A 72,089-nucleotide genomic window follows, 5' to 3' on the forward strand; every position below is an offset into this window, starting at 1 on the left:
CAATGATTTGATCTAAAAATACATTTTCAGAAAACTGTACATATCAAATGTACAGTTTTCTGAAAAACAGAAGGTCATTTTGAACGGCTGCTAGACGTAAATGGGCTTTGGCGCAGAGAACACGGAGTTTGTTAGCATCCAATATTGATTTTCAGCCTTGTCCCTTACACACAGAGATTTCTTCGTATTCTCTCTGGATGACATTCAAAGTCTTGGGGAATTTTACATGAGGACCGTTATTGTGAAATGATTCAACAATTTGTAGATGGAGTTTTACTGATTTTGTAGACGTCTGCCCATCTTTACTTCTGAGAAACTCTGCCTCTCAAAGATGCTCTTTTTAGACTCCGTCTGTAACTGACCACTTCCTATTTAACGTAATTAGTTGCAAAATATTCCTCCAGCTGTTTATTTTAGTACCACTTACATTTCCAACCCTTTGCTTCCCCTGCTACAACATTTATGAGCTGTGATATCGCCATGAAATTCAAAATGAGCTAATATTTTAATGTATCAGTTTAAACATTTAATAAGTTCTCTATGTTCTATTTTGTGAATAAAATAGGGGTTTATGATATTTGCAAACTTCTTTTTTGGAACTGGTGTTTTTTGAACTAACGCAGGACATGAAAAGAAACTAAACTTTCAAAGTGAAGCAGGAAGAAAGTAAAAGAGAAATACTGATCACACAGACAAGATGATTCAGGCGGGGAAGCACTGAGGGAACTAAAAATACCACTTTGACCGAAACCTACAGCGCATGAAGAGAATTATCATGAAAAAGAATCAAGAATAAAAAAAATCATAATGACAAACAAGAATCTGAACCACAAAACCCGAGGATCATGGATGCTCAGTCAAAGTGGGAGAGCTGGAGAGCTTGGAGGCCTGGTTAGAGCCTTGGGCTCTTTGTCTCTTCACCCTCTTATGAATGGTTTGGAGTAGACTGATGCTTGGGGTAACTGCTGCCCTAGGGGCTGGGCTGTAACAGTGTTTAGGTGGGTGGTAGATCCATAGTTTCTAGTTTAATGTCAGCCACTACAGCTGGCAGTGTTTTTATAGTTGAGGTTCACTGGCTTATGACATTTCACAGCCGCCCTTATATGGCGTGACAACGACCCGAGCTTCCTTGTTGTTGGAGGAGGGCGCCTGCTGGAGCTATACATGGAAATGGCATGCAAGTGAGAACAGCCTCTAAGAAGAAATGGATATAGGAGGAGATTTAGCTTGAAATTAATGACTGCGTGAATGGGTTATACTGGCCAGGCACTTAAAATGTAAAATGGAGGCTACTTAAAAACTAGGACAACCAAGTTAAAGGAACTGGGGTAACCACGGGCGTTGTTAGGATTAAAAAAGAGGCACAAATGTGACTGGACTTGGATGGGAGACCAGAGGTGAAACTGGGTCAAACATCGTGGGCTTTTGTGTATCTAGGGTTCGGATTAATTAATATAATAAGGCATGAAAGGAGCTGGGGGTGGTTGCGTGGGGTGTAGACATGCCCCAGCTTTTCTGAATGGCACTTGTCAAAAAGGACAGACTGTACCCCTCCTCCTCCGGGCATCTGTTCCCACTTTAAAACCGTACATGCCTTTTGCAGAGCAGTTAGAGCCCCAGAGGAGCTCGGGAGTGCAGCAGGACTCGCATCACATCGCAGCGCAGCCTGTTTTACTCCGATACCTGCAGCCTGTGATGTATTTATTTATACACATTATTTTGTCTTCCCCCTGACAGTGAGAGGGCGTATCCGCTTTGAGAAGGAGGCTGAGCGAGTACAGCGTGAGTGCAAAGAGTGGGAGGGCTGGTTGGAAACACGGGATGAAAACAGTGGAGAGCCACGCCGCCCACTAAACAAGCCGAAGCGCGTACCAACAATTTCGCAACCATCTCTTCTTCTTCTGCTGCTGCTGCTGGTGCCCTGCTTAAATGTACAGAGGAGCGGTGGAGAGCAGACATCCGCCGTCATACATCAGGCAGACAGAGGAACTAACAAAAGGTAAGCGCCGTGTCTCTCTTCCTCTTATCTCTTAAAATGGTGATTTGGTGAGTGAAGCCTGGTCTAAGGCGTTCGAAACACGGAAGAAACAAGTTATTATGAGGGAGAGGATTGCTTTGTTTTGTCGTGCAAAGGTAGGAGCAGCATCCTCGTTGTTTGGCTTTGTCTGCTCACTTTTGCGTGCGCATTGTGCTCGGTGATTCGCGCAACACGGAATGCATGATAGTGACTTTATTCAGGAAAATGAGTATTTTAGCAGTGTGCACTTTTGCAAATGCACCAGAAGTTCTTGTACGAGCGGATTTATCTTCCTCTTTGTTTGTTTATTGCACTTCCTTTGTGTTATCAGGATCCCTGCGCCTTCATCAAACTGCCCTTACCAGTATGCACTTTGGTAATTGGGTCTGCTCAGCTTTATCTGCCCGCTGTGTTTACTGAGACTGTGAGCATTCATGTTTAAACGCTGATGTCCTCAAACACTGCCTGAATTTTATTCTGTAAATGGTTTTTAATAACCTACAATAAGTGAAGCGCCCCAGCTGTGCCACAGGCCATCCGTGTTGTGCTTTACGCAGCGCTTGTTGTGCCTTTTCAGCAAGAAGACACAGGGTCATTTCATGAAACTGTGCACGCTGATTACCACTAATCTAAATGCAAACTTTGATCAGTCTTCATCTTCTCTATGAAATTGTCTTTTATTTATTTATTTATTTATTTTTTCAGCTGCCGGGATGTTTGCGCTCCTACCTAATTCTGGGCTTTAGCTTAATTATCTTGAACTGTTATCACAGTTTTATTTCGCTGTTGCGCAAATAATTAAACTTTTACTGCTTTATAACCTGTCTCCCCCCCCCTTTTAACCAAATAAATAAAATAAAATACACGCAGTTCAGTGTAATCAGTGTGTCAGACACTTTCAGCAGGCGACAGTCTGTCAGCTCTTCCAAATGTGAGAATTTGGCTTCTAAATTTAATTAGTTGAAAAATACCAAGACGTTTGAACACCATAGTAAGGCAGTGAAGGATTCATTTCAAAGGGCCACGGGGCTGACAGTGAACTGTAACCTTTTATGTAAAGTTAGATTAAAAAAAGATGTGAAAAGAACCTGCATTGTCTAATAACCAGCAGGGTGTGACTCCTCTGGTTTCAAATCTATTATTGAAATCTATGGGAAAACAGCCACGGGGCTCTTGAGCCTGACTAACCACTTTCCTTTATGGGATTTAGGTATTATTTAATATGATATGATGATTATTTTGTAATTCTTGGTCCCAAATTAGAGTAAAAAAGGAGAAGAACAGAGGGCATGCTTAAGAAGAGGGTTACTTTGACATTGACAGGTCAGTGAGCGTACTGTTCCTTGTCCTGCACTCGTCAATCTGGTTTCAAATTGCTAGGATGAATGCAAAAAAGCTTTGAAAACATGACTCAACAAACCAGTGCTCCAGGTTTGTTTGCAGTGTTGCTTACTATTCTTATCACTATTAGCTTGTGACACATGTCAGTTGGTTGCGTTAGCACACTTTTAAATCAGTCTTATGTTTGCAAGCTAGCATTAGATTTATCAGATGGTTGAGTTAGCTCACTCAAAACAAGTTACATATTAGTTACTTTACTAGCAAGTTGCTAACCTAATGGTCAATGGTCAATGGTGACTTTATTGTCCCTAACGGGAAATTGATTTGCAGTATGTCCGTACAAACAAACAAACAAACAGACAACCAACACATCACATACACTCACCAAAGTTAGCCACTTGAACTAGCTTTCTCTTAAAAGATCAGATATTAGCACTTAAACGTTAGCTTTGTCAGTGGTTTGCTATACAGGGCATATATATTTGTTTTATTAGCTACTAGGCCATGTGTTAGCTAATTTTAGGTTGTTGAGTTAGCTAATGCTAACTCGATTAAATGTTAATGAACTAACAGTAGTTTTGGTAATTTATTGAGTTGGTTCACATTTAGTAGATAACAGCTAGCATTAATTGATTCAGTTAAGCACATTTTTACCTGGCAGTTTCTACATAACAAATAGTTTGAGTGGTTTAATTTTGTGTGCAAAAGTTCTCTTAATTCAGGCTTAATAAACAGCTGGTGCAGCTAGGTCCAGGGCCGTTTGCCTGGTTATACCTGCCAAACTGGCAGGATTTAATGTTAATGACATTAATTGAAATGAATTAACAGTGTTTATCAAATGCAGTTTAAATGAATAGGGTTCGGCATTGGTGACTCATCAGGAGATGTTGCAGAAATAAGTGCAAACAAGTAGACATGGTAGAGAAAAAACAGACTATCAGACTGAGTGCAGCAGGAGAAATGTTTAACCTTAAGAGTTCATTCAGTGCAGTCATCCTGCTACAACCTTACACTTATATTATTAAAAGACAAAATATCTCCCCAAGTTACAGTTTACATCCATTGGCTCAAACTAGCTTAGGTAGGTTTATATTCCTGCAGTTTTGTTTCTTCTTTGTCAACACCATCTAATTAGAAGTTTATCCTCCAAACAAAAGCCACATGTATTCATAAGTTGCTTGTTTACTGGGAAGAGTTGTGGTAACCCGTCAACCTGCCTGAATAGAAAGTTTGGCAGTGAGAGTCAAAACAAATCTGATTGTACTCTGTACTTGAAATGTGATGGATTTGACAAGCTTGGTCAAACAAACCAAACAAAAACAACCCCCCAAAAATGTACATGTTCTGCTCTCACAGATTTGGGCTTGCAGTAATTTAAAAGCTGCTGAGGTATTTCACAGAGACATTGAGGTCTTTGTTTGAGGCAAAGTGAAAAAGAACAAAAGTCTGGAGCTGCAATTTTAGTGTATCACTTAATTCGAGGAACCAGACGTGCAAAATTTTATAGTGCTTTGTATGTGAGAAATAAACACAAAGTGAAAATCTCATAAATCTTAGGAAGTAATGCAAATGGAATGGGATCTCTGTAGTAAATACAATGTTTTGGGTTTTTTTTTTTTTTTTTCTCTCCTCTGGATATGTGGTCATACTAGGTGATCAAAAGTATATGGACAGGTTTTACGTATGCTAGTTTGGACTAAAGGGAAGCCTTAAAGATGACATGTTCTGCTCATTTACAGTTGTGCATTTTCATCCTTGTTTCTCACAGAGTGGCTTTTCACATACACAGTTGAAATTAATCTATATTTGTCTTCCTCTGGTCCTTGTCGCAGCCCCCTTTTAAGTCAACTTTCTTTTTAGTAACACAAAACAGCGATTTTAACAGACTTTCAAGGGAACAGTGTAACATCTCTGCCCTACATTTCCATGCAGTCCTTGTTAGAAGTCCAGATTATGCAGAGGTGCAGACTTCAGCACCAGTGCAACTAAATCTCTGGGGGAATATGTCGCCTTATATCACCAACACTTACCAATATTTACTTGGCTTCATCCAGCAGCTGCCTGCCTTCTGCGAGCAGTCAGAGGGAATGAAGGTAAACACTGCCTTTAAGTTTGCTGAGGCAAGGATCCTTAGAAACATGCACAGCTTTCAGACTGTCCTCTGGAGAGCCTAACTCGTCCTGGCATCTTATTCCAGCTGCTTGTCTCTTTCTCTGCTCTTGGGTAGACGTTTGATATTTAACATCATAAAATGTTGCACGTTCATTCAGTGTCAGCTGAAACGGGGAGATTATTTTCAACGCTGCAGGTTAAGGTTTTTGTAACTCCTTGCTGGTACTGCGTTTTTGCCTTCAGAATTCTTTACGGCATTCTGTTCTTTGGTCTTTTGCTATGATTGGACTGATGTTGATAAATCTATGCTCACTGAAATCTATGCTTTCAGTGAGCAAAGATTTACCAATGCTCACTTGAAGATTCCTCACAAGTTTTGATCCATATTTGATACAATAGCATCACACAGTTGCTACACATTCATGGTGTCAGATTCTCAATCCACCACATCCCAAAGATGCTCTTATGGATTGAGGTCTGGCGACCGTGGAGCTCACTGGAGGTCATGAGAAGGTCATCATACAGTGAAATCATTATCATGTCATGATGCTCAGCTTGTGCGGAGTCCAGAGTGTGTGAGAAAATATCCTCCATGATCAGGCTGAACCACTCATACAAGGAAGGATGGATCCATGTTTTCATCTCGTTTATATGAAATTGTGATCCTACTGTCTGAATGTCAGAGCAGAAATCAAGACTCATCACACCAGGCAATGCTTTTTTTCAATCTTTTGTTCTCCAACCTTAGTGAACTTGTGTTAAAGGAAGCCTCAGATTCTTTTTAACTGACAGGAGTAGTCTTCTGCTGCTTTAGCCCATCGGCTTCAAGGTTTGAGGTGCACTCAGAGATGCTCTTCTGCAGACTGTTGCTATAATGAGGTGCTATTTGAGTTACCATTGCTTTCTATTATGTTCAGAGCTCCAGCATGAGTAAGGTATTTTCATCCAATGAACTGTCACTCCCTGGATAATTTCTCTTTTTTCAAATCGGTCTCTGTAAACTCTAGAGATGGTTTTGTGTGAACATCCCTGTGCATCAGCAGACTCTGAAAAACTCTGACCAAGAACCATGCAACATTCAAAGTCACATATATCAGTTTTCTTCCCCATTCTGCTGCTCAATTTGCTCTTCGACAGGTCATTTTGACCATGCTTAAATGCATTGAATTGCTGCCACGTGATTGCTTGATTAAACATTTGCATTAACAAACAGTGCATTCACAAACATTCAACGAATTGCCTACCTATCGTACCATGAGCAAAGACGTGAGCATAACAACTGATCTTTGATCCTGTATAGCTCACAGGTACCATGCAGCCTTGCCTTCTCGTGTAAATTTTAACACGCATAAATCACGAACTGACTTTTCTGCACCTACACTGATTGGTGAGCCAGAGTTAGAGTTTGCAAAGATCCTTTAGTTTGACACATTTGAGTTGGTTAAATATGACAGGTAGGTCTACATTGATGCATTTGATATATCAACCTGATGCTAATGCAATATTAATAAACATCCTCCATCACCAGATATTTCCCCCCCTTGTTTCTGTTAGCTCGCCTGGGATCTTCAGTCCAGCTCTCTGTGCTCTCTCCATTCATCATTTCTCTCTTTTTTTCTCTTTCCATTTTCCAAAAGCGCACTTCCGCTGTCTCCTCCATTAATTTCTCCTCTCCCAGGACGTTGGCAGGTCCGCTTCCACCTTTCCCTCTGCTTCATTTGCATCTTGGCTCCACACGGCTGCCCAAGTGTTTTCTGGGAGTCAGGTGGCTAATTGGTTCCCATCTGTTGGGAGAAGGCGGCCTTTACGGGATGGTGGGTAATTTGTGTCAGGAGTTTTACCATATTGATTGAGTTCTTTCCTTTTGTTTCCTTTATGCTGCCTGAGCTCTGTGTTGAGTTGCCTGTTTTCTGCTGCTCTGCTTTTCATAGAAGTGAAGACTGTTCTCCCGCAAGCTTTATTTTCACTTGTTTCTGAGGAGAAGTACATCAAGGCTTGTGCTTCATTTTTTGGCTGCTTCTGTGTGTTAATAGTTTCACAATCCTTATCTGCAGTGTGAGTTTCTCTCCGTCTAAAGATAACGTTGAGAGGAGGAAGTGGTTGGATCTAGCATGGGCCCAGCAAACCAAAACAGGAAGTGGCAGGAAACACTGAAACGCTTGTTGAGACACACGCGAGCGCCACGAAAAGGACGTTTTGTTTACTTCGGAGCTACCTGAAGTTGGGGACATAATTTCACACAGCAGCCCAGGAGACTGCTGGCTCTCTTCCATACAGCACTTTACTGCAGCTGTTTAACATTCAGTATTAACAGAGACGACCGTGTTTAGCCTCAGGGGGCTGCAAAGAACCAGCATGGTGAGGGGGGAGGGGTGGCGGTGTCTGGGCCGAGTTGTGATTTGCCAGCGATGAGCCAGTGTGGGCGAGCGACAGACTGACTGCAGTGTTAAGTTGGAGCGTTGCAGATTCTGTGATAACTTACCAAATGATGGGGTGCCTGGCAAGGACGAGATGCTCTCTGGTTGTGCCCCAAAGCTGTTGATTTGGTGGATGCATGACTATTGGCATATTCTCCCTCACTGTCATCGCCTCCCGGCTGTCTTAACTTTACTAACTTTGCATTTGATATGTATTTTTAGTTTTCACTCAAAGGATTTATTGCAGACAAGATGCAACATCTGGGCCACTTGATGCTGTGTTCGTAAGAATATCAAGCATGTGTGTTGTATTCTCTCTTTTGAAGTGTTTTTATTGCAATTATGTAACCAGTAATATAGTTTGCTGTGTGGTACAGTTAGTCTGCAAACTCCAGGCCTCAACAAAAAAAGAAAAGGGGGAAAAAAAAGCAGTCATTATGTAAGTGCAAAAAGCTGTAGTTCCTTTAGTGGCCACTTGAGTCAATCCCAGTAGACTCCGATTTATATGAAAGTGGTTAAAGCTTAAAAATTAATGTGATTGATGCTTTGATTTAGGGCATGGGCAGCTGTAGCCGACCAGTGTGTTTGGCTGATGGAGCGTTTTTAAGAGTTGTAATATAATTTTCTGATAACTGCTATGACTCACTGTGAGGTAAAGAACATCCAGTAAGTTTGTGGTTCAGTTTTAGTGAATTTCTAGTATTTTATTTATATCATACTAATCTGTGTCTCTGTGTGTTACAACTATAAGTTTATAAATGCAGGTTGGCTGTGTTTGCTGATAACTCAGCACTCCTGTTGTCCAAATATGGGCACTTCTAGCTTCCAAAAACCCAGATAGCAGCAGCCATGATGCAAACATTTAAGTACAACAAACAAAGTTTGCTGAGTAACTGGTTTCCTGTTCAGTATTTTAGAGTCATATGACTGCTAACCACATGATGTTGACTAACTTTAAGTTCCCAAACTATAATAAATATGACGTGTCTGGGAAGTATTGACAGGTGTCCCAATCTGGTAGATAAAAAAGAGACAGCAAACTGAAAAATGCCACCAGCTACAGGTTGAGACGGCAGTCAGTTTGTATTCTTCTGATACATCAGACGCCTTCCTTCCCCCCTCGTGAACATGTGTGCATCACATCCTGTCTCTGTAAACCTGCTTAATTTTACCATCTCCATTAACAATCTAAACATAAAGCGCAAAAATAGAGTGAAGTTTTATGACATTTTATGAAAATTACAAAGGCACAACGATGAAATCTGTGTTTTACCCCCTGAATGTGAGTTTCCATTGGAAAGTATGAGTTGCTATTGTTGTATAAAGACCTTTTTTACACTGCACATTCTGCGTCTTCATGTTATTAATGTAATGACTGAAAAAGCATTTGTATGTTTGTGTTATTATTAAAAAAATTTGCACCAGATTAAGTGTTTTCAGGAGACATTTGCAGAACAAGTGGAGGGAAATAAACCCCCGCTGCAAATTAGCTTCATTTAATGTGGATTTGAGTACCAAACAAGCGTTTAGGGAGAACTTTAAGGTCATAGAAAGATTTTGAGAGCCCACTCATTAAATATTCCTTGCTTAAATACCTTTTAACTGTCTGTTTTAATGAACCTAATTTGCAACAAAACAAACATTTGTACCAGGTAATTTTCTTTTAGTCTCTTAGCTGATTGCTTTAAACGTGTTTAGCACCTTTTTTATGATTTTTTTTTTTAATTTATTTTTTTATTCTCTGACAGAAAAATTAAAACATTTCCTCATTCATTTCTTATTTTGAAGTGTTCCTTTAGAGATTTCAGCAGTACTTTATGAGCTACATTATCTTCATACAATGATAAAATATTAGATTACTGTATGTTTTCATCTCCTGCCGTTACCTCTGACTGTTCAGGATGAGCTCTCAATCACTCTGCATCTGTGCATTTCTACTCATAATGTTCATCACTCCATCCCCTCAGAGAGAGCCGCCGGTGATGAATCAATTTCAAGCTCTTTTTGAGAGCTTCCCGACACTCGGTGGGGTGCCGGTGTTGACCTTGTGTAATGAGGGAAGGTTTCCATATCTGCAAGTTATCAAAAAAAAGTGAATAGCATGAGGAGATGGTGAATGGTGCACTGCTTGGGTAAATTTAATTTGCCATAAAAGAAAAAGGAAAGAGGAGAGAAATGATGAGGTGGCGCGTGGCAGTAGAGGGAAGATGAGAGAAGTAAGTGACATTGTTAGAGCGCCACAAATTGAGACGCTTTCAGAGAATTGCACACATCAGTATGTTTTAATGCCGTTATCGTTTTTACTTTCCTGATATCAAGGATTTGATTGCTTGCACCAGGCTTGTGAGCTGATACCGCCGTGTTTCTCCTTCCCGCGGCCTGACAGTCGATTTGTTTAGCTGCTGTAATCTAAAATGACTTGCATGCATGCATAGAGACTCGTCCATCCATCCTTAATGACACCATTTAATGCTTTTTTTTTTCCCCTTTGGAGGAATGCTGTGTACCTGTGGCCATGGATTCCTGAAAAGGATCCAATTTGATTCAATCACACTCTGTCCCGGTGTTCCTGTTGTTTGGTGGGTGTCTCTGCCAATGATGGATGCAGTTATTTCCATTCGTGGGATGCATTGTAAACTGTGACGAATGGCGAAGGCTAATGCATCATCTGTTGTCAAGGAGAATCATTTACCTTGCCTTCACAATCCATTAAGCCGATGAGAAGAAGAAAAATTGGATGTGCAACTGTGGTTTCTCTCTGACACTGACAGAAGATGGACTGAACGGGATCTGTGGATTCTGCAGTTTGTACGTAATGCACGTGCCATTGTGAACGTTAAGTTCAGTGTATGAAATGCACTTTGACGGCTGACGGTTCTTTACATCTAGTCTTGGCTGAAAATTGGCTCCAAAACAAATGTTGTGCTGACGTTACCTCACCATCTGATCAGCTCAAATGTTGTGTAGACTTCCATCTTGGACTCCAGCAAAGAAAAATATGTGTACAAAGTATCTGATATCATATAGTAAAAAAACAAAGACAAAATCTCGCTTGTTGAGATTTGAGCCTGTGAAAACCTGAGCTGGAGACCATAACTTATGCTATTGTTCCTGTTGGTAAGGTGAAGAGTGTGACAGGTACAGTACTGTGCAAAAATCTTAACCTGGACTTTGGCTGCTTTTTCACGTATTGTCAGTCCAGGCTTTGTATCTGTACATTTTTCTGATGATGTTTCTTTTTAAAACAACATTGAATTCTTTGAACAAAGTCCTTTCATTCGCTTCCGCTTATCCTTTTTCCGGGTCGTGGGGGATGCTGGAGCCTATCCCAGCTGTCTTGGGGAACAGGCAGGGTACACCCTGCACAGGTCGCCAGTTGTCGCTAAAACATAGACAGACAACCATTCGCACTCACACCTATGGGCAATTTAGTGTTTCCAATTAACCTATTCCGACTAACTGGATGTCTTTGGACTCCCCGGAGAGAACCCACGCAAACACGGGGAGAACATGCAAACGCCACACAGAAAGAACTGAACTCAGGACCTTCTTACAGTGAGGCAACAGTGCTAACCACCGTGCCACCGTGCTGCACTCTTTGAACAAAGTGTTTATTGGATATCATACTGCTGTATCATCCATCCATCGAGAAGCTTTAAAAAAAAGAAATCAATATATTTTTTCAACAGCAGAAAAGAAATGAACATTGTGCTTATTCTTTTGGAATGGAAATGAAAGTGAAAGAAAGATGGTGAGAGGTAAAGCATTCAAACGCAGCTTACTGTCACTAAGAATGAATTGTCGAGTTGTTGACTCAAGTATTAAATGGATAACAATATATCCATTAAGACAAGTGCAGGGTGCCCATGATTAATAAAGTCATCAGCTTTCTCTATTGTGTTAGCCAAGGAGAGCCACTTTGTTTTGATAATTATTAGAGAAGAGATAATTTGGCACTTGTGTTCGTGTAATAGTGGTCCGCTGACCTATACGGCTTGATCTGAGAAGTGTTGGATGACTAAACTGTGTCAACTGACTTTTTCTACGGAGCTAGAAAAAGCCATATTTTGACCACAGAAAGTGATTTTTATAGTGCTCGTTCACTATTTGAATACCCCCCTTGTAGTTACTGGGGCCAGTCCACCTACTCAGCCATGCTTTTTTAATAAGTTGGTCTCCCACAGTGATTTAGCCACAGTATCAGGCAGTAACTGAGTAAAATATTCATGTCTGCTGCCCTTTCTCTGTTTACCCAGGTAGCGAGCTAGTGAGCGTTTGAGATGCTTATTTGAGGAATTATGCAACGAATGCTTCATTTATATATAATGTGGGTGGCAGTGCATGTCACAAACTTTGGTAGTTGGGGTTGCTAATCAGCTGAGTGACAGTCAAGCTGGGGTTCTTCTCACTGATTTGACAGAGGGGTCAGGCCCAGATGACCTATTACCTACTGATTATTTGGTTATAATGCAATCAACTGCTGGCATTCATGTTGCAGATTAGCAGAGATATGTCACCTATGCCTTAACAGGCCTGAGCTGTAGTAAAACCCAAACCATGTCAAAGTCTTTAGGTTTAAATGTTGAGATGTTGTGATTATAGTAAATGCACTTTAAATAGACACTATTAGGGATAATTCCAAAAAGGATTCTTTGCATAATAATCAGAAATACAAGGGCTGATTCAAAATATGGCCTGTAATTCTGAACACAAGCTTCAGTTATTTTTAGGTCAACAGTGTCATTTTAGTGAAAACCATATAAAAAAGATGGATGTAACTTCAGATTCTAAAAAAATTGAAGCTAATACATACAGGTGGGCCTCAACACTGCATTCTTCCTAATGACCAGCAGGGGGCGACTCCTCTGGTTCCAAAAAGAGGTCTATAGTAATACAACTCTTCAGTCTTGCAGTTTGATCAACTCAGCAAATATTTACTAGTTTTCCTCAGTTTCTTAGTCAAAAGATATTGATGGAGGCAGTTTCAGGCTTCACAGCGAAACTTTGCCTGCTGACGGTGACATCACCATGTGTGATGTCACTACATCCATCTTTTATGTATAGCAGGGGTCTCAAACTCCAGTCCTCCTGAAACTTTTCCATGGGTCCCTGTTGCAACACACCTGAATACAATTAGTAGGTCATTAGCAACACTCTATAGAACTTGACTGCATGCTGAGGTGGCAGTTCAGCCATTTGATTCATGTTACAGCAGCTCATGAGTGAATGAACATGGTGCAATAAAAGTAGTTTTGGAAGTACATTTTTCCAAACACTTAGATTTACTTAAATTTACTTGAGTAGGGTTAGGGGTTGGCACTTCAGCATGGAGTCAAGTTCTGTACTCTTGCTAATGACCTATTAATTTTATTCAGCTGTGTTGCAACAAGGACACATGGAAAAGTTTCAGGAGACCAGCCCTCGAGGACTGGAGTTTGAGACCCCTGATGTACAGTATGTGGTCTCACACAAGATTTAAGGCCAGTACACATAATATTAAACCACACAGTATTTTTCTGCACTTCTTTTCATATTATTGACGTACATACCAGCATGTACCGCTGTTGAATTTTATTCAAACTAGATGTCATCCATTTCAAAGTAACAGCAGCAAAAAAATGCAGAACTTTTTTGTTGTTGTTGTCTTCTCCTTTTTGCTCTTTTGCATTTAAATGCAAAGTATCCACATGTTCTCTGCAGAGCAGTCATTGTAATGCTGAAAAAAAGCTAAGGGCTAAAAACATGATACCATCGCAAGGGTTGAACTGATGTCAGTAAGGTGTTAATAAATGCGTAATTAAGTTTTTAAGTGTGCAAAGCTCACTTTGTGGTGGTAATTGTTAATTGACTGAATTGAGGAGCTTTAATATAACAAGGGTGTGTTGCACGATTTGTGAAATGATCCAGATATGATTGACGAGCTGGACTGTAAATGGTCGATTTACGGTGAAAGACGCATGTCCTAAATGCTGGGATTTGCATGATGAGATGGCATCGGCTGGCGTCGGGGTTGGGATTTCAGTGTCTGAGGCAGACATTGGAGGATTGATGGATGTTTTGTATTGGAGATGGATGAGGCTGTGAAGCATTGTTGAGCTGTGAAAAATCTGGAGCACACAACTCTCCACTGTGCAGCGAGTGATGTATCGACAGAGCTGGCATGGCGCCCCTGGGAGTTGTTCATTGGGCAGTTCAGGCGACGTGACTCTACACCTCACCTTTTGACCTTTTAATGAACTGCAACCAAAGGACTCGCGAGTTTATGCCCTGCTCGGCTCAGGTGTAACCATTGCTTGTCATGTGACCTGTTTTTCATTTTTATTTAAAGCTTGACAGATTTTAACCATCCGTTCTCCGGTTGGGCTGAAGCCTCGGCTTGCTCGTCACGCAGCCGTGTGCTCAGCATCAGCTAGACACCTGACCCACTTTTCTTTTATTCCAACATCTGGGGCCGTCTGCCTCGATTTGACGCCTCGCACATGCCTTCATTATTCATTACGGGGATGTGACACAATCTGTGACAGCTGCTCTTCATGAAAGCATCATGAGAGAAGAAATATAAACAGCAGCAGCATATGGTGCCTTAAATGATGTTACAGATCCTCTAAAAAGATAAACCCACTGTTTGTTTATTATTTATTTTTTCTCTATATCCTTATCTCTTTGCACACACATCTTATTTGACCGGGGGACTGAATTAGAAAGCCATAACAGAAGCTAAAAATTAGGCTTCTGTAGTTGTTCTCTGTATTTTTTTTTTTTTTCATATTCTGTGCCAGGTTCTGGCAAACTGAGGCCCGGGAGGTGAGTTGTTAATGTTGTTGTTATCCTGGGAGGGGGAGGTCTTTGTTAAAATGTGCTTTATTTTTTTTCAGGGTGACCTCTCCTTTTGAACCTGGTGGAGCTTTTTGGGGGACGTTCTGTGGAAATGGCTGCATGCTGTTTTGTGTCTGTAGGGTAGAGGAGTCACAACGCACTCCTGCCGTGATTGAGTTTTTATTTTTTTTTCCTCTTCTTTCTTTTTTGTACGTAGGACAAAACCCCAAAAGGCATACAGCTTGATGGTGCAAAGAGAGGAGGAAGAGAAGATCAGTGATAACGGAAAGTTTAGAAGAAGGGCACATAAAAGGTAGATGAGCAGCAGGGGAGTGCATTTGATTTTTAATTATGCTTGAGGCATAGCTCCAAGTCCATCAGCCCAACTCTTTGGTCCTGGGTTACATAGCTTTGAACCATTCCTTGTTACTAGGATACCTGGTACCATATTTTGGAAGTTACTTCAAAGTTAATGCTATGGTGACGAGCCTGCAGAGTATTAACCTGCTGTGTCTGTGAAGCTGAGAAAATATTCATAATAAACCTACAAAATATTTGACTTTAATAACCAGGTTTGAATTTAGTAAAATAAAAATGTCTCGAGAGCTGTGATGAAGATCAGTAGGATGGTCCGTAACAAAGGATAAGACTGATGCTGATAAACTGTGACTTCATGTGACAGCTCACCTGTCTAGCTTGAAGGAAAGTAACCTTCACAGTCTTGTTTAATGTTAGCTCCTGAGTGATTTTGCCCTCGATGTCCTCGTTCACCAGAATGCATAAATGCACGTATCTTCCTAACTTTGGAAACTCTTGTATCCCGCTGCTCTCTAAAATCTGTAATGTTGATTTGTAGGCATGTTGTCAAACCTGTATGCTAAATGTTTCACTCCATTTGCAGCAAGCTCACCAACGTAAAGCTTAAGAAATATTAATAGACAAAATGTTACAGATTAACTTAAAAATATAGAGGTGGTATTTGGCACAGTTTAAAAGTGATTTTTGGAATTAATTCAGATTATTTTATAAGAAAGGTTAAAATTGGGCAAAATGAATGCAAAGTCAAATGATGTAAGACAAACTAGGAGGCACTGTCCCTATTTCTGGAGACCTTGTGCATCGAAATCTTGCAAAAAAAAAAGTGCTTATACAAAATTACGATCAGATTTATTAAATGTGCATATTGGCCTAGGGGTGGGCAATATATCATATATACTAGATGTATTTGGGACTGCATGTAATTCATTGAGTTTTTTTTTTTTGGTCCCAAATGCTGCGAAGGCATCACTAATCCCCCCCACCTAATCGGAAAATGTTCTACCTGCCACACTGCGCTGAGCATGCTTGTTTACCAGATAGGGGGAAAAATATGGCCGCCGCAGTAGTTTCAGACGAGCGAGGGAACGAGACTTTAACTGAAGAGGAGTCAGACGAGCTAGTTCCAAAGAGAAGCAGCACTGGATCAATAATCTGGCAGTGGTTTGGATTTCACAAGAAGAATGTTGAACAAAATATAATAATTTTCAAGAAATGCCGTAAAACCATTGTTGTTAAAGCTAGCAGTACCATGAATTTATCCTGAAAAGTCATCCACTGCAAAATGGGGAATCCCGACATTAGATTTTCAAGCCTACACTGGCCTATTTTGTTCTTTTCACGGGGCGTATGTTATTAAATCTGAATAATCCGTAACCAACAGATTTGTATAATCTGCATACCATTTATACACTGACACAACCCCATTTCCAAGCAGAGAAAGTGGTGACAGTGTTGTAAGAAAGTAATTTGGACATAAAAGTTCATTTTAAAAAAGACTAATAGACAACAGCAGCTACTTTACTGCCCATGAAAGCAACAGAACGAAATTAACTAGTCAACTAATCTACAAGAAATGGCTAAAACTGAGCTCAGCTACTGGATGAAAGACTGACTGTACAAATATTGTGTATATTTCTGAGCCTTTGAAACAATCAGTCACATGCTTTAATAATCAGATCATGTTGTTAAAATCTGTTGCACTTTATGCAAACACAATGTCCTAGATTAGTTTGCAGAGTGTGGCTAACGTTAGCTGTGCTATCAGCTTTCTTTCCCTGTGCAGAATTGCTACACATAGACAGTAAAACTCTGATTCCATCATTTTGGTACTGCAGATCCGTGCTGGTGCATGCGTCTGTTATGTTTATTTTCCAACTCATTGTCAATTTCCTCTCATAGAAAGACGGAGGGGAGCTCATTTCTGTTGGATATGCCTCTGTTGGTGGCCAGTGGCATAATAAAAACTTAGAATCAACAGTTTACTGGTGTAAAACATCCATTAAATATGAATATCTTGCCGACTAGTATGGAAGGAATCTGACAGGTGGTTTATACAAATCATTAATTAGATTGGGGTGCATGTAAAGACGCCTTTGTATGTTTGATGTGAAATTATTCTGTTTTTTCTGGCAAGTTAGACATTTGTATATAAACTATTTGATGTATCTTCTCGGTCTAAACGGTTAGGGCAATTCCAGAAGAGCCTTAAATCTGCTTTCTTTCTAATGGCTAGCAGGTACAGCCACTGCAAAAGGGTATTTTGGTTTTATAGAAGTCTGTGGAAAAATGGTCCTTGGGCTCCACTGATCCCTGACCTCAGTAAACGCCAAAGCAACATGGTGTTCATTTTTTAAAGTAGGATATGCTTTGCCATGTTACAGACAAGCTGCCAGCCTGTGAGTGTCTGGTGTCCTTGGTTTCTCAGTCTGATCTATCAAACATGTTCAGATTGACGCTTTACAGCTGGATTTGCCAAGTGATGCCTGATATTGGGATAAAATAAAATTTCATGTTAAAATTTGTTTTCATTGGAGTTTTTTTTTTTTTTTTAAATCCACCATGTATGAGTGACTGAGCTTTGTGCCAGATGATGCCAGTCAGTCTTCCCTTCCATCCTTCATCATTAGTCCACTGCTCCACATTTTGATTCAGGTCTTTCTGTGCTGCGGCTATTTAACGGTAATAAAGATGTACTGTCTTTGGATTCCCCAGTGCTCACTCTGTTCAGCTCTGCCAGCGAACCTGTCCTCGTAGCCAGATTTATATGCTTGGCAGCCATTCCTCGGATCATTGTTGGACATAAAACAAACCATGTGTGGAGGGGCTGGAGGTGGAGAGGATCTTTTAAATGAATAACTTTCATTTCTTTTCTTTCATTTTCACTCAGAAAGGAGTCATTCCCGAGATTAGATGTCACACATGTGATTGGTTTTGGTATTAATAGACTAGTCTGTCATATATGCTGATATTATGTACTGCTTTTTATGCAGTCCACAGCAGGAAGGGAACATTTATGAGAATTTCACACATGCTCCCCAGAAGACGACTTGCAAAGCAGTGAAAACCAGGGAGTCTGCAGCAGCATTCCTCCACCATCTTTTACTCCATCTCGCAAAAATCATCTACCTGGCCTCTAATGTGTCTTTACTGCTGCCAGGAAGCGCTACAGTGACTTTAATCCCTCTTTTCCTTTTATTTTTTGCTCTACCTGCTTTTAAGTCTGAGTCAGCGCTCAAACAGAATGACAAACTGGGCCCAGCCGCCTTCCCTTCTGCTACATTAGACGTCTCAGTGGCTGTGGATCACCATGGTGGGTGGCGAGGCTTTTCCCAGCACCTTGCCGATGGGGAGGTTGTTGGTTGCATGTGGAGCAGCATGAAATGACCCTTGTGATGCACACACTTTAAAAACACATACACATAGAGATTAGTGTGGCTGTGGGTCAAGATGTTATATTTTTCTTGTTTTAAACATTTAAATATGCAGGTTTTAGTTGATTAAAAGCAAAATCCTGAAGCGCTTGTTTTGATTCAAAGATTTTTGCAAATGTGTACAGAATATGTTCATTTTTATGAACATGTTAAGATCACAATCAGTTTATCTGAGTTAAATAGACAAGTATGCATTTTTGTAAGCCTTTAACATTGACCCCTTAAGGTGGTAGAAAAGGTCCTTTTCAGGGTTTTCGTGGCTATTGCAGGGCTGTGCGATATGACCAAAATCTCATATCCCAATATAAGACATATACATAGCCCCTCCTTTCGGAATAAGGTCCTCGATTTGTTTTGACTGGTCTTTCTGTTTGTCATCATTTCAGTTTCTTTTGAAAAATCCCAACAGGATCATCAGCTTTATTGTGAAAGGATTATGTGGAAAATAAATAAGCGGATGGCGGAGCCACACGCTGGTTTTACCATCATTGTTGCTAACGACAAGGCGTAAAAACAGTCGTTTGTCCGTCCGTAGTGTGGTTATTTTAAATATAAGAGAAAGAGAGAACTTTAAGAAATTAATATAGCTACTAAAAGCGGTGAAAAAATATAGCTGTAAACAGTTTACTTTGCGACACCATGAAACAAACGATAGCGTAAAATGAAACGATAGCTGTTTTTGTATCGTCTTCCGATATATATCGTTTTATCGAACAGCCCTGGGCTATTGGTAAAAAAACAATGGAAAGTTGCATCATGTTGGGTTGTGTGTGTTTTTTTTTTTTTTTTTTTTTTTTTTTGTTTTTGTTTTTTTACATATGAATTATGCTATGCTTGTAGGTTTTGCATGTTTTTTTTCAAATATGATTTGATGTTTGTAAATCTATATACACTCATTAAGTGCATCTTGCTAGTACCTTGTTGGACTTGAGTGCTGCCTTAAATCTTCACAGCATAGATTCAACAAGTTGCTGGAAACGTTCCTTGGAGGTTTTGATACATGATAGCGTCACAAAGTCACACATGATGAAGATCTCCCATTGCACCACATTCCAAAGGTGCTCTTGGATTGAGATCTGGTAACTGTGGAGGCCATTTGAGAACAGTGAACTCATTGTCATGTTCAAGAAACCAGTTTAAGACTATCTGCTCACAAATCACTGATTAAGTTATCTATGTTGGTGTTATTTTCAGCTTAATAAGGACACATCAGCTGGAAGTGGTATATTATTCATTTAGGTTCCCAACAAGGAAAAACTCTGCCAGCGTGAAACGACTTCATCAAAGGCTCGTTAATGAATTTCCCTGAATCTTTCTAAAGGTCATGCCGGTGATCTGCAGCTGTGCGTGGCTCAACAGTAGGTTTGAAAGACAGGATGACAACTCATTTAAAGAGCAGGAAAGAGTGGCTAAAGATGACTGAAGGCAGTGGATCTATATTGTAGTCTTTTTATTTTTTTTTTTTGTACAGCTTTTAAACATTCAGACAGTGTTGCTCTTGCTGCTGTGAGAGATGCGTACCATTTGCGCTTTCTGGGAAACATCATGGTTTATTTGCTGCAAGTCTTTGATGAGCTGTAATAAATTATTATTTTTTTAACAGACAAATTGAACACTGTGTTTGAAGCTCACTTCAAATCCAGATCAAATCCAACTGGAGCCCATCAGTGGCTTTTAGGCAAAAAGGAAAAAAAGTACTCCTACTATGCATATATTATTTTAAAAGCCTGTTGTATTGGAAGTAAACCAAATAATGAAAGCAGGCATGTCAAACGCATCAGGTGTCTCTTCTCTTTCGGCTCCAAACCCTCATTTGTCTTTGCCTTAATGGGACAGCCGATTGTTTTCCTCCTTGTGAGCATGTTTCCACACAATTTGAATTAATTGGATTGTAAATTGATCCTACTTTGGAGCCAAAACCCTGGAAGCCGGAGCTTTGGCTGCGTACAACGGTTTAATCTGAATACTAAATGTTATTAAAAGCCTCCCCTGCTTCGCCCGTGTAGGACAGTGTGTACCTGGTAATGAGAAAAAAGCCCAGAGGGCTTATTGCATTCATTGTGCAACAGCATGGTATAATTCAGTAATTAATTGCCTTAGTGCCTGCATGTTGCCGTAATGTTTTCAAGATAAACACTATGACGTAGTTCCCATTAAATGGCTCTTGTGGCTCATGCTAACTTTACATTTACCACCTCTGCTTGGAAGTATCCCCAGATGGCGACCTCTTATGCAGTCAGCAAAATGGCCATCCCAGGCAGCTAATATATGTATTTACTCTGGATCAGTCAGAATGGCAAATAAACGCAAAAAATCATGTACAAACCAGCTTTCTAGAAAGATGGTTTTTGGAACCTTTTTTTTACAGAAAGGCAATGAGAGCTCAGAAACACAGATAACTTGATTTAAAAAGAAACAAAAAACAACCAGTTTAAGTTAAACTTTGTACATTTTGGCAAACCAAGTGGTTTCACAGCTGCTAATTAAACAGTTAAAACAACTTATTAAGTTGGTTACGTCATACAAGTTGGCCGAGGTGGTCAGTGAGAGAATGCTCATTTGTTACAATGATAAATGAAAGCAGTTGTTTACTTGCCAGTGCTAGCTTTGTTTCACACAAAGCACAGAAGGTAACTGATCTGAGAGCAGTGAACGCAGAGCCAGCAGTGGCTTAGCTAGTATGCTAATCTCCGACAGTCTCCCGTCACAGACTAGAGGTTTATCCACACTTCACATGTGCAATCAAGCTTTATTAATAAGAGAGGGAGACAGACAAGTCCATGAGATTTTAGTAGTTCTGTAATCAAGTTTGCTTCCAGAGACAATATCCAACTGCAATCACAAGATGGCAGTGATCTAAAGGATCGATGCAATGAGAGAATGAGGATGAGGGATGAGAGAAAGTTTATGACAGAATACTGTTTGAGATCAAAGAAGATTTTTCACTTAATTTCTATTTATTTAGATCCCACTGCACAAGCACTCCCTGCCTTGCTTGCTCTGATAGAACATCAGCGTTTAAATCTTTACAACAGAGGTGGAGGTGGAAGTTATAAACTTACAGTATTGGAAAATCTAGGTTGAAATAAAAGTGCAATATACCTGAATCCGAGTATTTGTTGCTTTACTTTGTCTTTTTTATTGGTTAAATCAGCATTGTGTAAAACAGACTGTGTAATATATGGATGTCCACACCTCTACACCACACATCAGTTAAACATGTTTTGCAGTTTCACTGCTGCCATGTACATATCTCCTAGTTAGCTAAGCAACAGATGCATAAAATACTAGAATTCCAGCCAAAAACTGCCTCCAGTGGAATCACAGGTATTATAAAAAGAGGGATGTTAGCACTTTTTGATGAGAGGTGATTAGATAAAGAGTATATGCTGGTGACTGACACCATGAACTAATAAGGAGAGAGTTTACTGACATAGGGGTTGAGGACCATTTTCTCACAAACATCTATAGGACAGAAGTCCTTTTGCAACCACAGCTATTGGCCCCTGGTAGCTTCACTTTACAGACCTGTATACTATCTGTGGTTGGGAGACTTATCATTGAAAGCAGCCAAGCAACAACTCCAGTATTGAAATGGATAAGCTATTAAAAACAAATCAAAAAACAAGAACTCTATAGAGTCTTCCTAAAAGGAGAAGATAAAATAAGAGAGATTTATAGTATTTTTCACTGTATCAATCTCAGTATTTACGATGTACTGTCTTTAAAGTTGGGCAGTCACCTGAGACTATTATGAAGGTGCCACGTGTTTTATTATCTTAACATCCCTTAAAGACCTTATTATCCTTGGTGAACAGGTTTTTCCTGTGTACACTATACATGTACTTATTAATATTCTGCTCCCAGTAGTAAGAGCTCAGTCTGATGTTTGCATTGTACGAGGAGCTCATTGGTATTAATTTGAATGCATCCTTTGATTGATGGTATTTACCTGCCTTTTTATGAATGGCCTTTTATATCTGGTGTTCTCCATGAGAGCATGGACGAAGTGAGGCCTGAAAGATTTTTTTCCCTCCTTTCTGTCTTGCACCTTTCTTAGGATCACATTTAGCTGTATGAAAAAGAACAATGAGAAAAATGACTTTAATGTGTCTGGTCTGCTTTAGCTCATTTTCTATTCTCATAAATTCTCTCTAAACCTTGTGTTTGTTCACTTTTGAAAGCTCTCTTTCCAAGAAAGTGAAGTTCTTCTATCAAAAACACATTTCATTTTAACCCCCCCACAGACACACACGCGGCATCTTATTTTGCTCCACCGGTGGCGGAATTTTAATTCTCTCCTTGCAAAACCTCCTCGCCTATTGTGCTTCACTATTCAGAGTACAGCGCTTCTTCTTCTCATCTCGCCAGCTCTGCTTACACAGCCAAAGCTCGAAGGAGCGAAAGACGCTCCCCACAATGTAGATGACAGGATAAAGGGAGAAGGAGACGGAGAATGAATGAGGAAGGGAAGCGAAAAGAATGGAGAGAGTGATAGAACGAGAAGCGAAAAGGCCAGGGAGGGAGGAGAAGCCATGTCTCCTTTGTCTTGACATTTCTCTGCGTCTCTCCTCTGGGAATGAACACCTCGATATAAATGTTCCACACAGAAGATGGAGTGGGATAGGAGGAAGAGGAGGAGGGCTTGTTTGATGTGCATTAGTTATTACAGAGTCTGCGTATAATTTGGTTTGGGGTTGATGTAATTAAAGGGTTCGGGCCTCAGCAGTTTTCCTCAGACTAATTTGTTTAGGAAGTGCTGATTCCCCGCCGGCCGCCGGTGACGATAGAGTGACTCTGCTGCAGCTGTTGCTGGTGGTCATGGCAACAGGAGGGCCCACAGGTGTCCATATTGATATCTCTGTCGAGCTAGCTGCCTCCTCAGCGGGACTGCATTCACATTCAGCACTTTGCACCTGGTGCTGTTAATCCACACAGTGGCTGGAAAGGACATCCACCTGCTAAATTCTCTAAGAGATGAGGTGGTATTTAGAGGGCGGTACTCATTTACACCTGGGAAAAGGTTATATCCCAGTAATAGATAGGGCCCTATTATATTAACTGCTTATAAAAACTGAAAAGAAATCCTGCTAATTAGTGAGCCTTAAGCCAGCACACTTGTCTGAATTGCTTTCCAGATGGTTAGCTGTGTAGCTCCTGAACAAGCAAGAACAATTAGACCTGAACCTACCAGAAACTGCAGTTCCTATAGTGGCCACCTGAGGCTGGCCCAAAAGTGAGTCAATCCCCGAGACTCCCAGGTTAAAATTTGGACATTTGGACAAAGCATGTTACAAAAACCAGTTTTGGCACCTATCGATAGTTTCCCTCTTCATGATCACTCTGATCTTGATATTGGAGGTAGGGATGTGGTGTATTTGACTGACAGCTGGTATCTGCCAGCTCACTGATCTGTGGACCTCTTTGAATGGATTATCTGACTGATTTTGTGGTTGGTTTGTGTGATACACACCATCCTAAATGTTTGCGCTTCAGTTTTGATGTGTGAAATTCTTGTATTTTATTAGTCTGTTAATTAGCACTAATTTGCAGGTGTCCCTGTCTGTGCCTTGTACCTTCTCACACAAAGGGTGACACCCTGGTGGCTATGCTGTCTTTTATATACAGTCTATGTTCCTGAAGCAGATTATATAAAGTGGCACTAACATGAATTTTTTTGTTTCTTTGTTTTTCAGAAAAAATAAACACAGGAGTCTGACGACGCTGGTGAGTGACGTTTATTTAAGTAGAATTAGATTTGTGCCCTTGTGTTTTTAACTTTTAGTAATTGTTAATGAACATTTTGCATTTCAGATATGAACTTATGAGGTGTGAAATGGAGCATGCTAAAAAAACCTTTGAGAAACAGGGATGATTTCTTCTTATTTTATAATAACCTTTAGGTTCTATTAATTTCACTGGACTACTTTTTATATTAAAAAGTATTTTATTTTATTCCTAATTCTTTCATTGACTTTCAGTGATGGTTCCCATTAGTTTTACAAGTGTAGCTTTGGTTTTCATTATTATCTTTTTCTTGATGCACCCTCGATCATCCAAGTAAGTAAATCCTAAAAAGCTGATTCTTTTCATTTGGACGTTTTCAGTGGGAGAAACGTTTTGTCGCTCATCCAAGTGACTTCTTCAGTTTCAGCTGACTGCTGAAGGTTTCCCCAACCTTATAAACAGTACATTTGCAGAATGACTGAAACCAGCCCAGTTAATGAACAATGGGCTGTGAAGTCAGTTTTTTGATCATTAATATGGAAATTGTCCACTCAATTAATCACTGGCCATGAGTACCATTCACAGAGAGTTGGGGAATTTGTGTTGGCGATACTCAATAACATTTATTCATTGCGAAAAAGAATAACAAAAATCTCTCAATTTGGGTTTCATTATTACACTTTAAGTTTAATAAACAGGCAAGTTCAGCGATCTAAAAGAAGCAGTGAGATGATGCAACGGTTGCACAGCACATGGTCAATGCATAGACTTGTCTGAATAACAAGTTTTAAAGGTTTTTCTACTTACATCAGTCTGTGCTGAATTTTGTAATATAATCTGCCATGCTACAAGCATGACACACCCACAGAGTAAAGGCAGGAGGGCCACCCCAAAGTAGACTTCCAAAGAGTCTGAGGGAGGGAGATTTGAAGAAACAGGAGACAGGAAAACAGCTCGTTTCTGACAGAAGATGAGATGATGATCTGCACAAAGAGCTAAAAGTTCACTTTCAAAAAGAGTTCTCATCCAATATTGTGTCATGTACAAACTGCATGCTGGTACCTGATATAAAATGATTTCTAATTCTAGAAAACGACTGATTGCACAAAACGCTAATTTGCCTTTTTATGCTGTTTTTCTGTGGAAAAATCTAACGAGCTAATCAGCCTTAATCACAAAATGAGGCTGATGAGATGTGTCATTCATTTTTTGTTAACTACAATAACATGGGTTCCCTCCAAATAAAAATCTGGCATGTGTTACAGTACAAACACATCCTTGCTCGCAGGAAAGGATGAGTTGGATTTGAGGAGTTGTGAGTGCTGGCAGGGTTTTGGGTTTGTGCGAGTGTGATGCTTGTGGTTTTCTTTGATTTAAAGCCTCACGGTCTGGCCGGGACAGCTAAAGTAAGCATGCTGTGTTCACGTGCACTTGATGTCACCTTGCAGGATTTCTCTGGGCATTAAAGTTGGCTCATGCTGGAGTCTGGAGCTGCGGGCATGTGACGCTCAGCTACAGAGATGATGATGAGTCTCAATTCAGCCTGAAATGAAAATGCAACTTTTTGAGACGTGAACTCAGTTTCTCTGTGAAAGCATCATCATACTCATGCAACTACATGATTCTTACCAGACACTATGGTTATATCTTAAAATTGCTGCCATTATTTCTTATAATTTTACCATTTTGCAGTAATAAGTTCTTCAGTTCTGCTATGGCAGACTGCAGCTTTTGGGATTGGTTTTCTCTGCGAGGTATTTGATGAAAGCAAAGCTTTGCCTACATCTCGAGGCCTAAACTCGGCAGGTTGAGAACCGATCCTGCTGCTCTGCTTCCTGCCGATGATAATCTGTCCACTCCTCGGGTGGCCTGAATGAAAGCAGGAGCTGGCTGACAGATCAAACAAACCACCTCCTTGCTTTCCTGCTAGATTTTCTGGGGAAAAGAAATAGTTTTCAGCTTTGCTGCCAAAGAAAATCACAGGTGGAAAACAGTTCCTAACTATGCACAGGTGGAGTTTTCTTTTTGTGAGCTGCAGGTTTGATAATCACTGAATCTGTAAGTGGTACTGTTAATTTCTTAAGTCCTCTCTGGAAATATTTAGATGGACTTGCTGTTTTTGAAATCCTGGAGGCATCCACGGATGTCCATACGTGGCCTCCCCTGATTGTGTTTACTTCGTGCTGGACCAGGCAGGTGTTTCATGTATAAATTATGCCCATTAACTTTAACTAAACACTGGAAGCAAAGAATAAAAGAGGTTTCCAGCCTTCTCTAATTCAAATGGCATCGTAGATTTACTCTGTTCAGTCATGCATTTAGTGAATCTCCTCTCAGTGCAGAGAAAACTGGCTCACCCGTAATAATCTTTTGTTGGCCAACTGTGTTTTTAAGGCCACCAAGCTGCTAACCACGAGTGCACCATTAGTACTCATGGTTAATTCTCTTTTAATGCCATCTGGAGCAACCAGTTAAACCGAATGAGCTGAAATCTGTGTGAGTTTCACAATAAAAGTATGGAAACACCAGCTGATAGAAAAACATCATTAATAATCCACAAGGATCCACTCCAGGAGAGCAGGGTTTAACTCCCAATGCTTATGCTTTTGTCTAATTTGTTGTTAGATTAGTGGTAAAGTAGACTTTGTTACAATGTTAATCACATTAAAAGCTCTTTTTTCTGAGATACAGGCTGACAAGTCCAAATTCATGGAATATACTGTGTGCCTGCATCCCTGAAAAGAAATGCAGTGTTTCCCGCACAAAGATTTTTTTTATTTAAATGTAACAATAATTGTGAAAATCCTAAAAACTATGTATACTTTTAAGAGCTCTCTTAAGGACTTGCCAGATAATTTCAACTAGGTTAATATTTGGCATTGACGGGGTCGTTGCAACACCTCAATGCTTTTCTTTTTCAGCCATTCTGTTGAAGATTTGCTGCTGTGCTTGTTGGACAGATGGCCTCACATTTGACTCTAGAATATAATTGACTCTAATATCTATTGTATATAGCGGAGTTCATGGTTGACTCAGTCACTGCAAGGTGACCAACAAGCCCAAATCATCACCCCTCAGCCACAGTGCTGTCAGTTGGTGTGCGGCGTTTCAGCTGACAGGATGTGGTTGGTGATGCTGTCCACTATCACCCAACATCTTCACTCTGGTCTTGCCTGTCCAAAGGACATTGTTCAAGAAGTCTTTCTTTCTCACATGACTGTATTTTTGGCTGTGTGAAAAGAAATGCAGTAGCAAAATAGAGGAACAGCAAAGGCTTGAGCCTTCATGGCCCGCTGCAACATGGTCAAAGTTTCAAATAATGAGGTAAGCCTATGTAGATGTAATCCCTAAAGCTTTGACTTCACACATTTTTTTTATAATGCAAGGATGGAATGGGATTACTTTGGACTGTAAAGCATGCAAAGATACTCTAGAGTCGAAGATGAACGAAATGAGCATGATAGGCCCCCATTTAGAACTTTTTTTATGAATATAATTGTGTTGAAGTAGCTTCTTCACTCTAATCCTCTAATTGAACTGTATTAATATGGCTTCACATATCTCTGTCCATTTAGTGTAACTTATGTGCGGACACTTAAATGCTCTGTAAATATTACAGCACTTTAGGTCACAGTGTAACATTTGTGCTATCTTGTATAATTCTGCTATAAAAGTTGCTTTCAGATCATTTTGTAGTGGCGTTCATATGAAGGGAAAGCGAAAGAATTCATGAGACTTTGTGCTTATCTGTGTGCGTGACAGCACGTTAACATAGCTACCATTATGAGCTCCAGAAATATACATGACCCATATTCATGTCTTGTGGGGACTGTCTTCACTCAGTTCATCCTCTGGTGATGTCTTCAAGCTTTATGTATGTCTTTCTTGCTGGTGTCTCATATCTCATTCATGCTCGTTGTACTCTTTGGACGTCTTTGTTTTCTCCCTCCCCTCCTCATGCTGTCAGTGCGTCCCTTGGCCTGTTGATTGAAACATGCCCGCAGTCTGTCTGACGACATTTGATGCCAAGTGGCTGATTTATTTGCTCTGTAACACACCAATCCTCCTGCTGTGAAACCCCCCTCGGATCTGCTTCCATTTGAGGAATCTTTGAGTGGATGTGGTGCATTTCATCAGACATTGACTCTGTAAAACAGTTTTCCTCCTTCTCGCTTCTGGCTGCTGAGCTCTCACTTGCTGAGATGGCATTGTGCTCTTCATTGACTGCACCTTTGTGTGTTTGTCTGGTCCTTTACAACCGTCTCATCGGATGTCATGGCCATTGATTAACTCGACAGGCCTCGTCAGAGCTTGTTATCCCGTCCATTTTCTTGCCAACTGCTCGAGTCATTAACATTTAGGTTGCTGCGCAGAATGCCTCAGCAGGTGTTAATGTAGCTCATTTTCCTCACCAGCGTCCATCCATACCTGTGCTGCTGTCCGAGAACAGCGTGTGCTGTGCAAGTGTGATAAAGAAAAGCAGCACATCACAAACACTGAAGTCTGTGCATCTTACAAAGGATGAAATTAATGATTGAGTCACTTTCTGGTGCTTTGTTAATCAGCTGATTGCATTTGGGTTGCCAGGTTGTCACAAATCCTCTTCAGTCCTCACTTAAAATAAACTGAATGACCAGCTGAAATCTGTCCATCTGTCCATCCGTCTGTCCATCCAATCACCCATCGATTCATCCATCCAACAATCCATCCGTCCATCCATCCATCCACTCACTCATCCATCCACTCACCCATCCATCCACCAATCCATCCATCCGTCCACCCACTCACCCATCCATTCATCCATCCACCAATCCATCCGTCCATCCGCTACCTCCAGCTCATCTGCGGGAAAAATGTAATCTTTCTGGTTTGCCATGGGTCTACCTCACAGCCTCTTCTTGCTACGATATGCCAGGGAGTACTTTGCTCATCCATTCGTTGGAGAAGCTTTTTTTCAGTCACTACCCTATGACCACATAGATCGACCGGTAAATTGTCAGCAGAGCTCTCTTTACCACACCGTTTCTGTACACCATCCGTTTGTCAATCACCCACTCATGAACAAGACCCTGAGATACTTAAACTCCTCCACTTCTATTAGAACTACATTATCTACTAATGTATTCAGACAAGGTCATGTCTGTGTTATATAGTTATTATATACTACACTGGGCTACAATTAAAATTACAAAATGGGCTTTAAATTTGAAACTAGGTCAAGTTTTTCTGCGCCCCCCCAAAAAGAGAGAATATGTAGGACAAATTAGAGGATCTCATCCAGTCTGGTTTGTGATGGTTTCTCTTTGGTATGAGCCACTGCAGTGATGTCACAGTGTGTAGGAGGAAGTGGTGCATTCAAACACAGGGAAATCTCTGTACATAATATTTACATATCACCTGACTTCTGCAGGCTAAAGGACAGCATGTTCTCCTGGTTTCTCTTACCATGGAGGTGTTTCTTTAATACGAGCTACATGTTGTTGACCACAACAGCAACAGCTCCCTCTGTCAGCTGCAGGTCTTTCCGGAAACCAATTGTTTCCCCAGGTTGTCCACTGCCAAGCACGAGAATTGGCTTTACAAAAGGAGCTCTATGAGGCTGAACCAATTTCATCAGAGGCACCTTGAAAGCATGTGTGCACAGGTACCCTTTCACATGTTTGGCCTCAGGAGACACCACTGAAGGTCAAGCGTGTCAGCTGTGAACGTGCAATATGTGTGTTTGTGTGTGTCTGTGTGTTTTGTGTTTGACATTTGCCTTTTGTTTTTTGTTTTTTTTTAATAGTAGCTCTCTCAGCTGCGGGGCTCTTATCTGGTGTGTTGCACTGCTTTAAAGAGAGGGGTGATCTACAGGAGAGAGTGGTGTTGGAGGTGGAGGTAATCAGGGGTTTGTCAGCGGTCGTGTCTGTATGATGTCTGCACAGGTCAAAGGTGCGTCATTCAGCTCATGTGCATGTAGAGACAAGGATACGAGCCTCTCTGCCTCTAGTTTTGTTCTTTGTCTTTCCCACTAACTACCCCCCACTCTCTTTTACACTGCGAAGGATCGTAATACAAGATGGATTAACCTCCCGTTAGACCAGCCAGAATACAACAAGCAGCTGAGATTATTGGAGAAATTTTTTACCGCAGTAAAGGCTTTCATTATTTCCTTTTATCTCCTGAACAGTCATTTGCTAAAGAGTCCACATCTCAGTGTCTCCTATAACGGATGAAATTGCCATTTATTAAACGTGCCACAGTGCTTCGTCTGTCAGCTCCTAAAAACAATACAGTCATCAATCTCAGACGTGCTCTTGGCCGAAGTTTGGTGAATTCAGCATCCTCTCCTACCATACGATGATACTTGAACATTGCTGATATTTGAAAGATTAGCATCTTTCCTGTGCTAATATTAAATAGACTGGTACATATACAGTGCTTTCCCACAATATCTGATAACTTAAAGTGTTTTTAACCAACTATTTATACACTCACTCTGACTCATCAGGGGCAGTTCAGGGTTCAGTATCTTCCCCCAAGGATACTTCAACATACAGCAGTGCTCTGTGTTTGCAACATCATGACATATAATCTTTAGTTTGTTAGCTAACTGTTGTTGTTAGAAGAGTCTTTGTATTACTGATGTATTTTTTTTCAGCTCCATTCTGAATCTTGCATTTGCACTTAATTATGTTTACACTGGAAAGTGTAACTATCTGCCAACTGTATCCTGACAATCAGTCATTAGTCACTCTGACATGTTCATGTGTTTCTTTCTGGTAGTTATTGTGCAAATTAAGTGATACTGAAATTAATCACAGGCAGCCATAGATTGATCTAAAATAGATTCTTTAAGACTTTATCCCCTAAGAAGGTCAAAATCTCCCTTTTTGATTACTGGCACGAATTAAAAAAAAAACAACGCAGCCTTTGTTGGGTCCGTCCATGCCTTGTGCCGGAGTGCAGGATTAAACCACGACTTCAGATGACCTCGACATGCTCGCAGATCAACGCCACGATTCCCCGACAACCTCGGGTGTAATGAGCAACACCTGACACCACGACAACAACACACTGTCAGGCTTTAATCCTGACAAATTGCCACCACTGGTCTGTTTTCTAAAGCCCTTTATCTGCCTCGCCTGCCCATTCACTAACATGCATAAGCTCCACTCTGCATTCTATATCCTCCCCACCAGGGCCCATTATCTTAAGTGAGTGCTGATAGGATGCGAGGATGTCCAAATGAGCAGCAAGAGTGTGTTTGAGATCTGACTCGTAATCTAGCTTGTATAAAAATTGCGTCAGTAATATGTTCTAAATTTTCCTGTATGTGTTAGTATAAACCAAACCTGTATAAGTGAGAGCTGCAGGGCTTTGATGTTGCTACTCAGCTGTCAGACACATCAACTCCATGCTCTTTTTAAACACAGCAAACACAGCGAGCTTGCCAGTGAGGGAGAAGGCATGTAGGAATATCAAAGCCTTTTTATTTGGCAACATCTGGGGACGTTTTCTGGAGGCTGATTGCAACAGAAACTATTGAAAGCTGCCCTTAAAGTGGGAATTATGCACGTCAAGGTTCCTCTGGAGAGGAGTCTCTTTAGCGCTGGCAAGCTGTTTTACAGTCCCCATACTGAGGACTGCTTCTTATTTCAAAACCAGCCCCGTGTTTTCACTTCTACAGAAAAAGGAGAGGCTTCGAGGCTGAGCCGGGTTTTTTTCTTTTCTTTTTGTTGATGTGTGTTGATGTGCAAATAGTCGTCAAAGCCGTAGTTCCCTGTCTGAGGTCGGAAACACTGTGGACACAAGACTGTATATTTCCTTTCTGTTTGGCTCACGTTGCTGATTTAATGGGATCATAACAGATTCTCAAGTCTTGTTATCTCGGCCAGACATGTTCTAATATTTCATATATGTAAAGGTAATAACCTTGCATTCATTTCGCAGATTGCTTTTACAGAAAGGTGATACAATGTATGCCTTAGTCTATCAAATAAGCTCTAAGGGTGCCAGAATTCATCCCTGACAGTATCTATATTTTTTAAGATATTTCTTCTGATCAGTTGCACCAAAAACACAATTCAGGACTTTCTGTGCAGGCTTCACAGCAGCATCAAGTATCACTTGATGCTGCTGTGAAGAAGATGAGTGGAAAGAACAGCTTTCAGTTCTTCCCACTCATTGAGATCAGCTGCAATCTTGTCATGGTCTCAGGGATTGTGAATATTTTTTTCTTTGCTTCCCTCAGTCTTGTCTGTGCCTTTCTCTTTACGCAGTTACTTTTCTGTCTGTGTCTCTTTTATTTCCCGTCTCTGTCTTCCCTCTGGTTAACTGCTCTCACCTGCTGTTATTTCTTTCCTTGCACTGGCATATGTCTTGTTCTCCAATTAGTGCACTTTGTATACACAGTAACTGTCCACTTTGTTAGTTACACCTTGCTTGTACCAATTATGACCTCTTTTTGGCTTCAGAACTTTCTTAATTCTTCATTGCATAGATTCAACAAGCTGTCGTATGTATTCCTCCAAGATTGCTCACAGATTTGCAGATTTATTAGCAACACATCTGTGATGAAAATATCTCATTCCACCACATCTCAAAGATGCTACATTGGATTGAGATCTGGTGATTATGGAGGCCATTTGTGTATGATGAATTCTTTGTAATGTTCTAGAAACCAGCTGTGTGACATGGTGTGTTATCCTGCTATGAGCAGCTATCAGAAGCTGAAAGATGCTCAGTTGGTACCTGGGGACCTAAAGTGTCAAGAAAACCCCCTGCTACTCCACCAACACCAGCCTGAGTGTTGATACAAGGCGGAATGGATCTGTACTTCCATGTTGTTTATCCTAAAAATGACCCTACCATCCAGGTGTAGCAGCAGAAATTGAGATTCATCAGACTAGGCAATATTTGTCTAGTCTTCTGCTGTCCAGTTTTGAATTGTAGCCTCTGTGTCCTGTTCTTCCCAAGAGGAGAGGAACCCAACAGGAAACAGAGACTGTGGTTCTCTAGTGTAAAAGCAAAAGAGGACCACATTGTGTCAAACCTGTGCTTCAAGGTTTGACATGTTGTGCATTCAGAGATGCTCTTCTGCATACCTTTGTTCAAATTCATGGTTATTTAAGTTACTGTTGCAGTCCTCTTAGCTTGAGCCAGTCTGGTCACTCCCCTTTGACATCTGGCATCAACTGAGTGTTTGCACCCTTTTTGTTTCTCGTACCTCAGATGGATTCTCGTCCTTTGTTATGTCGTCTGCTGGTGTCTTATATTTGTGTCCTTTCTCTCAGTGCAAGGATATATTTACAATCAGATGTCTTAGGTTGGAGCCATTACTTGCAGTAACAATACTTTGATCATTTTCTCTTATTCTGAATGGTCATAAAATCTAAACTTTAACTAAACAGCCCCCAACAAAGCTGTTAGAGGACAAAGGGAAGTCGGGGCTGCATGGAAGATGAATTTAGAGAAATCAAAACACGTTTTGGTGAATTAAACAGTACAAATGTGTAAAATTGACTTTATGGTCTTTTTATTAATAAAAATGAGTCCAAATGTTGGATCTTTCACCTTTTCCTAACAGAACTGGATGTTATCATTGATTACAGGTGACACAGTATCTTTCCATTTATTTGTTGATGAGGCTCGTTAAAGAGATCAAGAGGTTACTGTATCGGTTTGCACTGCGTCCTGATGGATTCATTAGTAGTTGTCCTGACCTGTGACTCAGGAGTACCTGCCAATCAGGGTATTGACTCGCTTTGTGTTTTCACCAGCTGAAGGTGTCCACGCTGACATCTGCCTCTGTGGAATATTTCTATCCTAGGCTGAGTGCCAAACAGGTCCTCGGCCTCAACGCAGTCTGTCTCACTAAAAGAGATGAACGGGGAGGGAGAGAGGCAACATCCCGGCCATTTCTCAAAGTCTAAACTGTGTTAGCAGGTGGCACAGCAGGCAGCGAATTTATGAAATACTGTTTAACTTGCTTTTCCCATTTTTATCTATAAACTGACCACGTAGTCCTTCAAAACAATAGCCTTTACTTTCCCTAATGTAAAATATGTTTGAGGAGTTTTGTTTCTTTTGCAGTTTTACAACACAGGCAGCTTTCCTTTGTCCTTCCAGAGACACCACAGCTGCTACTTAAAGATTTCTGCTCTCTGTTCTGGTGTTCCTTCTTTTCCTTGTTTTTAAGATTTCAATTTTCACTTGAAACAGAAGGATTAAATAGTCTTAATTGGTTTATACTCAAAGGATTTAGGATTATAATATAGAGTTACGTCATCTTGCCTGAAAGACAATGTTATTGGGGGTGAAAACAGAGCTTTCTGAGACTGGTGCGTATTGAAAAATATCTTCAAGCACACAGAAACAGAAAGACGGGTTTACCCTGACATATCTGGAGCCTACTTGCTATGAAGAACAATATTGAGTTTTAATTAAGGTTCAGACTGTGGAACGAAGGCCTTTGGTTCTTCTTTGATAATTAGAGATGGCAAAAAACTTTTTCTCTTGAAGATTTTCTCTTGAGGTAAGTGATGCCAGTGCACATCATTTGAGGTTGGAGTCTCAACATAAGATAATGTTGTTGGGTTGTCAGTTTAAGAGCTTTGATAAGCCAGTTATGTTATGTGTGCTACCAAAAAGTGACATTGTTGCTCACAGTGTCTAACTTTGCATTTTATAATATGAGTTTGTTCACTTTCCGGCTGAAAGTTTAGGAGACTAGAGCACAACAATGCCTTGGTCATACAGGCCTAGGCAGGGACCTCCTGGTAACCTCTGGGGGCTAGGAAAAAATGTGCATTCCCATTTCCAAACAATTTTCAAGTGGTTGCTGACCTCGACCCAGTTGCTATAGACAGTTTCAGTTTAGCTCGGTTGTCAGTAGTTTGCATGGTACACGCTGATTTGTCTGCAAACACTCACGAGCTACCCACTGTTTCCAATTTCCAGTTTGGATTGCACTTCTCATATTTACTCCAGCCCGTTCGCCTTCAAAGTAAAAGCTTTACCTTATTGTGGTAACTAACCCTTTTCAAAAGGTGTAACTTCTATAAAGCAAACTTGGGAAAGGAATCAAACTATTCCAAGAGACTTCCTCAAAACTTTCTCAAAAAGATGGAAAAATAAAAGGAACTTAAGGAAACAATAAAAAGATGCAAAACAAGAACATGCTAAAAGAAAACTCATGAGTCACTAACAATAAAGATGCAATCCAGCCCTGAAGAGATGCAGAACAACCACAAAGATGCAAAACAAAAATAATGAGATACAAAGAGACCTCACTTCAAGACTGACTAGAAAGAGATTAAAAAAAAGAAAAAGACAAAGAGGACATAATTAGAAACAAAATGGCCAATGGAAGAGCGGGCGTACTCAGTAGTCATGGTTCGCTCATCTCAGTAGATAGGATTTTTTTTTTTTTTTTTTTTTTTTTCCAATGCATTTATCAGAAAGCAGTATTGATTTGTACCAGTACCTTAAAACACTGGAATTTAAGGTGATATTTACCACCCTGCTCTCAGCGATTTACAGCTGGATTCAGAGCAGAGTTTCCTGTTGTTATTTCCCTCCATCCCAGTCGACACATGCTGAATTTTACTGAGGGGAGGGCAAGAGAGGAAAGTGAGCCGAACTGGAAATCGCATTACACGTTTCCGCAAGGACTTGGAGGGAAAACAACCTGTTGTTGTTGTTGTTGCTGATGCCAAACAGAAAAACCCTCGAGCAAGTGTCAAAGTGGCACACGGTTCTTTTTCATCCTGTGTCAGAAAATATTCCAACTTGTTCACACGTGTAACCCCAACCTGACAGCTTTTTCAGAAGTAAGATTGGCAGGAAGTTATTTTTTTTTATGAAACATGTATAAATGTTGTTGTGTTGAAAGTAAAAGCATGAAAAGACAAAAACTGTGATGTTTTCCACATTTTCCCAAACCATCAGATATACTTTAATGCCTGTTTACAATATGGCTTACTGAGCTGTCATTGGTAAAGGACACAGTTCATTTCTAACATCTGTCTTTGGACCAATTGCTTGGCAACAGCACATACTCCATCATCCTACGACTTCGTCATCTCAGGCCACTCAATCCTCCTCGAGGCTTTCCATGTTATTCACAATGATGTTCCTCTGTTTCATTAGCATGTTAAATCTTGATTGCATTAAATGGAAAGTGGCTGGTATGCATTTGCTTTAATGGTGGTTCGACACGATCGCAGCTAATGGGTCGGACATCACTCTGAAAGGAAAATAATCCACCATTTAAATACAACTTATTATAGGGAGGAAATTAATGCATGAAGGTTAAACTTGCTGTTGGATAACACAGGACCTGTGGAGTGCCTCTTAAGAGTCGGGGACATTACACAGCAGATAATGACGTGTCTGAGCGCTAATAGTGAACGTAAAGATGAGTTTCACAGGTAGACATTTTCTTATCTAACACCTGTGATCTAATATATTTTCTTATTTTACTGTAAAGATGAGATTTGTGTTTGTGAAGTTGAGTTTGAAACATGATTTTGTTTTTATGTCAATAATAATTAATGCTAAGCTTTACCCATCCATGACTAACTTCTTTTTAACATTGTGGATTGCTCCCTTTTTCAAAAAAAGTCTAAGTGTCTCAAGATCTTGATGAAGAGTGATTGGATAGCAAATCTGTATTCAAACACTCAGCAGTGGTCTTGAGCTTTAGGTAGAGACCAAAACAATAAAGTTTGTCTATAGTGTGGCTGAGTTCAGCCCAGATTGAGGAGTTTGTGGACTAGATTTGGTGATCTGCTCAGGATCTGTTAGTCATCTGAGCATGTCAGCTGGGTAGGGAACACCAGGGTTGGAACCAGTGATGTTATTAAGCCATAAATAGACATAAGTTATTTTTGGCAGTTCTTCAGCGATCAGAGGCCGATCCCCTCAAACTGCAGGTGTGCCTGACCTGAGATTCTTTAGCAAAATATGAAAGAAGTGGATCATTAGCTCACTCCAGGAATACAGGCTTTAACCCCCCACCTTCCTCAGGCCTCCATAGAGGCAGCTCTTAAATCAGGGCCAGTACTGACATTTTGTCTTTTGTCCTTTTCTCCTAACAGCGATCCTTTTGGACCTGATTTATTTATGGTTTGGGCACCACGACTGATCGGAATAACTTGGAATCTGCTTCTGTCTGGGTGAGTTTGTAAACCCTAAAGACACTAGTTAGACTCTGGTTTGCGTTTATTTTCTCTGCATGAGGTCATGTCAGCCATAAGTTATACTTGAAATCACAAATTTTAAACTCTGCTCTTTACTATATTTAGTCTTTTATGCTAAAAGAGAATGAAAGATAAACAAAAGACAGAAGGCACAACATGGCAATACTCAACCTTTTAGTGCCAGAAATGATAGCTGATGTGTATGAGAGTGAATTTGTTGACTATTTTAATATTGCATAAGTCTTAACATTTCAGACATTGCAAATACAGACTATATTTGACCTTAAAACCTGCTGTCCTACAGAAGTTGTGTAGTATTTAGAAGGAAGTACTGCATTTAATGAGAACAAGCATTAAAGTCAAACTATAGTTCATGAATTAATGATTATGGAGGGCATAATAACGCCATACTTACCGGCTTTAAGAAGCTTGTACTTGTAAGCATGAATTGCTGAACTATGGTTACCTGTAGTTTGTCTGTAAATCTCATTAACTACCAGCTGAGTAGTCGTAAAATTTGGAAAACAAAAAACCCCAAAGAGTGTAACACAAACTGGAAATGAAGGTTCCAGTTTGTGTTACAAAAAAGTTGCTCCCTCTAAAATATGGTGGCACGCCTTTTGCTTTCATGGTGAACTTTCTTCATATGCGGTTTGCGTCGCACTTTTTCACTACAGCTCAGAGAAGAGCAGGACAGTATCTGTAGACAACTCCGTCACTTCTATTCATACTACAACTACAACTGCAGCAATATGCTAGAATATAAATGTTTCTCTTGTGACTTTTGGTTGCCACAGGATCACGGACTGATCTGGCGTGACTCAGTTTTAGCAAACACTCAGAAATAGTCAGGTAATGCAAATTTTTCCCCTCACAACTGGTGGTTTACAGCTGGTTGAGGACCAATCTCTGGGCCTTATTCTCTTGATCCCAGATTTCCAACATTACCAAAGGTAACTTCATGTGGTTAGTGGTCACATGTCTGCAAAAGGCTTTCACCACAATTTCTTTAAGACACATATTTCTCCCATAGATTTCAATTTGGTGTCTCTCTCTAATCAGACTCATAAGAAACCCGTCTAAACTCTGCTGGTGCCATTATTCTACCGAAATGAAAATTTTCATTTACTTCATAATGATAAGGTAAACCTTGATATTGCAGCAATTAACGCTGAGCAAAACAAAAGGAAAATATTTGTTTACGTTCTGTGAAATAATTAAGTTGTCACAAAGCATTAAATTACACTGAAATATGCAGAATTAATCCTCAGGCCTTATTCTGGTTTTCTTCTGCGTGTGGGAGTAGACGACATTTGTTTGGGTTCGCCCATAATTAACGTGTCAAAGCGCCAGCGACGATATAGAGGTGTTAATGGTGACAAGGTGACATGTAAAGGTTTGAGGGCAGCTCTAAAAATATGCCGCTGTCACCTCATCAGTTCTCCCACCTCCGGTCGTTTCACCGACGCCCTCGGAGCGAGTCTTTGACAAAACATCCACGATATGACAACCCGTGTCTCCTAACAACGTGCCACGGTTTCCAAACGCGCTTCAAACTGACTGACAGACTCTTGAAAGCGTTAGCTGGCAGCGCTGCCGTCGATGGATGTGCGAGCCAAGGTGCAGGTTGAAGAGGAGGCGATACGTGTGATGACTCTCTAATCGACCGTTTCTTTTTTTCTTCTTCTTTTTTTTCCCCTGAATGTTTTCCTGCCGAGCTTCTAAAAAACACTCAAGCTTGGTGTTTTTTAGAGCTTGTGCAGTGGAAATGCTGCAAATGGACGCACACACACATGAACACCTACACCAACACGCACACAAATTCCTGCTGTGCTGCTTCCTGATGTGCGAATGAGCTCATACTGAGGGATCAGGGGTCGAGGTGCATTTTCTCAGGTACCAGAGAGCCTTATTTACCACTTCCTGTCAGGCTTAAAACCCACAAATCAGGGCACAAACACACATAGATGGAGAAAAGCTCTTCTTCATACACCTGTGATTATGAGGTGGTTTTTTTTTTTTTGGTTTTCTCAAATGTCTTCTCACAGCCTCAAGGCCTGTCCTTAAATGCCATCACCTTGCCTGTGAACTCTGTTATTTAATAAGTGAATCGAAGTGTTTCATTCTGCAGCGAGATGTGCTCCATTTGAAGACCTGATGGTACAAAATGATTTCTGCCATGAGAGGAAAAAAGCACATTATGAGCTATGAGTCATCTGGAGACTGCATTAACCTCTGAAAGTTTTTCTTTGTTTTAGAAATATTATTCAAACTTTTTTTTTCCAGGAAACAACATAAAATAATAACAGTGCCATTGTCCCACAGTTGATAATTTGAAGTGATCCTCATTTACATAATTTCTGTAAGCAGATTAGCTTAATTAAAACTGTCAGTGCTGTTTTGAAGTTTAGCCAGAGCTGCTGCGCTTGCCTTTATCTCCAAGCTCCTGGATCTTTATTTGAATCTGCAGATGCAGATCGAGCCTCCGGCTGCTGAAGTCGCAGCGATGACCTTTTTCTGCTTTAAAAAGCACATGTTTTCTCAGGATAGAGATGCCTCTCATCAAAGAGCAGAGAGGAACATTGATTAGTTTTCCAGAGGGAGTTTTTTGGACTTACTGTGACCTCCGTGAAAGTTGAAAGGATGCATCATGCCTATGTTGTAGTCATAGGCAGTTTAAAGGATGGATGAAGCTTCATGGGCTGAAACGTGAAGCCAATGCTGAAAGCGACTTAAACTGGGCTTCTTTTTAATGGCCAGCAGTAGTTGAGTTCTCTGCTCAATTGATCTGCTATTTCAGTAAAAAGATTTTTGAGGCTTTTATGAGGTCAGTGTGCAAGTTTATAGTCTCATGCATTACAACGTCGTTGTAGTCAGAAAAGTTGATAAACCAGGGAAAGCATCCAGTTTCATGATGGTGACTGCAAAGATTGTCAACTCAAGTCTTATAACCAGTCTGTGGGTTCAGTAGAAGTGTGCTTTCTGGTCTTATATTTATTGAAGAAAGACATACATTTAAAAATAAATCTGTTTTCAGTTTATAAGATTGAATTATCCATCTCTAATATTATGGACTCTCTAACTCACTGTAAATCATCCTGGGATGAATTGTTGTTACGCTTTATAATTAAACTACAGTTGAAACTGAAATGCAGCTGGCATTAGTTTTGTCTAAATTCTAACTGGCTTTTATAGCTGATTTTAAGTTTGCAGTCACTTTTTTTTTTTTTTGTACCTGGAGAGAGGTACTGGATGAAGTCAGTTCTCACCAGGTAACCTCCCAGCATTGCGGGAGTTGATGTGACGGACAGTCATGCACAGGCAGACCCATGCTGGTGGAGGGGGTGGAGGGAATCCATCCAGCAGCTCTGCCAGCTCTGACTCTCTCTGGCTTCTCAAGCTGGAAATTGCCATAATGTATCCTGCAGTGGTTGGCTGCACAGACCTCTTTCAGGCGCTCCATCTGCTCTGCTGACACACATATACACAGTGCAACACTATCACATTATGTGTGATGCACAGAAAGAAACATGCAGATACAACAGTGTCAGCTAATGTGTGCAGGTAATATATGCTTAAATACACAGAGAAAAACGGTATGATTACTAATGTGGACTCAGGTTTGGTTAAGCTGCTGTTGTAAAACCTGAGTCAAGCACACAGCATCTCTACTTTTTCTTCACTCTCTGTCTGTCTTTACTGTTGAAAGCAGCACAGTAACCCAGCAGCTAGCTGGCATTACCCATCATGCCTTGTGACAGTGTATGTTTATCAGATTACTATATTGTCATTGTGTTTGGTCTGTTCAATAGGCTTAGCTGCAGATGATTAATTCTTCTTTTGCATTATGATTTATATCATTTAGTGTAACAAGGAAAAAAAAAAAACTTCCCCATGTTCTTTTTGGCAAGACTAGTGACCAATAATAAAATGTGCCCATGACATTTTAAAAGCCACATTTTATATCTTTTCTGTTCACCAGTACTCCAAAACCCAAAATCCCACATGTACTGATTCTAATTTTCAAGAGTAAGGGTGATGTGCAGAGCTGTAGCTACTACAGAGCAATAAAGCTGATGAGCCATGCCATGAAGCTATGGGAAAGAGTTGTTGAAGCTAAGTTAAGGGGAGAGGTGATGATCAGCGAGCAGCACTACTGCTGCAATGTTTCCTTTGAGGGTGTTGATGGAGAAGTAAGAGAGGCCAGAAGGAGTTTCATGGTGTTATTGTGGCTCTAGAGAAAGCATATGATAAACTACAAAGAGAGGAACTGTGGTACACCATAACGAAGCCAGGAGAGGCAGAGAGGTAAGGGGTGGTGCAGGACGTGCATGAGGACACCGAGACAGTGGTGATGTTTGTGGTAGGAGTGACAGATGGGTTCTAGGTGGGGGTGGGATTACATCACAGATCTGAGCACCTTTTTTGTTTGCAGTGGTGGTGGACAGGCCTCATCCCACCCGGCTCAGATGAGGCCGGGCGAGAGTCTCTGTGGACTATGATGTTTGCAGATGATATTGATGTGTAGTAAGGGTAGGGAGCAGGTGGAAGAGAGCCTGGAGAGGTGGAGGTATGCTGTAGGGAGAAGAGGAATGAGTGTCAGTAGAAGCCTGAAAGAATACATGTGTATGAATGAGAGGGAGACGGGTATAACAAACAAATAGTAAGGTGGATAAAATTTACATAGAAGAGACAGTGGAGAAGAGAGGCAAAGAAGAGAGTCCAGGCAGGGTGGAGTGGGTGGAGATGACAGAAGGATAACAGCAAGAATGAAAGGGAACATTTACAAGATGGTAGATGGAAGATTCGGAGACGGTAGCATGGACAAGACAGGAGGCCAAGCTGAAGATGATAAGATTTTCATTGTGATTTCCATTGAGCAGAATGGACAGGATAAACGAAGAGCACATCAGCTCAGGTTAAGCGGTTTAGAGACAAAGTTAGAGAGGAAAGAGTTTGGACAAGTGCACAAGAGGGATAGTGGATGTATTGGACGAAGGATGTTGAAGATAGAGGTTCCTGACAGGAGTAAAAGAGGAAGACCACAGAAAAGGTTCACGGATGTAGTGAAGGAGGACATGCAGACAGTTGTTAGGACAGGTGAGATGGAGGCAGATGTGGTGACCGTTAAAAGGAATAGCACAAAGAAGATGAATGAAATTATACCACACAGGACTGTACAGAACCTGATAACTTTTTAGGTGTGTCCCACTTAACCCTTTGGCCTCTGCACTGTTCCCATTAGGCCCATTCAGTATTGCCTCCATGCCCACTAAAATCAAAAACTGGTCCTCATTCTGTACTCTGCTCTTGAGCCCACACTCAAATATGTACTGTAAAATGTAACGTCTCAAGGACAGCCTGTTCTTTGCCCTTCTCGCCTGTGCAGTTAACATGAAATGCGTATGAAAAATGGGCCGCTGTTTAACGTAATTGATGAGTTTTGGATTAAAACACACACAGACACACACCCATACACACACAGCTACTTGAGCTTTAACCCCAGCAGCTCCTGCTTGACCACTTCAGCTTCAGTTAAATGTACTCTGGAGGAGAAGTGTTGAGACCCATCCAGACTTGTGATGTGTGGGAGAGAAAATCGACACAGCAGCTTTGTGCAAACGCTGCCTCAGCACAATGCCTGCAGTCCTGACACACAGCAGAGGAGGGCACGTTTGATTTGGCATGTTTATTCGCACTGTAACATTTATGTTGCTGCAAAGAGCCTGCAGCTGAAAACATGAAAGTTGATGGAAAGATTAAAAAAAAAAATGGAATACGTTAGTGACGATTAGCTGCAGTAAAATCAACACTTTATCCCCATTTGTCTGTCATGTCATGGAATACATTAAAGGGGTGATGTTGGCACTCTGGAGCTATGCTGGTCAGTTTATTTGACACTGAAGGCGACACAAGTAAATATGTTTGGGCACAAAAAGCAAAGTGGGGTGGAGGTGAGAGATGAGTTCCAGCAGTGAGCTACATCAGCATCTGTCTGTGTTATTAAAAGCAAATCTGGATGCAGTTGTGGATGAATAAGTGGGTTAACTGGATGAAACTGGTTTTTCACAGGTTGAATTGATAATTTTTTAACAATGGTAGCAGGGCCACAGCACAGATTTCCACACTAATTTTCACACTAATCAGTAGTAACCTATTGCAGTGACCCTGGAGGCAACACTGCCATTTCATAAATGTTTGCCGGGGAGAAAAGGTCACGGAGGAATGCAGGTGCTACAGCTTTTTGATGTTGGCTGGAGTTGTTCATTCATGATAGAGGATCAGAAGTGAGTTTATTGTTAGGAAGCTGCTGCAGAAATACGTTTTCAGGGTTTTCCGGGTTGTTCTGACTCAACTGACGAGTTACATTCATTGACAACGTTATGAAGGACACCTGCACAACTCCTCGTTGATGCAAATATGTGATTGGCAGCAATTTAGCATGCAGATATGGTTGAGAAGTTCTGGTGTGAGTATTTCATAAACTGTTAGCAGTAGCTCAAATAACCATTTATTACATCCAATCTATCCAGAAGAACATCAGTGAATGCACAACAAATCAAAGCTTGAAGCTACAGCAGCAGAAAACCACACTGAATGGCACTCCTGTCAGCTAAGAACAGGAAACTGAGTCTATAATTCAAACAGGCTCACCAACACTGGACAGCAGAGGATTAAAGACATGCTGTCTGGTCTGTTGAGTCTCTGCTGCAACACGGTGGTAACATGATGGTAGGCTCAGAATTTGGCTTAAGTAACATGGAAGCATGAATCCATCCTGCCTTGTTTCAGCAGTTCAGGCTGCTGCTGGTGGTGTAATGGTGTGGAGGATATTTTCAGATTGTTTAAATTCTGGCCTCTCATCAGATTTATTATCTTCATAAAGTCTGTCAAATTGTCAAAGACCTGATTTGGAAGCAGTGACGTGAGAAAATCATAAGTCATGATCAGTTGTTCTCATAAAGATTATGACGTCCAAAGGCAACGATTTATTGCACACTGTTCTGTTTGATTTGACATTAATTAGCTTAATTTTCATTTCTACTTGTACTGGGTGAGTGCTTAAATTTTCTCATTTTTAGACTTTTAGATACATGAAACCGTGTGCAGTCCTCCTGACAGTAAAGTTTATGGTTCAATTTGTTGTGGTCTTCAAAGTAAAAAGAAAAATTAAAAATAGATCAGTTTCTAATTACAGTCTAAATTTTTTCCAACCTTAATCTGGGCAAATCTGGTTGAAATCTGACAAAAACAGTGAGCTGACAGCATTGATTTAATAATTTTTTTTGAAAATGTCATTTCGTTAATGTAGAAAACACTTCAATTCGTAAGAGATCTGTTTAGCAGTGACATAGGACCCTTTAGACACATGAATGCAAAATTTGTGTTTTAGTTGAAGCATCTTTTTGGCTCTTGTGGGTCCAGGTGTTGCTTTTTATTTGGTCTCACCTGAGTTTTATTGTCTGTAGTATTTTAAAAACCAAAAATGCCAAAACAAACTATCAACCCTTTCAGGAATTTCCTTTGTCATCTGCTCTTTCGTCTCCCTCGAGCTCACACTGTACATCATCAGCTCACTGACATTTCATGGGTGCAAACCGCCGGATTAGCAAAGCTCTCCCCAACGCCGCTTCCAGCTTCTTTATTATGTCGGCTATGTGGAGCTGTGGCTGTTGTAACTGTGCCTCTTGTGGTTATTTTTAACTCCTGTCTGCAAGAACGAACACTTTCTGTCCTCCCCCTCGATTGTGTGCGGAGGCCCCGTGGGGAGGGGGTGTTTTCTGTTGGTCACTCCCAGAGGACCGCAGGCGCGATGGGCCTATGGAGGCTGCCGCTCGGTCACTCTGCATCATTACTAAATCAGACATCATTCCCTCCTCCCACGCAGCAAACTTTCCTTCAAACAAACCGTCTCCAGGTGCGCTTCAGTCTCAGGTCGCTGCTGTTTAACGCTGCTCCTGAACCCTTTTGGGGATATTTCGTTGTTGCGTATCCACAGCATGTAGGTGTGACAGTAAGTGGGTCAGCCAGGTTGTCCTGGTTACAGCTCAGTTGAATCGATAAATCATATTGTTAAGTCGCAGCCGCGTTTGGTCCTCCAGCTCCTCGCTGTTATTTCATGACCTCACAACGCTCCTCGAGAGCAGACGAGGACTTTTTTCCCCTTACAGGCTGAGAAAATGATACCGCATGGCTGATTCTCCATTATCATCCCTCCCCATTTTCAGGGAACATCAACAACAAAACAACTAAAATCCAGACATGACAGATTGTGACGATGATGGTGACAGATTTTGGACAATGGTGGCGATGGATTTTGGAAAATTAATCCAAAACATAAATAATCAGTGCTAATTATAGACACTGACTTTATTTAATCCCACACTGGGGAAATTCACTCATTACAGCAAGAGACAGGATAAAATTAGAGATGTATTCGAAAAATAAAAATATTTAAAAACATAAATAAGAAAAATAGCATAGTGTACGCAAAAATACTATACTATGCACAGACGGTTATAATTTACAGTAAAATACACCGTGGTGGTGGTGGTTGTTTACATAAAGTGCAGTGGAAATAATAATGATACACATGTACTTCTATCCTGTGTGGGTATTGTACAAGAACTGTAACTGATTTTCTTCTATAATATTAAAACTAAAAAAAAAAGAGCTTCCTTTATTCACACAAATGTTAAAAAAAAGGAGCAAAGTTACATTATCCTCACTTTGAGATAAAAGTATACAAATTCATGCTTCTGGAAAATAAAGTGAATCTAAATGCCTAAATGGTGCTGCAGGCAATGTAAAAGATAGACAAAGCTTTCAGGTCTGCAAAGTTAAGCTAACAGAGAAATATGTTAGACCTGTACTCTGTTAAAGACCACTAGGGGTCTGTGGGAAAAGAGCCTTCTGCTGACCTCTGTGAACACTTTAAAGAGGAGTTTGTGGGCTCTGTCACAAACAGAGGTCGCTCTGTGCTGTATCCAATCCCGAGTCTCCTCTTCTGCCCACTCCCCAGCTGAACTATGCTCACACTCCGCTGAACGATCCGAGCGTGAGCACACATCAGTTCGTCTCTACTTTTTCCATGGAAACACTCACTCTTGCAGTTACAATTGCAATTTAGTTTAAAGCTTTAAAGCTAGCTACACAATCTGAAGAATGACCTTTTTATCACCAAAGAGAACAAAGAGAACGGCTAAATCTCACAGCCTGACTGGGCTAGACCCAAAACCATCAGGGTAGATGCCAACGGCAATCATCCCTTAGCCCAGAGGTTCCAAAAGTGTGGGGCCCGCCCCCTAGGGGGGGGCGCCGTATGGGAAAAAAAAAAAAAAAAAAAAAAAAAAGAATGCTTGGACACTGCTAGAATAATGGACAGATTTTTGACGGGGCTCCCACACAAGATGAAACATCACCAAATATGTTTCCAAACCAACTTCCTTCCAAGCCAAAGACTAGAAAATAGTGTGAAGCATATCTTCCCTTTGGCTTCACCTGCACAAGTGCCAAGGTACGTCTGCCCTGCAGAATTAGTTTTCCCTGTCGGGAGCAGCGCTGGGCTCTCCAAATCACGGACAAACAGTATCCCACATTCGTGATTTTTAGTTCACAAACACTTGTTGTAATGACTAACTACTCCTGACATTTTGGACATGTTAGCTCTTTATACAGTAAAGTTACAGTGGGATACAAAAAATATCAGGCTGCCACGATTTGTTCCCCCTTTCCAAATCACGGACAAACAGTATCCCACAGTTGTTTGTGTTTTTGAACCCATTTTGCACAGAGAGGCATTTTTTGATAAATGTATTGATAGCAATGTTGAATATTATTACACAGGAAAAAAAACAACTACACGTAAAATAATCACACCGTGACGCCTCTGCCTTTCTAAATGGAGGGACAGTAACTGCGTGTGTATATGTAAGCGTGTAAAACCTGAAGATTAACAGTATTAATACTGTTAATCTGACTATCTTCAGTCTGTATCTGCCATTCTGCAATTCATCTCATGTAAACAATAACGTGGCGCACAGCGTGACGTGAAAAAAAGGCACACACCTTTGACGTTGCGTGACGAACTCTGTAATCCTCGTCCACACATAAACGCAAAAACTGAGTTTTAAAAAATCTCCGTTTTCGGTGATTCGAAACGCCGTTTACGTGTGGACGAAAGGCCCAAACGCATGCGTTTTCAAAAATACATGTGTAAGTGTGGACGTAGCATAAAAGAGTTAGTAGTGTATTTTATTACTACCTGTAATTTATTGCAGTTTACTTTTGTTTGTTTAATTGTTGACTAAATGTTTGAGGTGTGAAATAAAACACAATGGAGTTTGAAAACAAAATATGGGTGTGTGTGGTTGGAGGATGTGTTTGTGCGCGGGGGTTAGGTGTTGGGGGATCGCAAAGATTTTTCTTGTAAAACAAAGGGGGGCCTAGCAAAAAAAAGTTTGGGAACCACTGCCTTAGCCCAAGTGGGGCCAATGTCCTCCTAAGTCATCTAGTTGTTGCAAGCAGATGCACTTAACAGTGTTTGTACTTATGTATTAAAATTACATTTATTTTTTTTTTTAGCCCTTCCCAGGCCTCATATTTTACACAGCTACAGAAAGAATGCTTTAATTAACATTTGAACACAAACACACCAGAAGTTGATAACTGCTACAGCAGTCATGGTGGTCTGTTACTGTCTAACCCTTAATAAACACAAACATTGTTTATATGTGGATTATAATGTGGCTTCAAGGTCTAAACACAGTATAACAGCACAAGGAAATTAATGAAGTGTGCGAGTGTGTGGAAGTTTCTGTAGTCAAAATGTTATTATTCTGATTTGTTATTATATTATTAAATTAAACAAGTGTGTGAACAAAAAGTAAAAGGCACTGAGTGAAAAATTTAGGATAAATGCAATAAATAAGGCTCATCGTTTACATTAACAGATCTAATGATTTATAGTAGTTTGTATAAATGACCTCAGGAACCACCAACCACTGACCTTACACACACACACTGTGGTTGGCCAGTACTGGACTCACAAACCACAATAGTAGCAGGTTGTGTCGATGCAACATTTCCTGAGAGTTACATTTCCAGGGAGAGTGATGTCAGGTTACATTGTAGGGTTTCTGAGGGGTTTTGTGGTTATGACTTACTCCAGTGTAGGTTTAACAAGCATAAATCCATCCCCTGTCAGCCACGGGGCGATGGATTAACACAAACTCTTAAATACTTCCAAAATAAAAGCTTTACTCATGACTCCCTGCCTAACGTTGAATGTTCGGTGCAGGTGAATCCAAGATAAAGTCATATTTCATGACCCAAGACGGTAGGCCATTCATTCAAACCTGTTATCGTATCAGTTTTTTTGACATGTTGATTAAACTAAAGTGCACTTTTCTTATTTTACAAGCCTATGCCGTATTTTTGTATCATGTGGCTTTATTTTTATCAATGGCATCTACAAAATGCATAGAAAGGAAAAGGCCAAAGGGAGGAGAGCAAAAGGCCAAAGGGAGGAGAGGAAAAAAGTCACTTGGAAAGTGAAAATCATGAACTGATGTAAAGCAGAGGAGGAAAGGATTTGCAGTCAGAAGGGAAGAAAAGAGGAAGGCAAAAGGGAGAGCGACTGGGTGTATGGGAATATTGAGCCACAAAGCATTTATGTCAGATCAAAGCTAATCCTTATCTTTGGGAGAAGGATTCAGTAATACCCTGGGCTGTCTTTCCCCCCCTCAAGGGCAGGTTTCTGTCTCCATCTCTCTGTGCTGTTCTTGCTCACTTTTCCATGGAACTAGGGGAAATTTTCTGCACCTTTTCCCAGCTTTGACTCAGTGTGGAGAAACTGGGTCAGCTGGGGAGTGCAGAGTGAGGAGGAGGAGGAGGAGGAGGAGAAATTGAGGGTCTAGCCTCCAGACTCAGCTGGGGAGGGAGTTTTGCCTCAGGGGGTGCTGGTGCTGCTCCTGCTGAAGGCAGAGGAGGGAGGCGGGGCAGCCGAGTCGATGATGTTGATGAACGTGAATAAGCGGACTACGGAAACTAGTGATGATCCACGACAGGACTCTCTTAAAACCTCATCATAACTTTCCAAAGGAAAGTGTAACATTGTACCAACATACTTGTGGACTTCCCTAATAAACCTTATTGTAGGTCTGCGATATTGTTATTTAGCCAAATGGTCATTACTACATCACCTTCTGGCCTGATGCTTTCTGATGCTAAGGCTTGCTGACTAGTTGCTGAGTGGTAGTGAAACTGAAAAAAGTGAAACTCTAACGGAAAGTGAAGAACATTCACCTTCAAAATATCTGTGCATGGAATTCACCATCTTCCATCAAATTGTCATACTGGTGAATCCCTAAAAACTAAAGCTAAACAGAATCAGTAATCATATTCAGAAAACAGGTTAAAGGTTTTGCAAATCTGGGAAGGGTTTTGTTGCTTCTTTATTCTGGAAAGCGTTCGTTTAGGTGGCTCAACCCTCTGATCAGGATTCCTCTCGCATGCATCCCTAAGGAGGTGTTCTGGTTAGGACAATTTGGAGGAAACCCCAGGGCGAACCTTGAATACACTGGAGGGATTAGGCTTCCCATCTGGTTATGCAGGATCCCCCAGGAAGAGCTGCAGGATGTGATTATGCATGAGGGTGCCTAGGCTACCCTTTTTTCTTTTTTTTTTTCTTTTTTTTTAATGCATATATTGATGACTCAGTCAGTGAAATTATTTAAAACAGACCAGCCTTTTTCTTGTTGTTGTTATTTAACGCCACTCAAGGTCGAATGTGATCATCTGTTTTCACTCAAGTGAACCAAACTAAAAGAAGACTGAATAAAGCGCTCCAAGCATACTTAGTGTGAACTCATTCTTATCTGTCACTGCTACATCATTGTCCCCACAGGGCCAGAGGATGAGTTTAATTGCCTAAGATCTTGTTTTTGATAACAGTGTGAGATGCGCAGTGTTGCAGGGCAATCAGTGGTCACCTTTTTCCCATTTCTGTCAACACGTTTTTTTGCCAACCCCCCCCCCACCATTTTCGCCCTCGATGTCGGCCCACAGTCATGCCCGGAGGGACGCCGACGCCGCTGAGATGGCAGCGTAGAGAAAGATAGATGCACCCTTCCCTCCTCAGCAGTTTTCACACTTGACAATCTGAGCGAAAAAATAAAATATAAAGTCGGCAGGGCCCTGTTTGGTATTCATTGTTTCCTTGGTGCTATTTTGACAGGGTTTAATCATCTGCAAAAGCAAACTATCACAGCTTCCGCATGGATTAACACGGTAGAGACGTGATTATGCAGGAGGAGGAGGAAGAAACTGTTTATGGAGTTTGTGGCCTGAAGGAGAAAAGAATTAGCCGTGGTTAACAAAGATACCGAGGCGACGAGTCTTGTGAACTTGTCCCTTTCTGCAGTCCACTGCTGGTTGATGTGTAGAGTCACGACTCCTCATCTTTCATGATGCATTGTTGCATTTTGACCACTGCCCTTACACCTTCCCTTCTCCTAGGTTTATCTGTGCATACGTCACATCGGTTCCTTTTGCTGATTCATGTTGCATTTAGTGATTTGACATGACTCTTACAGCATGTTTGCGATTTCTGAAAGCTCCTCTAATACAGAGCTCCAGCCGCACAGTTTGAAGGTCCAATAAGAGCAGCAAACGATGGCATTTGGTTAATTCTCCCTGTGATTTTGTTTTTGCTACAGTGGCAAGCCGATTGCACAAAACTAATTTGTTTTGTCAACCTGAATGCAAAATCCAGAACAGGAGGTACTCATTAATTGAACCACAATGCATGCATGGTTTACAGACAATTATGAGATAGGAGGCTGTCAAACCTCCTCAAAATTAGATCCAGCAGATTAGTATTTTTTAATAGATTAAACAAACATTGAACATTTAGGAAGAAGTTGGATGTTTTATATTTATCAGTTAAAGTTGCTTCGATATCTAAAATCATCGGAGTCAATCATATTTAAACATATTGTTAATTAATGCCACAGGAAGTTGTAAACAAAGTGAGAAGTCCAGTACAGTTCTGCATTAGTTTGACCGAGAAAGTGAAGAATTACACAATAAAGTCAGAGTAAGCTGATATATAACCGCTTATTGGAGCAATGCATAATCACATTCAGCACAGGCATGTGGACGTTAAACCGCCATGAAAGATGGCTCTTAGCATTAGCAACACTAATCACGTATAAAAGCAATATTTTAACCTCATCCATGAGATTTTAATAAGTTTTGAGTGTCAAAAAGTCAGATTTTTGCAAAACTGCTATTTCAAACCTATAGTTCCTATGAAGGTCACATAAAACCATTCAATACAGGCACACAACAAAGCACTCATTATAAAATACATATTATTGTATTGTATTGCTTTAATACATATTAAAGCAAAACATTTAAAATGCTAACATTTAGGTTTCAACCTGTGTGAGTTTTTACAACACTAATATTACAACACCCAATATTAGTGTTGTAACATGTTTTTGATGGCGTAATATTGCTGTTTAGAAAAAAGTGTACTTGTGTTTGCTTTTATTATATCAGGGAAAACTTCTTGTTTTCACTGGTAACCAGTAGTTGCTAGGGAAAAAAGTCATTCTGGACATTGCTGGGTGAAATTTGCAAATAAAGTATTGCATCAAAAACCTCAGTGTTTGCTTGTTTGCTGCAGTGGAAGATTGAAATCAAAGCAATCAGAACGAGGTTTTCTTTTGCCAGCCAGTTGGGAAATACATATTTTTCCTTGGTGAAAAGTGGCATGCATATGGTTGTGTCCAGGGACCTTATTTACTTGTTCTACATTATCACGTCGCACGTCCCAAATTACAGACAAATCATGTGCTTAGTGGTCACATGTCTGCAAATCCTCAATATGGTGCTACATCGGAAACCTCATCACAATTGCATTGGTCACTATCAGATTGCCATTGTTGCCCTTAGTAAGACCCCGACTTATGTACAGTTCAATAGTGGAACCAAGGATTATAACAAAAACCAGAAACAAGGGATGTTTCTGTTGTAACTACGGGGGGTGGGAGGCACTGACCAGTCGCTAGGCCACTTTTGCAACAACTTAATTTTTTCAGCTTCAGTGCCTGTGCCGCCTGAATATGGACATAGGTTTATGTCCCCCAGAATCTACCTTAAACCTACATTATTTCTACTGGCCAGTTGGGGGCAGGTTCTCTGACTGCAAGACCAATTCCAGTCATGTTGAAGACCGTGAGAAAACAGCCCTTACTCTCATTTGATTGATATCCTCAGTAAATACTGGTCTCATGTTGTTTATGCTCTGTTATTAGTTTTAAAGTAGATGATAAAGCACTACATGCTTGACTGACAAGTTTCTAGAATATGAGTCTGCTGCACTCTCGCAGTCAGATCAAACTCCTAACTTGTCATAAAAAAACTTGATGTCGAACTCCAAAATGCCAAACCTTCAAACCAATAGACACGATCAAGCTGACATGTCCATTTTTATATACAGCCTATGTTGCCATCACTGGTAACCACTTTCTAACTTCTGTACAGGTAAAAATACCCAGGCTGCACACTCATATTTTACAACAATGAATTGATGTTTTATAAAAAACGATGGTTAAATTTCCATTAGACACCTCTACAGCTTGACCAACTTCCTGTGCTGATTAAAGCTTGGGAACAAGTGAGTCAGTTGACCTTTTAGTTGCTATTTCAAAAGGTCAAACACAAACCGCTCAGCTCAGCAGCACGGTTTCTAAAAGCCGCAGTAACTGCAGGCAAAAGCACCGGTGCAGTCATGAAAGATTGGGGTTGGGCACAAAAAACAAGACTTTTCTGCATCAGAGAAATGGTAAATATTGGAGCCGATGTTTGAGTATTCAATGATGAGCAAGCTACCGAGAGATGAGTTTTTGGTGAAAAGACTTTAAGCAAACAGCAGCAGCACTGTGTCCTTTTTCTCTCCAGAGTCAGAAGTGTTGTAGTTCCTGCTGATACTGCAGACTCTTGATATCAAATGATGAATATCAAAAAGAAGAGATCCTCAGTAGATAGTTCTGCAATGTGCGTACAAAACCTTGAATTCTTATTGATGTTGTTTTTTTTTCTTCTCTCTCTTGCAGATGAAGGGCCATGTTGCCCCCAAAGGGCCGTAACATTGCTGTGAAGTCGTGAACGGAACCAGCTCTGCTTTCCCTCCTGCGTTTCTTCTAGAGCCAATTAAATTGTGATTGCCCTCTTGTGAAAATACTTTTTCCTGGAAATGGAGACTCTTTCCCAGGATTCGATGCTCGAGTGTCAGATCTGCTTTAACTACTACAGCCCCCGACGGCGACCCAAACTCCTGGATTGCCGACACACTTGCTGTTCGGTGTGTTTGACCCAAATGCGTAGCAGCCAGAAGGAGATCCGCTGCCCATGGTGTCGTGGCGTCACCAAGCTCCCACCGGGCCTGTCCGTGTCTCACCTCCCGGATGACCCAGACATCATCACCGTCATCGCCATCCCTCACACCTCTGAGCACACGCCTGTCTTTATTCGCCTCCCCAGCAATGGCTGCTACATGCTGCCCATCGCTAAAGACCGGGCACTGGGCCTGCCAGGGGAGCTGGGATGTCGCTTCTTACCCGGCAGCCAGCAGAAGGGGGTGACAGTGGTGACTGTGCCCGAGGAGCAGCCACTGGGTCTGGCTATGGGTCTGGAGGGTGTAGGTTTGGAGGGAAGTGAGGGAGAGAGGAGGGTTACTGGTCCAGTGGGAGGAGCAGGAAAGGGCTCCACATGGTCTGGAGTGTGCACAGTGATCCTGGTGGCGTGTGTGCTGCTCTTCCTCCTGGGCATCGTGCTGCACAACATGTCCTGCATCTCCAAACGCTTCACTGTTATTTCCTGCGGCTGAGGGAGGCCGTTGCGGACCCCCCTCAGGATTCCCTCCCACTAGCCTCTCCTCAGGGTGGGACTCTGTTAAGGAGAGGGAACTAAACTCACATCGAGGGCATTAAAGGAAACTACAGTGCAGTGTAGAGAGACAGTGATGATGATAAAGAAGAAGAGGGCAGCAAGGAGAGCCACAAACTGGTCTAATGTTGTGTTTTGTTTTGTTTTTTTAATCCTTGAAATGGAAATATGCATTTAAACCCTCACTCTCCTCTCATTGGACAGCACTCTGCTGGCGTTGAAACACCCACCCTTCTCCATTCCTTCCATTTTCCCTGAAAGAACGCTTTGGGAATCCCTCCAGATACGTTTCTGGCCGGCGGATTTGTTTTTGGCTGGAAGCTGTGCTGACACTCACACTCGCTGTGGTTGGATTGCGCGTTTAGTCTGTGGTTTGTAGAAGTGCATCATCATAGAGTTGTTTAGATGAATGCCGGCTCCGAGTGCGAAGTCTCCAGCTGGTGCTGCAGTACAGGGAGTCCGGACTTGGCCGCTCACCGTTCCCTGATGTTGCAGGAATTAACTGTGCAGGATTTTCTTCTGCCTGCTCCGGCCCAAATATTCTGGGGAGCTGAAATCAATTTCCTTTTTCTTTTTGTCATAAACACAACCTGTGCAGAACAAACTGTTGCTGTGATGATAGTTCCACATAGTTAGTAAAGGCTGCGTTGTCAAAAATATGGATTGTAATATTCATACATACCAGCTGAAATACAAACACAGGTAGTACAGAGTTGCGTTATTAGGGCTTTAAGAAATAAACAATGTTAAATGAATTGATTGTCATTGGTTCCAGCGTCTCATATATCAGGTTTTTCTGTCTTATATTACTGTACGATAAATATTCTTGTACTTTGACCTGTTGTTTGCACACAAAAAACAATCTAAAGCTGTCACTTAGGTGCGTCAGTTAACTCGTAATTGACAGAGACTTGGCATAAGCAATTTAATGAAGAAATTAAGACCTTGAATTGGAATTCATTTAAATGAAAATGACGAGCATTTGGAGGAATAATTTAGCTTCACTTCAGGCAATTGGATGAGAAGTTCAGCATCACCTCCTTACCTGTCTTGTAGCTATAGAGAAGGGATATCTTTGCCAGTTAAACATGTTGCACTGACTTGAGAGCATCAGAACTTCTCTTTGAAGGGAGCTAGGCTAACGCTTTCCCCTTGTGTTTGTGTAACTAGCTAGCAGGTTAGCTTTCAAAATAAAGCTCTAAAAAATAAAACATTTGAACATCAAGTTGTGACATTTACAAACATGAATATAGAGCTTACCTGCGAGGGCATATTTGCCAACTTTACAGTTAACTTATTTAATAGTTAATGAATATTCAACACATTTTCCCCCCTATATTAGCTGATCGGCTAGCTTTTTACATGTCTACCTTGTTAAAAAAAAATCACAACTTGATATTTTCCATTTTTATTTTTTATTTTTTTTCTATTTTTTTTTCAATCCCAAAACATGTTACTGTAATCTGAGAACTTTGGATATATTAAAAAAGAAATCACATATTTGAACTTTGAAGCCAGCCTAGCTAGTTTCCCCATTTGTCTAGCTAAGCTGAGCTCCAGCTGTGAATGGACAGATACAGTGATGCTGATCCATCTCATCAAATTCTTTGCAAGGAAGCCAACAAGCTCATAAAAACTATAAAATTTGATAGACGTTTTCAAAATGGCAGCATTTTTCTTTCTGTTTTATTATTTTCAGTTTTTATGTTTTTGATGTTTATTCACATAATTGAATTTGTTCATTTGCTTTTTCACCTGACCCGCCTCATACTGACTTCATCCTCTAAAGCCAGATCCTCCAGGCCTTCGCCAGCAGCCCACATGCCATCTTCCTCCACCTTCTCATCTTCCCCTTAATTCTGAAACTGCTTTGTATATGGGCTGAACTGTAAAACAATGAGTTTATGTATGTGAGTAACAAGTCAGGAGTGGGAGGCCGCTGTAAGGTTACTGTTAATGAGGGCTGTATTGATTTATCTGCTTTTGAATATTTCACTGCAGAGGTGGATGTTTCCGGAGTCATTTTATTCACTTTTGTATGTTGAGGCAAGCATTTTGTCTGCTTACTGTAAATCATAGATGTACAGTACACATAAACAGGGTAAACGCTTTTGTACAGCAGTCTCATCATGTACAGAATGATTGTAATTGTCATTTTTGATCATTTCCTTTTTCTTTGACATATTTTAGCCTTTTTTGTGTGTTTGAGCTTAAATAAACATGAGTTATTCAGGGCACTCAGATTTGTTTCAACACACCAATGAAAAATAATGTTTAATATAGTACTCACGGTTTATTTGAGATACCTAAACTATAAAATGACTTTTACCCTGAAAAACAAACTAGAAGAAATATTATTTGATTTTTACTCAATATTTATTTGGTTGGATTCGTATCAGCATGATTTTATCGACTGCCGCCAAAGTAAGAATTCCAAACTGTTCAAAGTAAATAAATTTGGAGATTAAATCTAAAGCGTGCTTCAGATATTTTGCCTTTCAGCTCTGCGACACTCTCCTGAAAAGGCGTTCAGGGTGCAGCGGGGGCAGCTGTTTGTTTTGCAGATGCAGGGATAGATGGAGTTAAGTTCAGCCGAAATGGTTTGTGTCGTGCTGGTTGCTACGAAACAGCGCTGAAGGCCCTTTTGAAGTTGCTCAAAGTTGAAATATTTTTAGCTCCTAGCACTCTGTGTTCTATATGCTCTAAAGAACTTTCTAATTTCTCAACACTTGGGGTTGAAGTGGGGTTTTTGGGGGAATAGCTTCCTCCAAGATAAAAGTTGGATTTTATTTGTTCCTGTTAGATGGAGATAATGGCTCATTATTGCTTAATAAACATTAATAAATGTTATTAATTTCTTAAAATGTCATCATTACCTTTAAATCATCAAAAAGATCCTCTAATGGACCTTGCAACCCAAAGCCATTATTACTATTAACATTTAAATACGCCCATATCTCGATGCCTAATGTAGAATTACAGCATTTCTACTGGGAACATGAGTCAAAATGTCAGTTTAAAGCATTACAAGTATGTCATGCACAGTTTTATTACCATAATGTGGCATGACTGCTACTTTTAATCCACAAGAGCAGTGCTGAAGGGGGCAAGTGGAGGATGTGCTCTTAAAGACCAGCTTAACCCATATGGGTTTATTCAGCCATGCTTCATAAGGTCAAATATATCTGCTAATCTTTTTTTTTTGTATCTATGTCTTAAATATCTGTGGAATCTTTGGGCTTAAAAAAGATGAAAACAAAAAATATCCAACTCAGTCAACCTGTTGTCAAGTACTACACACTTAGTACACACTTAGAACTGGAGTTAGTATGTTTCTAGCTGAACGTTTTTGAATACCAGTGTCCACCCTAAGCCCTGTAATGACTGACCTCTCAGCGTTCACCTGTCTGAGGAGTCCTTAGTTACTCGTGAGGGCTCAAAATGGTATCAGTAGGAATATGACAGCTTCACATGGGTTATAGAAAACTAAGGGTATTACTTTAAGTCAAGAACTTAAAGGACCAACTCTCTCACTGGAACATCTTATAGGCTTTTGTCTTAAAGTGGAGAAGGGGAAAACATGGTTGCTTCTCCCCTACTTGCTTACCCTTGTTTTTCAGTAACCTTATAGTTAACATCATTGCACTTTGAACTGTGGGTAAATTTAAGCAAGTCATATGTGCATTTTTTCTGGTGCAGTTGGTGTAGGAACAATAACCAGTCTTCACAAGGCAAGCTAACAGAGGACTGTTACCAACTTTTATGATGAACTTTACATCAAAGTGCACAAACTACCACGTTGCTCTTTCAGTGATATTGTTCGGTTAACACTGTTGATGCCTGGAATGTGCGTAATGCCCCTCAATATCCATGAATCTGTGAAGTGGACATTTGAATTGAGCTGTAGTTATACAACGAGTTGGATAGGGTTGTCAAAGGTCGTCAACCCAGCAGCAGGCCCAGTTTTGTGCGTGGGGGGCATTTTTGGAGTCCCACATAATGACCTCCAGGAGGTTACTCAAGTGGATGTTTCTAACTAAACAGTCTGAAACAGACTCTATGAGGGTGGCATGAGGACCTGACATCTTTATTGGGAGCTGTGCTCAGACCCCAGCACCGTTCACTTCAATCGTCATTCAGCTCGTTCACACTGGGCACATGTGACAAACGTGAAAGAGTCTGGAGATGCCGTGGTATGTTATTTCCTTAGGGTTGCTTTTTTAGCAATTAAAGTTTATTCTGAAAAACAAAAACAAAAAACAGACCAACTTGAATTGATTGACAAATTGATTTATAAACAATCAATCTGTATACATATCAACCATAGATGATGGCAAACAAAGACCTGTAGCATTGTACAGAACCTGTAGTAGGCATATAAATAAGACCTCAGATCCAGTAGGGTCCATCGAGTGTTTGGTGACCATTAGGTTTTGATCTGCTACAAACGCCATAGCTCTAAATGTGATGCCTACATGTAATAGTTTCAGTATCCAGACTAAGAACATTAGTTTTAGTCATAAGCTATTATGAATAAACTGGAAGAATATAAATTTAAAACGCCAAATAAAACCAATATAAACTGTGAAAATATGCCCTTGATGGTTTTCAGTGCATTTGAGGTATGGCCAAGATCTATGTTACGGTTTAGTGAGCAATGGGCCACCATGAACAAGACTTCAAAAGCAGAAAAAACAGGTTAATGAAAAACGAGCCCATCTTTTTCTTTTGCCCATCCATCAGAAAGTTTTACATGTGATGTAAGCTAAAGACAGAGGATCAAATCCACCTTGAAGAAAGTCTTGTTCCTGCCATTATACAACCATTTCATCTCTTCATTCTCCCTCCATCGACTGAAAGAGAAACCAAATCACATCGCCTAATCTACTTCCTTTTCTCTGTGTTAATTGTTTTGTTTCTGTTCCAATCAAAATTTGCCCTGTACTTCCTGTTTTCTTTCTTTTTTTAAAAAACAAACAAACAAAAAAAACAAAGCAAAAACAGAAACTTAAGGACAGAAGTGTAGAGGGAGGCTTGTCATTTCTGTGCCTGTGTGTTTGTACAATGCCGTGAAGTTCCTGTTGTAGTTTCCTGTGTGTGTCAGCTCTGATGATGGCTGACAAAGCAAGCAGCAGCTGTTTTTAGTGAAATATTAAAGCAAACACTGAATCTAAGCAAGGACTCTGACTGTCTTTAATTGAACCTCCATTGCACCTATTTTCTGGTGATATATCAACTTTTTTATTAGAAGAAATTGAGCCATGTAAAAGATTTAAAACAAAAGCATATTCCCTACCATACGTCATGGTAGAGCAAACTCAGTGGAGAGCAGACTCTCTTCTGTTTACCCTCAGGAACCTCTTTTCTCCTCAAATATTTATTGATATAGTGGCACTGTGGTAATTAAGGCTCCCCAGGGGCCAATTGCATCCAGCTTTGCTGCAATAAAACACCTCTGTTTCTTACAGGCAGCAGCTGCTGCTAATGATGGCCACAATGTTCGTGGACTGCACAGCTAGAGAGACCTTTGTAGAGTTTAAATGGTTCTAACAGGTTACACAAGCCCATGAAATTAAACAGTCCTTGGGGTTTAATTCTTGACCACTAGAGTAAATACTAATAGCATTTCATGAAGCTAGGACCGTCTCCACACCAGCTTTAGACTGATTTTTGAGGATTGCTGCTAAGGTCATATTCTAGAAACCTGGCTGACCTCAACTTCTTATACGGGGGTATTTGTGCCTCACTTTGGATGTCACTGGTTAGGTCCCAATCATTGTGCATGACAACACGACCCAGGAGATCAGTAGAAGCCAACTGCATGGATCTGATATCATTCGGACTTGAGTTCTAATGGAAGGAGAAGTGAACCAGCCGGAGAGGAAGAGTTGTCTAACCCACAGGAACTAGCAGAGGCAGGCTAGAGGAGGTGCATGTGTTGTGGAAAAATAGGACAACTACACTCTGTGGTTGACAGCTGTTGGCCTGCAAGTGGAGCTTGAACTTCATTCATAACTTTGGTTACAGTCAAAAGTTCCAAAACACATAATAAAAATAGACAAAGCCTGAGGACGCCCTGGAAGAGACTTTACAGCTGAAAAACATCAGCCAAAATATTTTGGATTGATTTTCTTCAGTATTAGTTCAGTTTACAATCAAGACTTTATTGGTCCTCCATTGAAATGCTGGATTCAGATAGCATACAAATGCATAGGGATGAACAAGAAATGCAATTTATTAAATCTGTCCAAGAAAGCAAAGGACACTCGTGTGCATGTGCCATGTCATTCACATATTAGGACCACCCGAATGTCTTTTGGTAAAATGAATATTATGTTACATTCAGTAAGATTTAAATTCACATAAATTTATCAGGAAATTGTTTACTGAGGTCATAGGTCAAGGGAGATTATTTTCCCACTGGTTCCTGTATAAACAGACTTCGTTTTGGAACATGCCATTGGAACTGCTGGCCATTAGAAAAAATGCAGGATTAAGGTGCTTCCTTAATGGCTTCAGTTTTCACGCCTGTATGCTATATTTATATTGTACATATGGTCTAGAAGAGCAACACAAACAGTGCTGTGAGAATACCTGAGATGTAGGGAATTAAAAAACCCCATAATGAAGTCAGAAATGAAAACAAGCATAGGGGCATTTCAGTCAAAACAGTGTCTAGACTAAAATTAGTCATGTGCAATCAAAACTGAGCTGTAACCTGTAGATTTAAATTGCTCTGTTTATTCTCATTAGATCCCTTCTGATGTAAAAGAGAAAATATACACAGACAAGGCAGGAGGTCATTTACACCCCAGAAAGAAAACAAATGAATATATCAAATTACCCATGCCCAGATGTTGATACAATTCTTTACAAAATTTTGCAGGTTTGTGCTGTTTCTTTAAATTATACAGCTTTTCTACCTTATATAGTGACAGTAACGGTACACAGGCAGCTATTTCTATCTTTTCAACTTAAAATAATTACATTCAAACACATGATGACTCTCACCTCAAGATTACGGAGTGTACATAAACAACCAGCATGCTCAACACCTTGAAATCTGCATGGCATTACTGGAATTCCCAAAAACAAATTTCTAAGCCTTGACATTTACCTTCTAATGTAATCGTCTAGACTACACAGGACATTTTCCAATCTGAGTTCCTTCTTAACTATTATATTAGAAATAAATGTCAGAGTAGAGACTTTTTATTCAGAGGTACACCTCTGACCCAGGTATCAATGCTGCTAAGATCATCTGATTTAAAAAAAAAAATCAAAACTAAAATAAAATTACTGTAAATGTGCTTCAACAGATAATAAAAAGTCTGTAGTTTTAGTTAAGGTACTATTAAGTGCTTTGCAAGCCTGTACCACTTTTTAATAACTTTTTGCATATAAAAACGAAATGTTATAATGAGATAAACGCCATCTTCCACTATGATACAGAACTTCCAAATTTTTAAGAGCATTTTCACACCTGTAGTTCGTTTACTCTGTTGCTGAGTCTGTAAACTTGTAGCTTTTCCATGTGGTTTATCTTGTTTTCACAGCAAAAATTCAAGTGAACAAAAATGTGTCACTACAAACCACCTGAGAATGCTCAGTCTGCTCATTGGCCAGATGTGTTTGAGGCGGAGCAACAAAATGAGAAACTTGAGAATTTACATTAATTTCATGGCTGGTTTCTCGGCCGTACAGACCTTTGCACATCTATATCTGTACCTTCCCTCATTGAGAATACAAAGCATACAGGACATTTTCTGTAGCTCACACTAAAGTAACGTAATGTACATCTTGTAGTTGGTTTGGTTCAGGGTCAGATAATTTTAACACCATAAATGAACTGCTCAGGTGTGAAAACACATGAAGTGACAGGATTTTCATAATTCACCTCTTTCAGAAATGATAATGTTTGTATTAATATTAATATTTGGATCTAGTGTTCAGTCAGCACTACTGCATCTAAAGTCTTCTAAAGCTCTGTATTTGACTCCACCAATACCACAGTATCATCTGTGTACAGTAAGACAAAGAGTCATAACTTAACCTCAGCATAAAAGTACAGTATAGTCAGATCTTATACTACAAATATAAGTCAATTAAATTGTTTACAGCAAACATATGATCTAATGTTGAATAACCTGCCTTAAAACCTACTTGGTCATCGCCTAGGAAACCCATTTAGTTAAATGAGAAGTCAAACATTTTTTAAATACGGAAGTAAATCCTTTTCTGAAACAATGAAGGAGTGTAATTATTCTTTAGTTGTCTGTGCAGGTGTTAACTCCTTTACCACAATATAATGGTTTGATAATTCCTATTGTCCAGTTTCTTGGTATAATCCCTGTCCTCTGCACCAGAAAAACATGCTAACATCTAATATCTCAATAGTCTTAATTTAAACAGTAACATTGCCTAAATGATTAAAACATCCAGACGTAAGTTTTATACAATGTGTAGGAATAGAAACATTAAGAATAGAATAAAATGTTGTCACCTTTCCATTGCTCAAATCAATCCCATTTCCACTGTTTCTCCTAAATCACCACTGACATTATTCTTGAATGAATGACTTTCATGGTTGTTGTAATGTTTTCTGGAGATGCTTCTTGTTCATGTTCTCACTGTTAGTGTAATTTGAAACCTGATATTTTCAAAGCTAAGGTAGCTGCTCTGGGTGGATTACCACAGTAGATCGATAATTTGATTATGCATACAAGTGGTCTGTAATTTGGAGGCATGCTACATAAACTCTTCCCACGCAGCAAGAAAAACAGGCAGAAGGTTGTTGCTATTCAAACTGTGAAGCCAAAATGGAAATTCAAAGATCTTCCCAGTATCTTGTTTATGTAGAAAGTTAAAGCTTTTTAAAGAAGTCTCCCCCTTTATTATGTACCAACAGCTTCTGTAAATTTGCATAGCTGCTCTGCACCACAGATAAGATAGATGTGCTGTGTACACATATGAAACAAGTTGCTATTTAACCAAAATTAAGGTCTCTGTGCTACAGTACAACTTTCTATGATGAACACTGGGCAGATGCAATTAATTTAAATAGGAGTCTTATTTATAGTCACCCTGGAAACACACCGGTTGTGGACATCACATCTTTTACATGTTCTTTTTCTCTTTTACATAATTTCTACAGTTTCAAATGACACTTGAAGTGTTTTGAATCTGAGTCTTTTATTTTGGAAAATTGACCAGTTTCTTAATGGTTTTCCCTGTGTCTCACTTCCAGCCTTCCTCATCTGCCCTTTTCAACGTGATGTAACTTTAGTAAAATATCAACTCAGTATTTTTTTAAGTGTCACCATGGAGACCATTCCTGAAACGCCCTGCAGCACATCTGAAATTGCAAGCATTGTCTTGAGTGGGAGCGTTCAGTAGTCAGTGGTGCTTGGACAGCACACTTATAGGAATGCTGCCAAATTCTATATTTAAACAAAAACTTTTGAGATGAATGCCAGGCAGATGCGATTTATCACAGCAGGAGTCTCATTTAGGGTATTACACAGAGTCTGTTTTGGATATTATATCTCCAAGATAACTGTGTTCATCCTTCACGCAACATAAAAATCACCTGGAGTTTCAAAGGGGAAATGTTTAGCATCTGGGCCTTTTATTTTTTTAGCCTTTATTTAATAGGACAAAGTTAGGGAAGCAGCACTAAGATGGGTCAGACATGTGCAGGAGGGATGGTGGATATATTGGACAAAAATGTTGAAGATGGAGCTGCCGGGCACGAGGAAAAGGGAAAGACCACAGAAAAGAGTATTAATGGATATAGTGAAGGAGGACAAGCAGAGGTGTGACAGAGGAGGGTGCTAGAGACAGGGTGATCTGCTGTCGTGACCCCTAAAGAAAGCAGCCAAAAGAAGAAGAAGAAAGATTTGGAAATGGTCTCGGGCAGACTCAAACCCAGGCCAGTGCAGGATCGTCGGTACATGAGCTGGCAGCTCAACTAGCAGCATCTAAAATAGTGAACATCAACCAGAGTCAAGGGTTTAATGTCTTGAACTCCTCATCTGCTCTGTGCAGCTTTCATAAAAATGGACCTGGAACTATTTTAAGCAAAGTGGATTATACAGCTGCTTCTATTACACAATATACATAAAAAGATACTTTATTTATGCCAAGACTTGTGAAATTCCTCTGTTACAGCAGTTAAAATATAATAAAGAAGTAGGATGCTATGTCTCTCTCTAAAGCTTATTCAGAATTATCCTCCTTTTAATTCAAACTAAAATTCACAAAATGAACATTATGTTGTGTTCAGGAAGACTCAAAACTAGAGTTTGAACATAAACTCAGCAGAAAAGTCTTTACTGCGGTCCTGGATTAAAGGAGGAGGAAGGTCAAACAAACTCACAAACAAAATGAAATCTGACTGTATGGATCTGTCTGAGCAAGATGCTGTCTTTAAAATAGTAAAATAATGGCCTGACCTTAGTAGTTCTTTCTGAGATTGTTTTATCTGGACAACTGTAATCACAAAAAATGGTACAAACCAGCTTGTTCACACTATTTCCGCTGCTCACCTCAAACCCATTGAACCTGAGCCTGGCTTTGCTCGAAGTTTCTTGCTGTTAAATTGAGGTTTTTCCTTCCCGCTGTCGCTAAACTAGAATAGAATAGAATAGAATAGAATAGAATAAAACAATCCTTTAATTGTCCCACGAGGGGAAATTTGGTTAAATTTTGATTAAACTGTTGCTCATAGGGTTTCATTGACTGTTTGGGTTTTCTCTGTATTATTGCATGGTCTTTAATTTACATTATAAAGTGTGTTGAACCAATTGTTGTGATTTGGTGCCATATAAAACTGAATTGAATTGGACTGTTAAATAGTATCTTACAAGACATCCATTGTAACAACTAAATATGTCATTTTTAAAGAGTCCAACCACCTCCCTAAACTTGTTTTTACAAAATAAATTCTGAATTTATGTAATGGAATACATGATTTTATGCTTTTTCAACCAAAAATAAACTTATCCTAAATGTAAACATAGAAACTGAATGCAATTTTACACAGCTATAAGCTGCATACTGGGATTAAACTCAAGATGAAATCCAAATGTAACTTGGTAAAGTTTGTTAATCCTCACCTGGATGGCTGCTCATTTACATTTTTTCTGAGTCAGAAGTGAGAAATTCTAGCTTCGTCATATCTCTGGCACACAGCGTTAAAGGTCTGTCACAGGGACTACTTTCCTGTATCACTGTATTATGTGAGCGCTCTCGAGGATGTATCATGGATTCTTGGCATAAGCTTGCGAGACTGTCATCCGTTTAAGCCTGGCAGAAGATGAGACTTCTCTTCCTCACACTGGGGAAAGAGAAAAAAAAGTTATGGTTCCCATTTATAGGAGGCAGTGTTGGGTGACAGTGTGCAACAGAGTGAATAAAAGCAATATCAATTTTTCAGAGAACACTCTTACAGTATGTCAGGCAACTGGAAACTTAAATATTTGAAAGGATTAAGGGACAAAGTTCTGCGTTACCCAAGCAGAGGTGTACATCATGTGCATGTTTTAGGCCTGGAAGTTTGTTTTAAAAGACATGCAGAGGATAACGGGTGAACTTTTGAGTGACCGAAGTGCAAAATACAATGCATGATGGTCTCTTTAGCAGCTGACACTCTGATCTGATTAGCAGTAACTCTGCTTTAAACAGTCCTAGTGAACATCTAATTAATTTTCATCGTTCAAGTAAGGGGTACTTTTTAATTTCATGTATATGTCACATAGATGCTTAGTATTAAACAGCGCCTTGTTCCATGAAATTAACCTGGCTGTCAGACAAAGCCTTTGGGGCACTCTTTTGACGATTTAACTGCAAATACCATCCAGTGTTGACAATACAAAGAAGGATTTGTGGTTATCGCAGTAGATTGAGTTTTAATCCTAGGTTTTCAAGATTATGAAGGTGTTTTTTGATGGGATACATTTCCATGGTAACCCCAGATAACAGATCAACAGGTACAACTTATCGATTCTTTGTAAAATAGTGTTGCTATTCCTGGAAGTAAGATTTTAAGTGTTGTTTATAAAAGTCAATTTTTACTTTATTCCTTGGTTTGTTTGTACTGGCTGCAAAAAATAGAAATTGTTGTAGGCATTACTATAGTATATTATATAGTATAATATTGATATATCCACCTATTATTAGCCTTGCATCTATTGCATTAATTGAGGCTGTCGTTGTTTTTACATGAGGGAAATTTAGAAACAGCAGTTAGATTGGCTTATGGTGTCTTGGACACCAAATATTCAACCACTTCAGGAAAGGATCACTCTCCGGTTGACTGGGATTTCAGTGCGAACACTCATCTTAGGATCAGGAACTTTTCATAGCAAGTAATCCAAACCATGCAGCAACATATTAACCTCATGTTGTTCTCTTAGTTGAGGTTTTGTTCGCTTTTTGGTTTCTTCTCTCCGTCATATCAGGGCATTCATCTCTGTCCTTCAGGGAGCTTCACCATGAACTTTACCTGACAACATTTTAACTCCATCCTACATCTTCCCTATGCTATTGTGTTCATATTAGTCTAAGCATAGCTTATTAGCTAGCCACCATTATATATCAACTGATAAAATGTCACTAACCCTCCAAATGTTGCTGCTATATAAATTTCCATCTTCATTTACTTCATTTAAAGTCATACCAGAGCTGTACATTTCATGTTTTAGATATTAGATAAAAGATGCTAAACTTAATTGTTACATTTGGGAGAAGGTGGGCGAAGTGAAAGCCTTGCTGATCATTTAGTCTTTTTTTCATAATGACAAAAAGCATGACCCCAAAATACTTTTACCATTTGTAGTTTTTCCTGAGCTTGTAAGCAAAACTTTCTAATATTGTAATTTGATCCTAATCCATGAGATTAGCTGCTCTGGTGCCAATATAACTGTCCATGCTTCTGATTGGTCAGATACTGCTCAGCTAAATGGGGAAATCCTAGGTTGACTAGCTGATTTGATAACCACCTTTGCATGACCAGTTCTTAGAATAAGAATAAGAACAGAATAGGTAATTTCTGTGCAGGCTTTTCTGCTGAATTCTCCTTCATTGGTTGCTGATAAAAGAATCTTCTGGCATGTTCAGGTCCGATCTCTCTTTCCTTCTTTCCCCGGGAGAAGCAGCAGCCGACCTGACCCGACCCAGCCGGGGACGATCAAACAAATTGAAAAATGACAGGCTTAGAAAAATGACCCTCACTTTGCTGGCAAATACAGACGAGAGAAAATCAATTCTGTTGCTGATGAGATCGTTGCTTTGGCACGCGCAGGTGTGGGTAATGACAGGTTAATTAGTCTGCCTGTGTGGGGTAGTAGCAGTAACTGATGGCTGGTGGGTTTTCCAGGGTACAATGGCCCCTCATTTGCATTTTGACAGCATCCACAATGCAAGAGAGCCTCACCAATCAATCTCATGAAATTCATCTTTTTCTGGCCAGCTGAAGGCTTGATTGAGGACTCTTAATGGAGCAGTTTTAGATTTCTTTGGGCTTTAAATGTAATAATATTTATTTTTAAAGCAAACTTTGAAGAGGCAGACCCCGATGTCACTTTATCCTGCTGAATTTAACTCCCACCATCAGGCCAGAGTTTTGTTATATGGTAATTTAAGTGGGAAGAGAAGGGGGGAAATTAATGAACAGATTTCCTTCCAAATTCAATTAAAAATGACACCCACTCTCAGGAAATGATTGAACATCGAGCCAAAGTGTTTTTACTTGAATGCCAGCAAAGAAATGAGTCAGCTGAAGACCTTTGCTTGCATAATTTCTCGATGATTTTAATGTTTTATAGACTGACCTGTGACACCGAGGCTTTTTAAAAATCACACGGGGTGTGTGTGGGGTCTGTAGATTTTCATTTTTTTTTGGAATCACTTTAGATGACTTCATTGTTCATTGTGAGCTACTTGACATTGTGATCCCTGAAAAGATGAGCTGTGTACTTACAGAAACATTTCTGTGTCATATCTGACTTTTAGGGTGACATTTAAAAATGCATTTTAAGGTGGCACTGACAGAGCTCGTGTTCGGGGTCATTACAAAGACAAAAACTTTGTTTGATTGTTGAATGGATCGTAATCTGCAGCTAGAAAGATTGAACAAACCAGTGCCAATAAACTATAAGATAAAGACTGTCTCTTTGCCTGTGAACAGTCATGTTTGGGTATTAGTTGGTTTTCTGTGGTGACTGGCTTCTCTTTTGACTTCCAAAGTACAGTACAAGTCAAACTATGAACTCAGTAAAGGGAAACGGACACAGTGATAATAAACACAAGAGGTAATGAGGAAAGAGGAAACACAGCTGAAACTAATCAGGAAAGACCAGGCTAGAGAAGTAAACTAAATACCAGACATGCAAGATACAAGTTACCAAAATAAAACAGGAGATAACCAAATATGGAAACATCACTGATGGAGACACGCAAAGATGGAACTCGAGGGAAAAGATAATACACAAATCCAGGGGCCAATATAAACCCAAAGAAAACCAAGAACCACAGTGAAGCTGCATTCGCTTCAGCTTTTTTGCACTTGCATTTCTCAAGTTGGTATCTCTTTGTGGTATTTTGTGCATTGAACTAAAACGGTATTACTTATGGATCTAGAAAGCAGCCACAATACCCTGATGTTTATCTAGTTTGATTTAGCTTCCTGTTCAGGAAATGACCATCACCGCGCCATTCCTGCTTCTTTGTTTCCTCTGAATGTTCTGGGAACACATTCAGGTCACGACATGTTGCGGTCTACAGCAAATCTTTTGCTCAGACATACTCTTGCTGTGACCTTTCCCACAATCAGGGCAGATGGCCAAACACACCCTGGATTGCCTCCAATTTTCATTCTTTGAAGAGATGGCATGGTCTCGGCAGCTTTGCACTTCTGCCTTGAAAAACAAGTTGAGATGATGTTATTTGGAGCTTCTGCTAACTTTAGAACAGAATTCAGAACCGTGTCTGAAAGTTTGAAGGCTAACAAAGGGCTCATTGGGGGACCATAAAAAGAAAAGCAGGGATTCAAGTTTGAATGGAAATACCAGCTCCTGTGTGTTTGTCTCATTTTCTTCAGAGGATGCCCACGAGGTAAGGACGGGGTATGAACAGATGGTACGTTTTATCACAGGCGAGCACTCAGCTCTCATGCTTTTCTTTGAACATGAGTATTGTTCACTTCAAGTGAAGCCCAAACTGACTTCCTTCCTCCCTGAGCTCTATCCCCTCCCTGCTGCTTCACTCCTGGAAATCCCTCTCTGACGCTGACAATACCCCGATTCCCCCGAGCAATTACACTTCAAGGACTTAATCACACCGTTTCACACTCTCCTCTTTTATTGCTCCGGGATTCTTGCTCGATTCTCCTCGATTTTACTTCTCCAATTGACTTCCCAGCTTTGACTTAATTACCGGTTTGAAAGACACAGTGTTTCTTTTTCCTTCCTTGTCTGCCTATGTACACATCAGCGTCTTTTTATCATTAAGAAGGGGTGTCAAGGATCGCAGAGAAGCCTGTTAAGAGACTAAAGGCTTAATTAAGGAGTTTAGACAGCCGAGAGCACTGCTTGCCTAAGAGGCCCTTTTGTTGGAAAGTTCTGTCAATCTTGGCAGGCATCATTGGGGATGAAGATGGGAAGAGAACAAGATGGTCGCCATGGGTTTAAGACTTTCACTCAGCCCACTACTTTGGCTTCTTTAAAGAATTGAAAAGGGCGGGAGGGTGGGGCACGTAAACAAGAATGAACAGCTTGTAGAACATATATAGATAAGAACTGGAAGGAGCGTGTTTGAAGGTGTGGTCACGCTCCTGAAATTCTAATACTTTATCTCCAATTATTTTTACACATTCACGCCTATATGAATGTAGCGTTTTGCATGCTGCCACCAGGATCTGTGCATCCTCCCTCCTTTAACCCCTTACACTGCACTATTCATGCAGTTTTTTTTATTTTTTATTTATATATTATTGTATATTGTTTGTGCTTCTCACTTTCTTCCCTGGTTCGGCCCACTTGTCAACCAATCAACATTCGACCGACACTGGAAATGGGTCATTTGGGTCCAAAAATGCACCATTGAGATATTGGAGTACTGCAAGGCAGCACGTTCACAGTTGGTGGAAACCCCTCTGCATACACAGACCAAGCAAAAACCCATATTCTGACAGAATATTATACTAGCACTGAGTGCGTAACTACTCACTGTAGTATTCTCCTAAAAAATAGGTGCCTCCACTCAGACAAAATCTCTGCATGTACGAGGAGAAGAAGTCAAAACCAGAAGCAAAGAAATCTGAGAGCTTTTTCCAAACTTTTGTCCTGAAGTTTCATCTTTTAAAAGTGTAGAAACATCTCATCATGCTTAATCTGTGAATCTCTGAGCTTCTGTACTGATACGGTACAGTAGGATAGGGTCCTGGGTTTGTGGAATACTACAGGGCTCAGATGGGCTCTTATTATAAGGGCAGCACTGAAAGATCCTAAAGCCTTTCAATGATTAGATATTAGATATCAAGAAGCTGCACAGCTGTAACTTCCAAATATTTTGTATTTTCAAATGGATTAATTGAATATTAAAAACACTGTTGAATCATTTTCTGCACTACTTAAGACCTAACCGCGTACATTCTGTGGTAAGAGGGGCTTTTAAATGTTGCATAAGGAATCCGAGTGTTTTAAGTTACTACTTCTATTTAGTACATGGAGATCTGCCAGGCCCGGAGCTGCCACCAGTCCCCTTTGAGCCCTTCCCCAAATCGCAGCTCAATTCATGTCCAAGCCATTCACCTTTATCTACTAAAATGCTGTCAAACCTAAAATGAGGACGTGGGCCCAGCTAGTGAATAAGCCTTTAGTATAACACTCACCTACAGTAATAGTCATTTGGAGAGTAAGATGTGCATTTATTTCTTCGTTACAGTTGATGGGAAGACACTGATTTTTGCTGCCACCACCTACTTATAAACTGTCCTAAAGAGAAGTAATAGTGAAAGCAATCTGTCATCTACGTAGACGTGATCTGTGGTTACTGACCAGTGGAGTGAAAAAAGTTCATTTACACATCTTAATTTTATTTCCTCAGGAAGAGGCTGCTGATGATGGCAAGGTGTTTGTGTGCTCAGAGAGCACTTTGGGGATACATTTCAGTCAGCTGTTACCATTTTCATTTAGTTTTTAATTTACCTGTCTTAGATGATCAGAAAGTGGATACTTGGCTGTAATTGTAAATTGTATAGGGTGATGGTCTAAAATAAGTTAGTTCCTTTTTTTCTGCCGTGATAATTATGCATGGAACTGGAAATCTTCCTCCCCCTGAACACAAGGCATTCAGTTAAAGGTTAAGAGAATCATATACGGGGTAAAAAAGCGATCTTAATTTAAGCAGAGTTGCCTCTGACATTTACACCTTTCTCCAAACAAGCTTAGAAAAGGTGCATTGTTTAAATAGAAGAGTACCTGTGCCATTTATTTTTCAAGTTGGAGCAGATAATGCAAGAAGTCTGTACATGACAACTCAGGAACGTGATACTGAGAATGAAAAGATCAATACTGAATTAAAAAGTAAAACAACAAACTTTAAATCACAAGTTAAACTTGTGAAAAAAAGGACAGTTGATAACATATTTTATTCTTCTGAATTGCAAAACAATTTAGCTTAAACATTTTTTCCAGTATTTTTTAATAGTATTTCACATTTCTTCAGCCAGGAAGGTGGGCAGAAAAGGGAAAGATGGTCATGTGGAGTG

General features: G+C 40.2%; 1 protein-coding gene across 4 annotated transcripts; it reads left to right on the plus strand.

Moving 5' to 3' along the window:
* Window positions 1–1,606: 1,606 nt before the first annotated feature.
* On the plus strand, window positions 1,607–58,940 carry rnf152 (ring finger protein 152). Of its 4 annotated transcripts, XM_019362992.2 has the most exons (5): window positions 1,607–1,999; window positions 14,921–15,016; window positions 24,149–24,179; window positions 37,262–37,339; window positions 53,488–58,940. In XM_019362992.2, the coding sequence occupies exon 5, from the start codon at window positions 53,628–53,630 to the stop codon at window positions 54,258–54,260; it is 633 nt and encodes a 210-aa protein (XP_019218537.1). In that variant the 5' UTR covers window positions 1,607–1,999; window positions 14,921–15,016; window positions 24,149–24,179; window positions 37,262–37,339; window positions 53,488–53,627; the 3' UTR covers window positions 54,261–58,940. The 4 variants fall into 4 exon arrangements, with proteins under 4 accessions (XP_019218537.1, XP_019218536.1, XP_019218538.1 ...); XM_019362991.2 differs by lacking the exon at window positions 14,921–15,016; XM_025910352.1 differs by lacking the exons at window positions 1,607–1,999; window positions 14,921–15,016 and adding an exon at window positions 2,068–2,133.
* Window positions 58,941–72,089: the final 13,149 nt, after the last annotated feature.

The sequence above is a fragment of the Oreochromis niloticus genome, linkage group LG9 (genome assembly GCF_001858045.2).
Source record: "Oreochromis niloticus isolate F11D_XX linkage group LG9, O_niloticus_UMD_NMBU, whole genome shotgun sequence".
Classification (NCBI taxonomy): Eukaryota; Metazoa; Chordata; class Actinopteri; order Cichliformes; family Cichlidae; genus Oreochromis; species Oreochromis niloticus.

Bases quoted from the DNA above. Each gene is read 5' to 3' on its own strand.
- rnf152 (XM_019362992.2), top strand. From the start codon at position 53,628: ATGGAGACTCTTTCCCAGGATTCGATGCTCGAGTGTCAGATCTGCTTT.